General features: G+C 37.0%; 1 pseudogene; it reads left to right on the top strand.

The window, feature by feature from the left end:
* Positions 1-304: 304 nt before the first annotated feature.
* Positions 305-1,319, top strand: LOC128596427 (zinc finger SWIM domain-containing protein 8-like; annotated as a pseudogene).
* Positions 1,320-72,089: the final 70,770 nt, after the last annotated feature.

Genomic DNA, 72,089 nt, shown 5'->3' with positions numbered 1-72,089 from the left:
AACCAATAGCTAGTTGAAGTCATTGATGACAGGAAGGATCAAGTTCACAAACCCAGGGAACACCTGAGTCCTATTTCACAAATGGCCACTGCCATGGAAAGTATCATGACTCCCCACAGGAATGTTGAGAACAGGCCTGTGGAGATCTTAGAGAAAAATTAACAAAAAGTCCTTCCAAAGTAGCATCATCGGGAACTGATTGCTTCCATTGTCTCCTCTTTAAATTGTTAGCTCAAGTCTAGGGTTATGGGAATAGCCAAATACAGGAGACCTGACCCTGGACAGATGGGAAGGTCGGCAGTTTATGCGTCAGGTGCGCTCAGCACGCAGGCGAGGAGGTCACGGTCTACGCAGCAGCACTGATGAGGTCTGCACGCAGGAGCAGTCACTCATGCCCACATGCTCCGGCCTGCCGGCTGCCTTCTCTGTACCCAGCTCTGCATACCCACAGGGCGTGCATTCTGCATTCCTGGGGACTCAGTGTCCTTACTCGGTGACGATCACAGTATATCCCTACCACACAGAGCCAAGGCTCCCACCGGCGTGGCCTTGAGCAGGATCCATCCAGCATCCATATCTCCAGCCATCCAGGGTGCCTCGCAGCCTGCCCTGAACACACAGCCCAGCTCTCTGTTGAGCGGGGGTTTTCCACCCCCCCTCCCCAGGAGGAGACACACAATCAACCTGTCAGTCCACACAGCCTGCCCCACCTGCATGCTGCCTATGTGTCGGATGCCGGCACTGGAGATGCTGTGTCGTCGGGCACACAACCATCACCCCAACAACTTCTCCCGCTCCCCTCCGACACACTGATGATGTCAAATGGTTGCTGGGGCTGGCAGCAAAGCTGAGAGTGAACCTCGGTCACCAGTTCTGTGTGGGGGCAGCCAAGGGGGTGCTGAGCCCCTTCGTGCTGCAAGAGATCATCATGGAGACAACGCAGCGGCTGAACCCTGTTCATGCCCACAACCACCTACGTGCCCCAGCCTTCCACCAACTGGTGCAGCCCTGCCAGCAGGCATGCATGCAGTACATTCATCATCGCTTGACTCACCTGACTCCTGCCCAACTACCACGACTTGGAGAATGCCATCCGCAGAGCCCGCAGCGCCCTCTGCCTGACAACCACGGTCATGACGCATCTCAAGGACATCCTGCAGAACTTCAAGCGCAGCAAACAGACCAAGGAGCTGTGGCAGTGAGTCTCACTCGAGATGACCACCTTCTCCCCTAAGTCTTTCCCTTCTAGGGCCCTATGCAGGGACACAGGCCTGTGGCTATGGGGGCCTCGGCACACAGGGGGAGTGAATCTTGGCTGAACAGGTCATCCCCACTCAGTTCCCTGGTAGCCCACACTGGCAGCTCTTGGGCTATAGCTTGGGGCCAAGATGTCTCTGACTCTAGAAGCCTAGGGCTGGGAGAGACAGCCTTGTCTGGGAGGGGGCATTGGGTAGCCTCTGGTATTTATTTGGCCTTTAGAAATATATAAACTCCTTTTTTTTACTCAAAAAACAAATAAACAAAACCGAGCAAGGCTTGTGAGAAGAGGCTTTGTAGCAGCAAAAGGGTGAGGTTGTCCCTGATTTTCACAGGAGGATGTGATAACCTTGCTTGAGTAATTGTGTGGGTCACCAGAGAAGTGAAGCTTACTAGAATGAAACAGGTGTGATAGCTGGAGGGTTGCATGGCCCTGATATTTGATTAAAAGAATTGAATGGACAAATAACTCCATTTCTATGTGGGCGAGAGACTTGAACAGAAACTTCTCTGAAGAAGACAGGCACATGGCCTACAAACACATGAAAAAATGCTCATCATCCATAATTATCAGAGCAATGCAAATCAAAACCACTTTGAGATATCATCTAACTCCAGTAAAATTAGCCCACATCACAAAATCCAAAAACTACAGATGTTGGTATGGATGCGGATGGAAGGGAACACGTCTACACTGCTGGTGGGAATGCAAGCTAATACAACGTTTTTGGAAAGAAGTTTGGAGAATACTCAAGAAACTAAAAGTGGATCTACCATTCGATCCTGTGATTCCTCTACCCAAATGATCAAAAGTCATTTCACAACAGACATTTGCACCAGAATGTTTATTGCAGCCCAATTCACAATTGCCAAGTCATGGAAGCCGCCCAAATGCCCATCAACTCATGAATGGATTAACAAATTGTGGTATATGTATGCCATGGAATACTATACAGCCATAAAAGATGCAGACTTCACATCTTTTATGTTTACCTAGATGGAACTGGAACACATTCTTCTTAGTAAAGTATCTCAAGAATGGGACAAAAAGTATCCCATGTACTCAATACTACTGTGAAATCAGTATACAATCACCTACACATTAATAGAAATGGTAAAACACAACTATAGTCCAAAAGAAAGAGGGAAAAGGAGGAAGACAGAAGGGGAGGAGGGAGGCTAGGAGGAGGGAGGGTATTTGGGGGGACCTCACCTAATGTGCATAATACAATGACACATTTCAAAAACCATTAAGAATAGAGTATAATTGTCTTACCAAAACAAATAAGTGAGGAGATGGTTATGCTAATCAGTTTGATGTAAGTATTCCACATTGTATATCAAATCAGCACATTGTACCCCATAAATGTATTAATGTACACAGTTATGATTTAATAAAGAAAAATAAAATAAAAACTAGAAAAAAAAAAAGAGTTGAGTGGCAAAGTGAAGTTGCAACTAGTTGGAGACCATATTTGTTTCTGTTATCATTACAGATCATGGTATTGAATCTTAATTTTATATGTTGCACCACACCAATAAAGGAACAGGATTACAGATGAACCAAGGACTGACATGTCCAGAGTTATGCTCTTCTATGCTTCCACTATATAAGATGTATCAGCAGGTAAATAACATATATTTTAAGTTCAGTAATCTCCAGATTAAAAATGTCACATTACCCAGCTCCTGTCAAAACTGCAAAAAAATAAAAAATAAAAAATAAAAAAAAAGATGTTGAACTTTGATCTTAATGCCGTAACTATGTGAACTGTTGAGTTATTTCCCCTGCAAAGGACTTGAGTTCATTTTATAAGCAACTAGAGAGTTAATTTCTAATGAACTCTAGTATTTACGAATGATCTTCATATCACTCATTTTCTCTTCCTATTGCAGTTACCTCATGCAAATGAGTTGGCTATTTTAGGCAATAAAATTTGGAAAAAATATTTTTATTTGGTACATTATTTTCTCTTTACTATGGTAATAAGAAGGCTTACAGTACATGGTGACAGGTAGATTGGCTGGAAATCTTGAGTGCTTCTGTATTCAAGCTGCCAGCCCACTTCTGCTTTTAGCACAGCTATTGTAAACATTCTTAGGCATACTTGCATGTATAGCTGCATAACTTTGCTTTTTTCTGTGGACAAGTGATAAATATATAGTTTATTTATTAAACAATTTTTTTATCATAAGGAGGCAAAGTTTTAATATTTTATATATGTATATATATTCGATGTAGTAAACATGTACTGAAAGTGTTCAATTTTATAAGTTTTAATGTAGGTACATATTCATGAAATAATAGCCTCAATTAAGAAAGTAAACATTACCTATTCCTTGTGTATGACTATACGCTCTGCATTGTAAATTTTTGCCCTCCTATACCTAATTGCACACTATGATTACACACCAGATACTGTGCATTTGTACTTATTACGTTGAAGACACAATTTTCTTCCTAAAGATATGCTTAAGTTTTGTTCTAGGATATTATTTAAACTAAAATTTGTTTGCTCCTTTTCCACCTGGTTTTAATACTGTGCTAGGCAGTGAAGAAGGACTTTTACTGTCAGTTTAATTTTTCCTTATCACTACACATCACAAAGAATTTTTTCCATATTTTCTTCCAGTATTTTTCTAGTTTCTTTCCATCATGAATTGATTTTTGTGAGTGGTGGGAGGTGTGGGTCCTGTGTCAGCCTTTTAAATGTAGGTAACCAATTCTCCCAGAACCATTTATTGAGTAGGGATTCTTTCCACCAGTGCATGCTTTGGTTTGCTTTTTCAAAGATCAGAAAGCAACATGTGGCCGGTTTTATCTCTAAATTCTTTGTTCTGTTCTACACATCTGTGTCTCTACGTGTATGCCAATATCATGCTGTTTTGATCACTATAGACTTGTTAATACAGGCAAAAGTCTGGTATGGTAATGCCTTGAGATTTGTGAATTTATGAAGATTACCCCAAAGGTAATCATAGCAACAACAACAAAAAGAAAAAAAAAAAAGAAACTCAATCAAGTAAAAACGTTCCTACACAGCTAAGGACATAATCAACAAAGCAAAGAAAGCATCTATAGAATGGGCTAATTAGAATCTACAAAGAATTTAAACAAATCAACAAGATCAGACAACCTGATTAAAAGCTGAGCAAGAGACATGAACAAAAACTGTTCTTATGATAATAGACTAATGGCCAACTAACACATGAAAAAATGCTCATTATTCCTTATCATCAGGAAATGCAAAACAAAACCACATTGAGAGATCACTTAACCCTAGTAAGAATAGCCCATATCCTAAGATCCCAAAGAAACAAGTGCTGGTCAGGATGCAGACAGAAACACTCATACACTGTTAGTGTGGCTGTAAATAAGTACGAGCTCTATGAAAGTGATATGCAGAGTCCTCAAAGAACTAAACGTAGACTTAATGTGTGATGCTGCAATCTCATTAATTATTTACTGATACATAAAAAAGATGTTTTATGATAAAGACACTTGCACTCAAATATTTATAGCAGCACAATTCACAATCAAAAGACGTGGAAACAAGTCCTTCAGTATATGAAGGGCTAATCAATAAATTGCAGTATATGCATATCATGGAATATTATTCAGCCATAAAAAGATGGATATTTTATGTTTTTTGTACCAACTTGGGTAGGTAGGACAAGACCATTGTCCTATGAGAAATATGACAAGAATGGAAAAGCTAACATTATGTATCCAGTACTAAATTGTAACTAGGACACTAACACCTACATGTTCATATGAGAGAAAAAAAATCAATGAAATTCAAATAGAGTAAGCAAATGAATAAATTTCCACACAATGAGTATAATGCCTGGGTATACTGCATAGCCTCCTTCTTAATCTGAAATTAGAAAAAAGTGGTATATGCTGCCTTATTTTAAAAAATCCTATTACAGAAAGCAAGACTTTCCAAGTATTGTATCTGCTGCTTCATAATTACTAAGCTCTCCACCATGGTTGATAATACATGTAATTAGTAATATTTCTGGCTCTTGTGGGTTCCACAGATTATTTTCTCTAATCATCTCTGTAATTCATTCCGTACTCTTGTGTCATTCCCATCCACATCTGTACTAATCAATACTCAACTGATTAGAGTTGAAAGGCTCTCTGAAGATGCCTAAGGTTCTCCCCAGGATCAATCTAGGTCACCATAGCCTGCTCAGATTTCTGTCTGTTTCCTCAAATAAGGAAGACTTTTGACTCCACTGTGTTCCTGCTGCCTAACCCCTAGCCACAGCCTATAAACATCTTCAGACAGTAAATTAGTAGAAACAATAGTATTTGTATTTTTTTCTTATTTCTCAGCAGTATTTATCCTTCATTGCTAGGTGTCCAATGTCTGAAGGGCTATTGTTTCACGTATTTTGAAGAGAATTTTAATTGTTTTGGACAGGAGGGTACATTTTGTCCTGTTACCACATCTTGCATAGGGGTGGATGTCATTGTTCTTTCTTACTATATCATAAACTAGTCTTTCTTGCATCTACAGAATAAAATTGTTATAAGTATGTTAATAAAATGAAGGGCAATTTTTAAAATCTCACATATAATTTCTAAGGAAGTTTTGAACATATGTTTTATATGACAAGGAACCGTGATAATAATATAAAAAAATCAATTAGCATTCTGTGCAGGACAGAAAGACCATCTAAATGAATCCACAGTTCTTAGATGGACTAGTGAAGTTAATTTCACACAGCTACTGCTGAATTTTGTCTTTAATTACACACTACTCGAGCTAGAGTCAAAGAACCAGGACACTACTTCTGTTACCCAGAGTTTAGGACAGTTTCTGCCTCTTAGAACAGTGCTTCAAGAGCCATCACTTTCAGGGTGGCGCCTGTGGCTCGTGAATAGGGCACAGGCCCCATATAGCGAGAGTGGCGGGTTCAAACCCAGCTTCAGCCAAACTGCAACAAAAAAATAGCCGGGCATTGTGGTAGGCACCTATAGTCCCAGCTACTCAGGAGGCTGAGGCAAGAGAATCGCCTAAGCCCAAGAGCTGGAGGTTGCTGTGAGCTGTGACGCCACAGTACTCTACCCAGGGCAACAAAGTGAGACTCTGCAAAAAAAAAAATAAATAAGGAGTCATTGCTTTCTTAGAGCATGAGGCTGGTAATTAGCCATTAAGCAATGAAGTCCAGTTTCTGCTAACACTCACTCTGCTTCATTTTAAAATGTAATACCTAATTTACATTCAGAACGCTATGGATGTCTAAGAAATGCAGTATTTAACTTTCCAAACTTAAAAATACAAGGTAAAAAATGGTTGTTAGTGTCAATCCACTTATCTGTCACACTCTATCACATTGGCTGCTCACATTCTATTTATAGCTTTCTAGATATAGGAATGTCTGCCTCTTCAATGAGATGATGCCAAAAAGGATGCCCAGTGCACTATCCATCATGGCATCCATCTCAAAATTACATCCATTCTCTGCTTATTTGCGGAAAATTCTACCTTGATTTTCTGAAACAAAAACTATTAAAACTCAACTCTAAGAAAGGCACCATATATAAAGTATTAGGGGAAAGGAACAGTAAAGTCTATATCTGTAATACGGCATAGAAAAAATATTCATAGCTACCACATTAGGGGAAAGTCATAGGTAAATGTAATTATAGATGTAGATGCATTGCAAAGAAAGGAAGGATATATTTAGTTACTATAGTCATTTTAGTTCCCCATTCTGTAGTTCATATTCACAACATTCCTGTTCTACTTACATACCTACGTGCCTTGCTGCCATTTCCCTCAGACAAGAATTTCAGCATCTGAAATTTCATTATCCAGTTCTCTGACCCAGTAGTGTTTTCAATTTTTCCATTATTATAGGTTATATAGGAATGGAATAATTCACCTGAGGATCCCATGCATTCAAATAAAACAGCCCCTTTCTATCTACTTATGATGGTTAATTTTTGTGTCAACCAGCTTGAGGAATCTCCAGCTAACTGCTAAAGTATTATTTCTAATTATGTTTGTGAGAGTGATTCTGTAAGGGATTTACATTTAAATTGATGGACTGCATATAGAAGATAGGATCTCACCTTGCAGGCAGGCATCATTTTAATTCATCGAGAGTCAGAAAAGAACAAAAAGACAGAGAAAGGGTGAACTTTCTCTCTGTGCTTGAGCTGGGAAACGTATTGTCTTCTGCCCTTTGACAACAACATTCCTGGTTGTCAGGCTTTTGGATTCAAACTGAACTTCTAAGTTCTAAGGCTTTTGGACTCATATTAAATTATACCTCTAGCATTTCTAACTTCCCAGCTTGCAGACAGCTGATTGCAGGAAATGTTTGCTTTCATAAACTATAATAAGCCTACTCATACAACTATACAGTTGTCCCTGGATATGCATGGGGGATTGGTTCCAGGACCTCCTGGGGATGGATACCAAAATTCATGAGCACGCAAGTCTCTGAGATAAAATGGCACAGTGTTTGCATATAAGCTATATGCATACTCTCCTATACCTGTATTTTAAATCAGGGGTGTCCAACTTGTGGCCTCTGGGCTAAATGGCGGCCCAGGATGGGTATAAACATGCCCCAACACAAAATTGTAAACTTATTGAAAACATGAGAATTCTTTTGTGATTTTTTTTTTGGTGGAAATTGATTATCTGGTTCTTGAGAGTGAACTTTATAGACTACAACGTCATGTTGCAATGTACTATAAATAAAAATATGGATGCTCTTGCAATGTGTATGCACGAACGACTTTATTTTTATTGCAGTGTACGGCGCCAGTGTGCTATTTTCCAGGTGCACACAGTTGAATTGACACCATTAGACCTCACATGTGCTTGTGATAACTTGGTGAGGCAGGGATTATCAGTACTATCTCAAGATGCCCTTGCGATGTTAGGCTCTAATATTATTTATAATTCAGGTAAGCATTTTTGTTTGGTTGTTAATGGTATGTCTGCAACTTAGCTGAGCCTTACACATTGCCTGCTATGCACTACAATTGGCCCTTTGTCACACCCTGCATCAGTAGCTGACTTGGAAAAGGGTCAAACCTTGTTTTCTATTTTCCTGTCAATTAATTTCCATAAGGAAAGGGAGTTCCTTAAAAGTACTGATGCAGACTATGGTGACTTCATTTACTTTTCAGAAGTTAGATGGCTAAGTTTGAGCCAAATGTTGAAAAAATTTTCTGATTTGCATCATGTATCAAGTCATGTATGGTATCAAAAACCAAATTTGTGCCAGGATTCGATGATGAAAACTATCTGGCTTCCAGATGTAGCATTTGTATTGGATTTAAGTACTCATTTAAATATGTGAAACGTGTCTTCAAGGTGAAATACAACTCACCAATGCAATATTTCAAACCATACAGCGTTCCAAATGGAACTGAAATTATGGCAAGCTCAACTTAAGGTGAACAACTTCATGGATTTTGAGACATTGGCTAAACACAGTCCAGTGAACTGTGAAAAATAAAGAGCCTTGCTTTTTAATTTGATGCAAGAATTTCAAAACAGATTTGAAGATTTCTGGGAAAATAGTCAATATTTTGGTGCATTTGTTGACTCCATTTTCAGTAGGTGTAAATGCCACTTGCCAATTTTCAAATGGAATGTGTAGAACTACAATATAGTGTTCTACTTACAGAAAATTTAGACATATCTCTTTGCAGGACTTTTATAAGTCATGTCTTCCCAGAGACAAATATCTCTCCCTTCCCAATCACACCTTACTCACCGGCTTTTGGGCAGCACGAACATTTGCAAGCAACAATTTTCAAAAATGAAGCATGTTAAGAGTAAAATTATGATACAAAATCTCCATCTTTTTCTAATGGCCTAATTGTATGCACCTTCATATTATCAGAAATTTTTAAAAAAGATTAAAATTAGAACCAAAATATGTGATGAGATAAGAACCCACAGGGAATTACTATTTTCATCAAACCCGATAATGATGCATTTGTTTCTCAAACATGATGTCAAATATCCCCCTACATTTATGTTACCCACTTTTCTTATAATTTTATAATTAAACATATCAAAAAAGATGTTTTATTACTTGGATATGTAAATTTTCTACATTAGTGATTGCAAATATGAGAGCTGCTAGACCATTTGAAATGACTCTCCTAACAGGCTGCTGCATAATTAACTGTTGCATGAGGACCTTTTCATTTATCTGTGGTTGTGGGTGTCCTAAATTTAAGCACCAACCTCCGTTTTTGCTCATCTGCCTTTGTTAATATTTGTGTATTTAATATACTTCCCAATGTAGCCCAGCGCAACCAAAAGGTTGGATACCCCTGCTTAAATCATTTCTAGATTACTTATACTATGATTTAATGTAAAACTGATTATTCATACACACAGACACACACAGTTAATTCCATTTCCCTAAATAATGTGTGTACATGATTTGGTCATAATCAGAATTAAGCATCTCACAAAGTGCACTAAGATTTTTGGTTCAATGATGTAGGCATCCAAAATGGCAGAGTGATTTCATGGAACCAGTGTTCTAACCAGGACAGCATAAACGTCTAGTAATGGAAAATTTAAATTTATTAGAGGGTTATAAGAAAATTCCACTTAGAAATCTTGAACAACAGAACACTTTGTGTGGCCATGGGAAAAATTACACCAGAAATTGCATAAGGAGAGCAATTTCTAGCCCAGCATAATTTCGTATTCCAGGACAAACAAACAGATGCTTGCATGTGACCATAAGACAATGTTCTTCCAGCTTGAGCTGATGGCACTGCTAAATCTTCAGAAGGTCACTTCAAATTTATATGAAAACAGTTTATTCTGTTTTACCACAGTTTGCTCTGGCTGTGGACACAGCCATTCCGTAATCAATGTTAATGTTGTTACTGATATTTTTAAATGAATGCTTATTCCCAAATAATGTGTGTAACATCATAAAAGTGAATGAGACATTCAGCAAATCCCTAATTGATAGAGTTTATAGAAGCATGTGGCCAAAGGAGACACATTCGTATGCAGCACAATTTCTATTAAAGTGAAAAGAGTTGCCTGTTTACAAAAGAAGAGGGTCAAACATAATCTCAAGGGAAGTGTTACTATACCAGGTAAGAACAGTGATCTTTGCACCTGTGAGAAATAGGAAAGATCAGATTAGACTCAGCAAAGCAAATCCATGCTGTTTAATACAGAGATTACTACATCCCAGCTCCCATGTGAATTTACTAATCAGGTTTCATGGTAATTGTTGAAAAAAATACCAAACGGTTCCTCAGATTATCGAGTCTTCTCTGTGGTAAACATTTTTTGTGAGCATTGACATAGTAAACAAACATCCTCTCACTCAATGCTCATTCTAATACACGCATATATATATAAAATATTTCTGCAGACCCTATTATGAAGAACTCAGTAATCATTTTTAATTTCTCTTACTTTTTGCTATGTGGTTATCCATTTCCCATAAATCATTACATTATAGATTTGTACCTTTGTCACACATTTCCTTCAGCAAAACATACCTCCAGACATGCATCATTGTATAAAGTCCCGTTCATGTTAGGAAGTCTTTTTCTTCACTAGTTTTAAGTTCCATCCTTGAATGTGCAAATAAAATGAAATATCCTTCTACTTCTAGCTGAACCATCAATGAGGAAAACAAAACAAAACAAAACAAAGCATATTATTAGGCTTGAGTCTGAGTTCCTGAGATGATCACTTAATAAAATCTCTGAGTTCATTGATCTATGCAAACTCTTAGTAGTAGTACATAGAGAGTCCTTCCTTAGTTTTACCATTTCTATTTGCTAAATGTGACATGCTGCACACGCCTAGGAAGCTAAGACTATTTTATGCAAGAAGAGTTCTTAGTGCAGGCTATTCCATGAAGTAAGGACCTCTGATATTTTTCTCTGAAAATTTCCTCAAGCTCAAACGAGGGTCCTGATCCAACATGAAAATATCAACCCTCCTTTGAATATACTGGAAAGAGTGTCAACAATGTCCAGGATACCAACCAAACTTTATCTTTATTCTATGTTTTAGTTCATGGGTTGGAGCCAACTATTCAGCCAAATATTTTTTTTTTTTAGAGACAGACTCTCACTTTGTCACCCTCAGTAGAGCGCTGTGACCTCACAGCTCACAGCAACCTCCAACTCTTGGGCTTAGCCTCAGCCTCCCAAGTAGCTGGGACTACAGGCGCCCACCACAATGCCCAGCTATTTTTTTGTTGCAGTTTGGCCAGGGCTGGGTTTGCACCCACTGCCCTTAGTATATGGGGCCCACATCCTACTCACTGAGCCACAGGCACCCATCCCAGCCAAATATTCTTTTACTTTGCCAATCATTTATAAATAGATACAGTAAGCATGATGTCTTTTCTTACAAAGAAAAACAAATGATACAATAGATAAACCCCAAATCTCACTGAAAAAATAATAAATTCAGTATTATAAAAGAAGAAACAAAAGCTAATAATAATAACAAGTTATAGGATTGTGTACATAAAAGCAATCAGAACAACTAAATGTAAATTTTCAGAATTAACAAAAGATTAGATACTATGTATGTATAGGACTATTAGGTATGCATTACACACATAAACATTTTATTTCAAAATAAAAACACATTGTTTTTCTTTACTTAGAGATTCTAAATTTTGAATGAAAATGCAAAGGCCCAACCATATTAAAATGCTACACAAGAAAACTATGGGAGAGAACATTGTATTTTTATGTATTAAGACTTACAAAAAATAAGCATGATATTATTTCAGGAATTCATAACATGACCAGTAGACTAGCATAGTAAGCCCAGGAAAAGACCCACATGTGTGTATAGACAGACATGTAGCTTGATATACAGACTGGTTGGCTAACATTAAAGTTTGTCAATATCAGTGCTGGTTAGGATGTGAATCTATGGGAACTCTTACCGCTGGGTGGTATGCAAATTGGACAAAAATTTTGGAGAACAGGTGGGCACATTTTACTAAGGTTAAATGTGTGTGTATATGCATATATTATAATCAGTAATTCTATTCCCAGGTGTATACCCTAGAATGAATATATAGAGCATCATCATTTACTATTTCCAGAAATTGGATACAACCCAATAGTTAAATAAGTAAAACAATTGTGGCCCAATCACAAACAATATAAGCATATAGAAATAAAGATTAATCAAACATAGAGATGAGCCACCATGAATTCTGCACAGATAAATAAAGAAAAAAATTAAAAACTATAAAGCAGATAAACGAAACAACCACAACAATAAACTGTGCAAGACAGTAAATAAGGCTAAGAGATGTTAACAGACAAACATAGGCTCCTGTTCACTTCTAAGGAAGTTTTCTTTTGTCATTTATTGGTTACGTGGACATTTTAATTGAAAATTGGAAGTCATGAAGACTATATTATAATTTGAAAATGATAGATTGTTATCAATTCTGAAGTCTAATCAGTAGGTTTATTCTGCTATATTTTATCTTCACATCGATGATGTGAAGGTACAACACACTCTGTCAAACCAAATGTCTGATACATTTCTATTAAGCCTACAGAGAAAAGTAGGAGACAATGAACCTAGACTATATGGTTACAGAGAGAGGATGCCTGCTTTTAATATTTCTGCTAAAGAGGATCTGATTGGAAGCAAATGTTTTTCTCTTTTATTCTCATATTATTTTTTTCCCTCAAATCTTAGACCAGGCTCATGCCCATAGACATTTCCAAGATAAATAATCTGCTAAATTAATAATGCTTTATGGCATTGTTACAAATGTTCACATAAAGCCTTCTCTCTGCCTATTTTCTGTGGGTGTAAATCCACATGAACTCCTGCTGAAGCCACAGAAGTAGATGGGGTTTTTAACTTACTAACCCCCTTTATATGGCCATAATGAAGAAAATCAGGGCAAGTGGCTTCGAGAAGGATACTTAACCCACAGAGTGACCCAAAATTTATGGTGAAGGCCACTGAGAAAAAAACAGCTGTTCTCAGAACACTGTCAGGAGCAGCTCGGACATAATGTACTATGAGAAAACAATGGGATGCGCGGCAGTTGTTACTGTCTTTCACATGAATTTTAATCTTTCTGAATTTTAGGTTTTTGGGCAATATTTTTTCTTTCTTTCTTTCTTTTTTTTTTTGGTTTTGTTTTTTGCAATTTTGGCCAGGGCCAGGCTTGAATTCATCACCCCTGGTATATGGGGCCTGGGACTTACTCCTTGAGCCACAGGCACCATTTTTTTTTAGATGTAATTCACATCATTTTTTACCCCATCTGGTAAGAAATAGGACTTCATGCTTTTGGCTTTGTGTCTCCCCTTCATAGAGACCATATCGTACAGTATTACCAAGAGAATTAAAATACTTCACTGATATTTCTATAGTTTCAGTCTTATCTTTGTCAGTTTTCCCCCTTTCCCTTATTCTGTAATATACTATTTATCATCACATTTTATTTAACTATTTATGTTTCTGGTCTGTTTAAGAACATAACAATCATAAATTGATCCAATATTTTTCCACTTTTGAAGATGGGAACTTGATGCGCACAGATAAGTATTTAGCCAATTGATAGAAGGAACAAATGTTTGAAAGAACATAGGGGCATATTTTGAACCATCAGAATTCTTGAAGGCAACGTGGAACACTGATCTATGAGTAAATCCAAAGAGAAAGTATGTAAGGATTTCAGTGACAGTGATGGTAAGATGGGCAAAGATCTGCATAGGAAAGAATTAGGTTTGTAGAGGTATAGGCATAACGGGGGAGGAGAAATCAATAAGCCAGATTAAAAATATATACAATATTTGAATTATGCAATTAATCAGGTCAAACTGTCTAATTGTATATGATAGAGAATCAGCAATGGATTCTTTTGTGTTACACATAAAATTTTCACAAAATCACTATGTAATAGTCTACCATAGGAAAAAGAAAAAAGACAAGAAATAATGATGATAATAGATGATATTCTTTGCAGCAGTGCCATAAATGCATTAAATGTAAAAATCAAGGCTATCAGTGTAGTTAAAACATTCATTATGTCTGAAAACAAAAGAATATATGGTTAAGTAGCTTTCTGGTTAAAGATAAAAGCTCAATTCTTGCTCTAATCTTTTAAAGGTAGGCTTCGGAGGCTGGCCAAGGTGTCTGGGAGGGATTTTCTCAGCCCTCCTATTCTGTTCCTGAAAGACTGCTATCTTGCTTGATTAGCAAAACGCAGCAGCTACAGGGACTCTTAATGTTTTCTCTGTCCTCGCCTTCAGTCAGCCTTTGCTGATGGAAACCTTGCAATCAGTAAAACCTGCTATTGCCTCCTGCTTCTGGTGAAGACCCATAGGAAATAGGGAGCTGGTGAGTGCCAAATGTTGCTATGAATGAGACTGCTTGCAATTTTAGCCATTGAGCCGAACCAGTGACAATTGAAAGTTGGTTAACGTAGTAGCTGGTTTCTCCATACCTCCTATTAGGCTGCCAGTGTTCAAAGCAACTGAGGGTATCTTCTCCCCCACAAAATGTCTAGTCCCTTTCTGGCATTTAATTTATTTAGATTTCTATACATCCTCAGCTCTCTGGCAAGTTAAAAAAACCTTTGCCTTCATGACTTAATTGGCTTTTCTCATTTTTTAAGGAAGACCAATAGTCTACTAAGGCTTTTGATACTCTAAACACCAGCATTCTGTTTTGATTTGAAATTATGATTCCAGACTAAAAACTATACAGCAACAGAGAATGTCACATAAATTCTCGCACCATTAATTTTAATGTGAATTATGAAAGTATTGTTTTCACCTGAGTTACACTTAAAGTTTGCATCCACCATACTGTTCCATTCACTAATCCCCTACATTCATTCAAAGACAAATTAAATGTACCCTATGTTTAGATTTATGATTCAGCAAAATTGCTTCTATCTATCTGTCTGTCCTTTCCCCATGTTTTCCTCTAGGAAAAACTATTTTATATAAACTCATTCCACCTCACCTTTTACTTCATTCTAGAATATATTTTTCTTTTATTTTCATTTAGAATCATTTTTTTTTCTTTTCTTTCCCCAGGTCACTTTCTGGAAGAATTATAATAAGCAGACAGATTATAAAACTTCAAGGATCAGCAATAAAAGGAAATGGAATAGAGTTGGATAATTCATAAATTGCAGCAAGAGCTTTGGAACAATTGAATTAATTATAGCTCATATAAATATAGTATGATTTAGAATATTGTTTTTTTGCCTCTTAAATTACCTTGGAAGTACCTCTCCCCACCAAGTGACTATCCACTTTATATTTTTTAAAATAAAAATTACTTATTGTGGGAAATGTTTTCTACAAGAAATGTTTCAGATGTTTTCATCAGTTTTCTTGCTCAAAATTACTCTTTTTCAATCATAACGTATCCATTTGTAGAAAAATATTACATTTGGTATTCATAACATCCAGGTATACACCTCTCCATGTTCTGCTGGTATCAGTTCATGTTCCTAACTTTGTTCAGTTGTAACCCATGTGATATGCATGGATGTGGATTTCTCACGGAAGAGATGTCACACTGCCCCCTGAATCCCCTAACTTAATGATTGTCACCTCCACTTTTAATCTTGTTCAACCTTAACCTACACTTTGTCATAATCCTGAGCAGCTCTACCCCTTAATTGATTGCAAATTGAAATTTTTGACAATAGCCCCCTAGCTCTCACTAATTCCCACACCATAAATTTATTACTTTTCTGTTCTCTATTTATTTTGTTAATTATTCTCCACCTCTATTTCCCACATTTATAACCTGGAGAAAGTCCTTATAATGACTCTGTAATCACTCTCTCAAGATCTCTGTATTTAGCACTTCCATACATTTTTCTTTATATTGCTTTACATTCCTTCTTGTGAAAAGATAAATTCTATTACTTCAAGCACCTTTCAGACACTGATAAATTTTACATTCTAGAAAGTTCTTCACATCATTTACAAAATTTTCACTTGACCCTCATGTAGTTTGAATTCACCATATAAATGATAACTTAGCAGTTCTAAATATATTCAGTTTACTGATAGATTACAATAATCAACAGTGACATTAAATATACATCCACAACTACAAAGTCTTATTTATAAGTTTTCTCTTTTAATCTATCAATTTTCTGTATAGTTATTATATTCAATATGATAGATATATTAAGAAATATTACATTTTTACTTTAACATGGGGTGTTATGTATCAATTAAATGAAAAGTGTTGCACCCATTATTATTTCTATTTTGAAATAGGCTCTCACTCTGTTGCACAGGATACAGCTCTGTGGCATCATCATCGCTCCCTGAAACCTCAAACTCCTTACCTCAAGTGATCTTCTTTCTTTAGCCTCTCAAGTGTCTGGGACTATAGGTACAAGTCACCACACCCAGCTTATTTGTCTATTTTTGTAGAGATGGTGTCTTGCTAGTTTTCCCAGGCTGGTCTCAAACTCCTGGCCTCAAAGAATCCTGCCTCAGACTCCCAGAGTGCTAGGTTACCGACATGAGCCACACACCCAGCTCCCTCATTATTTTTATCTTAATCTTATGCTTTTCACTTTCAGGTACTAAAAGCAAATGCATCTACACAAAAGAGATTATACCTTTGAAAACAAAGGGTAAACTCGTTCAGAAGCCAGACAAACTGAGATTTAAACATAAATAGGAGAAACTGTGACCTGTAAGTTTGAGTATTTTCTTGTTTTCAACTCTAAGGTAGGTAAATTCAAAGGATTTCTTTTAGTCTTCAACATAATTTTGTCATACATTCCAGAATTGGTAATAATGGCAGTGCAGTAGATTTAGGCATGTTTTCTTTTGTGTCTGCTGGAGGAGGCAAGCAGTCATTACTGGTTAGTTTAGGTATATCGTCATCATCTTATCCTTTAGTATGGGGATGTTCCTTTACATTGTGTGTGACTAACATTGCACTAGTTATTTATTGCAGTGTAACAAATCATCCTAAAATATAGTCACTTAAAGCAACAAACATTTATTATCTTACAAGTTCTGTTGATCAGGAAGCCCTGGAAGCTGAGTTGTGACCTCTGGTTCATCATGTCTCACAGGATGGCAGTCAAGGTTACTAGCTGGGACTGAAGTCATTTTAGGACTCAATTAAAGGTGGAACTACTTCCACACTTTCTCATATCGTTGCTGACAGCATTCAGTTTCTCCAGGTTGTTGGACTGAGGGCCTCTGTTGGGCAGAGGCTGGACTCTAGTCTTTGCCACATGGACCTCATGTAAGGGAGCACAAGGACATGAACAGCAGGACGTAGGGATCACGGGAAGCCATGTCTGAAGGTGAATGCTGCCAACACTGTACTCAAGACCATGAGAGGAAAACGTGAAATCATTAGATTTGTTAAATTGCCCAAAACTTGAATCCAACAAATAAATGATAACTTAGCCGTTCTAAATATATTCAGGTTAATGAATAGCCAAGTCAAAGTTAGTATCAAAAAAAAAAAAATCAGTAAATAACCAATATGTATAACAATCAAAAATTATAATCTGGGGCGGCACCTGTGCCTCAGTTGGTAAGGTGCTGGCCCCATATACCAAGGGTGGCGGGTTCAAACCCAGCCCCGGCTGAACTGCAACAAAAAAATAGCCAGGTGTTGTGGCAGGCGCCTGTAGTCCCAGCTACTCGGGAGGCTGAGGCAAGAGAATCGGTTAAGCCCAGGAGTTGGAGGTTGCTGTGAGCTGTGTGATGCCATGGCACTCTACCGAGGGCCATAAAGTGAAACTCTGTCTCTACAAAAAAAAAAAAAAAAAATTATAATCTGAGCTTCAAAGAGAGATATTCTGAAATTATTCTCTGAGTACTCTTATTGAAACATTCACTATAAATGCAGCCTTTGTCCCTGCTGTCTGAATTGTTGAGGTCAGAGTTTTAAAAGTTGATAATTATAGCTGCAGTTTGTTCTAGAAATTTAAGACAATATTCAAAAAACTTCAATAGATTCTCTTTAATTCAGAAATAGTTGTCAATATATAGAAAGGTAAGTGTCTTTAATAACATGAGGTTTGACTTGCTCTTGGAATTGAGTTGATGAAAACTCAAGGTAAATAATAGTGTAAGGTGGGTGGCTAATGTTATAAATTCAGTTATAATTCTAAAATAAATAAAGATAATTTTTCACAGGATTACTTCAACAATAAGGTAAAATAATGCAATATATTGCTTTATTTAGCAAGACAAAGCCAAAAATGGTAGGAAAGAAATGTCAGCACAAAAAGTATGAAAATATATGCATGCATACACATAAACACAGCATATAATAAATGCACAAATTAATGTGTGGTTGATAAAGTTAGAGAATTTGTAAAATAACAAAATATTCTCAAATATTCACCTTACTATTCAGAAGAACAAAGAAAAAAATGAGAAAATATGCAAAGGATTTCTGGTTTGGGACACATTTAAAAATATTATATGGAATTTTTTTTCTCATTTCTATTTGTCCCAATTTTAGCAATGCATATATGCCTAAGTTGCATATAACAAAAGCAATGCTATTTAAAAATGTAACAAAATAAATAATTAATCAGATAAAGAAAATGAAAGGCATTAAGGGCCTTGGAGGAGTTTCACAAGCAATAGCTGTCACATAATAGAAATTGGGAAGTGCCTCATCTAACGTCTTCTGTCACTCAGGATTTTTCTATCACACGCATGTGTCTTTTACACATAGTCACGTGGTTCGCATTCTACTTCATACGTTCAATTTAGCTTAATTTTATACCACGGTTGTTGCCCACAAGGTTCTTATCAAGATAACTTTTTATCCTGTGCAAAAGGGTAAAATATTCTTTACATTTCTTATTTATTTTTACATTTTCAACCTGTTGTCTTTTCACAATGTTCCTGTGTTAGTCAGAAAGGGCAAAACTTCAGCTAGGATTTACTCTCGTCTGATTTGTGACAGGCCTTGTTTATCTACAAAAGGGCTGGTTTTTACATATTCAGTGTGCGCACACAGACTGTCTCCCTGTGTCTCCTGAAATGCTAACCTCATCAAGAAGGGGTTGGCTCATCTCTCTGTCAGCATAGAGACTTCTCATTGCACCCTTTGGTCTTTCCCTTGCACGTGTTTTCCCAAATGTCATTATGTCTTTTCTTTTACCACAAAAATTTCATTTACAATGATACAATCTTAGTGTTTAAAGTCCAATATTGAGACAGATTTATAAGCTAAGCATAGACTATATTTTATAATATCTAGTGCCTGAATCCCGACTTCATCATTCACTAGTGACATAACCTTAGGTCAGTATTTAAAAACTTGTGTTTTTTAGTGTGACTACATTAAGATGGCCCTAGAATTTGATTGTACCTGTATTGAGGAGGAGAGGTGGAACACATTAACGTTCATAATTGCAAAATTATCAGCAACGTTTTATAAACAAATGATCAGCCAATGTAGGAACATAGAGCAATCCTACAAATAGGTTAATAAAATGAAAATATTAATAAAAAAAGCAAAACCCCAATCAGCTCTAGACAAAATAATAATGCATTGATAAAAATTGCTATTCACCCACAATATGAGGATTTAATGCATTTGTTTATGCACATTATTGTTTTGAGTACGGTATCTGCACTTTTAGCCATGAGTTAATATTAGTGCATGCTAAGTTCAGTAACTTTAATAAACAATGAGCCTTCACTTACATACACAAATTAAATTGTGAGAGTTTATATAATTTCCCCATGAAAAGAAAACAAAACAGCTTTGCGTTTTTAAAGTAGCTTTTAACTAAGCACTGTTTTCTTTAGTTTCCTTATGTGCTACAGAGCATATGTTGGGATTTTTTTTCTTTTTTTCAGATTGTAAGATTTATGTTTACCAGCTAAATCTCTACTGCAGGGAGCTTATCAAACATGAAATTCAAGTCAATTTCCTTTACTATTGCGCAGTGACATAAATTATTTTTTTAAAGTCCTCTAGAATAATTTCCACAAAGTGGGTTTCATGAAACACTAATATTTGCCTGACTTCAAGTAGTAATTACAAATAAATATCTAATTCCATCAATCTGAGAAATACTCAGTTAAAAAATAATTACTTTAAAAAAACATTAACAAGTCCCCAATAAAATAGTACAATGAACAGTATTTCCCAAATACATGTGATTATATGCCCTTATTTCTAAAGAAACTATTAGGAATTTAGAGAAATATTGTCCACTGGACATTTCTGCAGTGATTTAAATGTTTAACATCTGTTCTGTTCAAAACACAAAAGGATAGTGCTTAGTCACGAGTGGCTATTGAGTACCTGAAGCATCGCTAGTGTTTTAATGTTATTTAATTTTAAATAGCCACTGATGACTAGTGGTTATTTTACTGAACAATTTAGGTGAGTATTCTCAAAACACATTTAAGATATGCTGTTCTCCCATTCATTTTATGAGTAATTTGGCTGGACAGCATGTACCTCCAGGGCACATCAACCAGGAAAGTGATGATTGCAGATCTTCCCATGGCATATGACTGGAGAACAGCAGTGAGGAGTGTACTAATCGAGAAGCCAGGGGAAATGTCTTTAGTAATAGAAAAGATCTAAGGGTCAGCAATGGCAGTAGGATGAGGCAAAGGCAACTACAATTTCTGAATGTGTTATTTGTTTAAGCTGGCTACTAAGCACCGTCATTTGCTCATCTTCTGTAGTGCTATAAGGAAGAGAGAACAGCAGTGAATAAGCTATGTTGAATTGTTACATTCATGCTGTATAGAATGTCTTTTCATAGCAAGCCTAGAATTATGCAGTAACAGACATAGAATAAAAACGTATTTCATCCCAAAACTACTAAATTATCATTGTATTTATGATGAAATACACAAATATATATATACGATCCTGAGGGTTGCCTGACTATGCGATTCTTTTTTTTTTTTTCTTTTTGCTGATCAAATCAGCATAAAATTGGCATAAGAATAGACAGTGGATAAACAAAATAGATTAGAAAATCCAGAATAAATTCACAGGTATATATGATAACAAACTATAAATGAAACTATATAAAATATTTTTAAAATAGGAGATTGTCTATAAAAACCTCAAAATGGGCAAGTTCTTTTTTTTTTTTTCTTTTTTTTTTTTTATTGTTGGGGATTCATTGAGGGTACAATAAGCCAGTTACACTGATTGCAATTGTTAGGTAAAGTCCCTCTTGCAATCATGTCTTGCCCCCATAAAGTGTGACACACACTAAGGCCCCAACCCCCTCCCTCCATCCCTCTTTCTGCTTCCCCCCCCATAACCTTAATTGTCATTAATTGTCCTCATATCAAGATTGAGTACATAGGATTCATACTTCTCCATTCTTGTGATGCTTTACTAAGAATAATGTCTTCCACTTCCATCCAGGTTAATACGAAGGATGTAAAGTCTCCATTTTTTTTAATAGCTGAATAGTATTCCATGGTATACATATACCACAGCTTGTTAATCCATTCCTGGGTTAGTGGGCATTTAGGCTGTTTCCACATTTTGGCGATTGTAAATTGAGCTGCAATAAACAGTCTAGTACGAGTGTCCTTATGATAAAAGGATTTTTTTCCTTCTGGGTAGATGCCCAGTAATGGGATTGCAGGATCAAATGGGAGGTCTAGCTTGAGTGCTTGGAGGTTTCTCCATACTTCCTTCCAGAAAGGTTGTACTAGTTTGCAGTCCCACCAGCAGTGTAATAGTGTTCCCTTCTCTCCACATCCACGCCAGCATCTGCAGTTTTGAGATTTTGTGATGTGGGCCATTCTCACTGGGGTTAGATGAAATCTCAGGGTTGTTTTGATTTGCATTTCTCTAAAATATAGAGGTGATGAACATTTTTTCATGTGTTTGTTAGCCATTCGTCTGTCATCTTTAGAAAAAGTTCTATTCATGTCTCTTGCCCATTGATATATGGGATTGTTGGCTTTTTTCATGTGGATTAATTTGAGTTCTCTATAGATGCTAGTTATCAAGCTTTTGTCTGATTGAAAATATGCAAATATCCGTTCCCATTGTGTAGGTTGTCTCTTTGCTTTGGTTATTGTCTCCTTAGCTGTACAGAAGCTTTTCAGTTTAATGAAGTCCCATTTGTTTATTTTTGTGGTTGTTGCAATTGCCATGGCAGTCTTCTTCATGAAGGCTTTCCCCAGGCCAATATCTTCCAGTGTTTTTCCTATGCTTTCTTGGAGGATTTTTATTGTTTCATGCCTTAAGTTTAAGTCCTTTATCCATCTTGAATCAATTTTTGTGAGGGGGGAAAGGTGTGGGTCCAGTTTCAGTCTTTTACATGTAGACATCCAGTTCTCCCAATACCATTTATTGAATAGGGAGTCTTTCCCCCAAGGTAGGTTCTTGTTTGGTTTATCGAAGATTAGGTGGTTGTAAGATGTTAGTTTCATTTCTTGGTGTTCAATTCGATTCCAAGTGTCTATGTCTCTGTTTTTGTGCCAGTACCATGCTGTCTTGAGCACTATGGCTTTGTAGTACAGACTAAAATCTGGTATGCTGATACCCCCACCTTTATTTTTATTACTAAGAACTGCCTTAGCTATACGGGGTTTTTTCCGGTTCCATACAAAACGCAGAATCATTTTTTCCAAATCTTGAAAGTACGATGTAGGTACTTTGATAGGAATGGCATTGAATAGGTAGATAGCTTTGGGAAGTATAGACATTTTAACAATGTTGATTCTTCCCATCCATGAGCATGATATGTTCTTCCATTTGTTAATATCCTCTGCTATTTCCTTTCTGAGGATTTCATAGTTTTCTTTATAGAGGTCCTTCACCTCCTTCGTTAGGTATATTCCTAGGTATTTCTTTTTCTTTGAAACTATGGTGAAGGGAGTTGTGTCCTTAATTAGCTTCTCATCTTGACTGTTATTGGTGTATACAAAGGCTACTGACTTGTGGACATTGATTTTATATCCTGAAATATTACTGTATTTTTTGATGACTTCTAGGAGCCTTGTGGTTGAGTCTTTGGGGTTCTCTAAGTATAAGATCATGTCATCAGCAAAGAGGGAGAGTTTGACCTCCTCTGCTCCCATTTGGATTTCCTTTATTTCCTTGTCTTGCCAAATTGTATTGGCTAGAACTTCCAGCACTATGTTGAATAGTAAAGGTGACAGAGGACAACTTTGTCTGGTTCCAGTTGTAAGGGGAAAAGCTTTCAGTTTTACTCCATTCAGTAAAATATTGGCTGTGGATTTGTCATAGATAGCTTCAATCAGTTTTAGAAATGTGCCACTTATGCCTATACTCTTCAGTGTTCTAATTAGAAAAGGATGCTGGATTTTATCAAATGCTTTTTCTGCATCTATTGAGAGGATCATGTGATCTTTATTTTTGCCTCTGTTAATATGGTGGATAACGTTTATGGACTTGCGTATGTTAAACCAGCCTTGCATCCCTGGGATGAAGCCTACTTGATCATGATGAATGACTTTTTGATGATAAGCTGTAATCTATTGGCTAGGATTTTGTTGATAATTTTTCCATCTATATTCATGAGTGAGATTGGTCTGAAATTCTCCTTTTTGTTTGGGTCTTTTCCTGGTTTTGGTATCAGGGTGATGTTTGCTTCATAGAATGTGTTGGGGAAGATTCCTTCTTCCTCAGTTTTTTGGAATAATTTCTGCAGTACAGGAATAAGCTCTTCCTTGAAGGTTTGATAGAATTCTGGAGTGAAGCCATCTGGACCAGGGCATTTTTTAGTTGGAAGCTTTTTTATTGTTTCTTGGATCTCAGTGCTTGAAATTGGTCTGTTCAGGAGCTCTATTTCTTCCTGGCTAAGTCTAGGGAGAGGGTGTGATTCCAAATATTGATCCATTTCCTTCACATTGTCAAATTTCTGGGCATAGAGTTTTTGGTAGTATTCAGAGATGATCTCTTGTATCTCTGTGGGATCAGTTGTTATTTCCCCTTTATCGTGTCTGATTGAGGTTACTAGAGATTTTACTTTTCTATTTCTAGTTAGTCTGGCCAATGGTTTATCTATTTTATTTATTTTTTCAAAAAACCAACTCCTTGTTTCATTAATTTTCTGAATGATTCTTTTGTTTTCAATTTCATTGATCTCTGATTTGATTTTGGATATTTCTTTTCTTCTACTGAGTTTAGGCTTAGATTGTTCTTCTTTTTCCAATTCCATAAGATCTCTTGTGAGATTGTTGATGTGCTCTCTTTCTGTTTTTCGAATGTAGGCATCTAAAGCGATGAATTTTCCTCTCAAAACTGCTTTTGCAGTATCCCACAAGTTTTTGTAGCTTGTGTCTTCATTGTTGTTATGCTCAAGGAAGTTAATGATTTCCTGTTTTATTTCTTCCTGCACTTATCTGTTATTCAACAGAAGATTGTTTAATTTCCATGCCTTTGGGTGGGGTCGAGCATTTTTGTTAGAGTTGAGTTCCACCTTTAGTGCCTTATGGTCTGAAAAGATACAAGGTAAAATTTCAATTCTTTTGATTCTGTTGATATTTGTTTTGTGTCCCAGGATATGATCAATTTTGGAGAATGTTCCATGGGGTGATGGGAAGAATGTATATTCTTTATCCTGGGGTGGAGTGTTCTATATGCATCTATCAAGCATAGTTGTTCTAAGGTCTCATTTAAATCTCTTATATCTTTGTTTAATTTCTGTTTAGAGGATCTGTCCAGCTCTGTAAGAGGTGTGTTAAAGTCCCCTGTTATGATGGTATTATCAGATATCATATTGCTCAGACTGAGTAAGGTCTGTTTCAAGAATCTGGGAGCATTTAAATTGGGTGCATAAATATTTAGAATTGAAATGTCTTCTTGTTGTAGTTTTCCCTTGACCAATATAAAGTGATCATCTTTCTCTTTCTTGACTTTAGTTGCTTTCAATCCACATGAATCTGAAAATAAGATTGCAACTCCTCTTTTCTTCTAATTCCATTTGCCTGAAAAATTGTCTTCCAACCCTTGACTTGGAGCTTTAATTTGTCTTTTGAAGCCAGGTGTGTTTCTTGCAGACAGCAAATGGATGGCTTGTGTTTTTTAATCCAGTCAGCCAATCTATGTCTCTTCAGTGGGGAATTCAAGCCATTAACATTTATGGAGATAATTGATCAGTGCGGTAGTATTCTATTCGTCTTATTTGGTGAGAGTCCATTGCTTAGTTTTATATTTTGCATCAGTGTGGAGGTTAGGTTCTGTCCTTTGATTTCTGAATTCTTACTTTGCTGCTGATCCATTGTGGTGGTCAGTGTGCAGAACAGGTTGAAGTATTTCCTGTAGAGCTGGTCTTGTTGTGGCGAATTTCGTCAATGTTTGTATATCCGTAATTGATTTGATTTCTCCGTCAATTTTGAAGCTTAGCTTAGCAGGGTACAGAATTCTGGGCTGAAATTTGTTCTGTTTAAGTAGATTAAAGGTAGATGACATTGTCTTCTTGCTTGGAAAGTTTCATTAGAGAAGTCTGCGGTCACTCTGATGGATTTGCCCCTGTAGGTCAACTGGCGCTTACTCCTGGCAGCTTGCAGAATCTTTTTTTTGTCTTGACTTTGGACAGGTTCATCACAATGTGTCTTGGAGAAGCTTGGTTAGACTTGAGGCGACCTGGGGTCCGATATCCCTCTGAAAGCAGTGTGTCAGAATCTTTGGTGATGTTTTGGAAATTACTTTTATAATATTCTCTGGTATGGCTTCCATTCCTCTGGGGCATTCTTCTTCCCCTTCTGGAATTCCTATAACTCGTATGTTGGAACGCTTCATAAAGTCCCATAATTCTGACGGTGAACGTTCTGCTTTCTCTCTCATCTTTTCTGCCTCTTTTACTGTCTGAGTTATCTCAAGAACTTTGTCTTCTACCTCTGAAATTCTTTCTTCTGCATGGTCTAACCTGTTGCTGATACTTTCCATTGCATGTTTAAGTTCCCTAATTGACTGTTTCATTTCCTTCAGCTCTGCTATATCCTTTTTATATTCTTCATATCGTTCATCTCTTATTTGATTCTGTTTTTGGATTTCCTTTTGGTTATTTTCCACTTTATTAGTAATTTCCTTCATTGTTTCCATCATTTCTTTCATTGTTTTCAACATGTGTATTCTAAATTCCCTTTCTGTCATTCCTAACATTTCTTTACAGGTGGAATCATCTGCAGTAGCTACTTCATGGGGTTGTTCTAGACTGGTTCTTCATGTTGCCTGGAGTTTTCTGCTGATTCTTCCTCATGAGTGATTTTTTTATCGGTTTCCTTGCCCTAATTTTCCTTTCACTTCCTCTTGCTCTTTAAGTTCTTGTGCCTGTGGACTAAGGGTTACAGCAGCAGAAGGGTGAGAAGGTTGAAGAGCAAAAAAAGGGGATGAAAGAAAGGAGGACCGAGTGATAAGAAAAAAAGAAAGATAGAGAAAGGAGAGGGGGTGGGTATCAGGAATATTGACAAAAAGAAGAGAGGCACAGAAAGAGGGAGACAGTGCAATATAGGTGTACAGTAGGGTACTTTGACACAACCTTAAAAAACCCCACCTTCTGGGGGTGCCCAGTTGCGTGGTTCCCTTGAGGTCAGCAGCTCTTTGCTAACCTGATCAGACACAGTACCCCACCTCCACCAAGTAGAGAGGAAGGACAAAAATGCTATAAATCAAACCAAAAGAAGCAAACAGAAAACTTTACGGGGATAAAATTGGGTGAAAAACCAAATTATATTGGTAGAAACACTAGCAAAAATGAAGTTGAAGTTATTAAAAAAAGCAGCAATGGGAAATTATAATTAAACTAGGAAAATTGAGAAAGAAAAAGGGATCTGTGTGGAAAAGATTGAAATTAAAAAAACAAAAGAACATCAGCAACGTCAAAATAAACAAACAAAAAAAACAACCAAAGAAAAAAATACACAACCAAAAACAAAGCAGTTTGTATATGTTATTGAATATTGTCTGGGCAACATGTGGTCTTCTGGGGTATGAGATGTTAATCACAGTTCTGATACGACTGGAGGCTGCTGATTTCTCAAACCCCAGCAGGTAGACACCCTAAATCTCTCTTCAGCACACTTAAAAGGCTCTTTGAACTTGTAAACTTGCTGAGCAGAAGCTTTCCCAGCTTTCTCGCTGGAATCACTGCTGAAGTGGCTATCCACTTACCCAGTGTGCCAAAACCGGTCTCACTCTGCCCCTGAGGGTTAGGGCTGTAAGGCAGCTCACACCCCACCCTTAGTCTACTTGGTTGCTCGGTTACCAGCTCCCACCCCCCTGAGGGCGGAGCTTGCCGGGGCAGATCACTGACAATGGTTCCGTGTGACCCACCGCCAAACACTATTAGCTCCGTCTGGCTCAGCAGCTCAGACTTGGGCCCTAGACAACGGCCAAAGTTCTCCGCACTCCCACTCAGGCCCTCCCCTAGGCAGTTCAACTCAGTGCCAAGACCAAGGACACCAAAACAGTTCACAGGTAAGGCCTTTCTGGTTTGCAGTCTCGCTGCTACTGAACTTACAGTTGTGGGCAGGTTTAGACGGATTGAACACACACGACCACTTGCCGGTTTTCCACTGTTTTAGTCCTCGTCTTGGGATCCAGAAGTCTCTCGCTGACTCCCTGTATCCTCATAGGAGTGATGATAGGCAGATCCCACCAGCCAGAGATGCCTGGAGTCCTATCTCCCCAGACTCATGGTGCCCAGATGCAAGGAAGCTGTTACTCGGCTGCCATCTTGCTCCGCTGACTATGCGATTCTTGATTTCTTATTCAAGGCTACATGATAATACAAAGGTTTCAACAATGGAAATATTAATACTTGCTCAGTTAACACTACAGTGATGCTGAGATTATTACAGACCTGTTGGACAAGATACAAGTTGGCTTACATTCATATATCTCAGCTTTGCATTGAGTGGACAAGATAAACAATGAGTGGAATAAGGGAAGAAAATCTGAGAAAAAGGAAACTTTGAGAGATAAAAACACAATAGTGTATGCATTTAAATTCCGTTCTAATTTAAAAAAATTGCATTACAGAAATTACCTCCTTTTATCTTGTATAAACTTCATAATGCTTAATTTGACTCACAATAATGATGTAAGATCTATTACATTGAATATTATTTGGTGGTAATTTGACTTTTTGGTATGTGCATCTGACTGAAGTTTATCCCTCCTTTTTTGTTTTTCCTTTCCAAATCAATTAATCCTAAAGCTCTCTGTTTCTTTCTGATAACAATGTATAACTTTTAATGACAATTTTTCTAATGTTTATTTTTATACTCCCTTAGAAAAAGAACACAGTCTCTATTCTCTTTAAATATGGACTCTTAATTTCCTATCAGAATAATGCTGTAATTCCTTTCTCTGACTTATAAGCAAAATACAATCTCTTCTCTAGTATTACCTTAGTTTGAAATTTTCTTATTTCAAGTATTTCTTATGTAATATGTGCCTTCTTATCCAATATTTTTATTAATTGTATTATTTCTCTACTGTCAAGGCAAAAATCTGTATATTAGATCTACTATTTTTCAATTTAATTTATATTTGTAATATTATTTCTGCATATTAAATACTCATTATTTTTATTGTTTAAAATTGTGGACATTATGGGACGTGTTTTTGGTTAACGTTATGATGAACTAAATCTTGCTCCCTAGTAGATATTCTTGGAGGATACAAAGGGAAAAATATTTCCCTATTCTAATCATGATAACTATTTTCTATATCCTTTAAACTTGAAATTCGTATAGCTGGATTAAATCTCACTCCTGTCTTCTTTCTTGATTATTTTAAAATTCTGAGTACACTATACATGTAACTACTGAGAAGACTCTTATCATTCTGATTTTTCTCCCTTTTAAGTGACATGAAATTATTAGCTATCTGTCTGAAGCCTTTATCCAAATCTTGAAAATCTAATCTAACTCAATAACATGTCTGGTACACAATATTTCAATATATGCTTCTTTTTCAACTCTTTTTGAGAGAACAGCAGATGTAGAGCTGATGGTTGGTGTTCTACTTGATTACATGTCTGTGCCTTGTCAGGGAGGGGGAGCCCAGTGGTTGTGTCTCACATATTTGATGCCTAATTTGACTCTGTAGGACAAGGGTCAGCGAACTTCTGCCTAAGGGCCAAATCCAGCCCTGAATCTGCCTAAAGAGTTCAGAATAGTTTATTTTTTACATTTTTAAAGTTTGTGCAGCCAAAGATTGTGAAACAATTTTTTTATATGTGACTCACACAACATAAAAAAAAAAAAATTAACTGTAGCTTTTACACAAAATAAGTGTTTTTCTTTTTTCTGAAATAAAAATGTTTTCCTTTTTTGGATATAAGAAGTATTTTTGATATAAAAATTTTATGTACTAAAGTACATACATATTTTCTTAGTTATTTTCCCTTTTCTTTCTTTTTTTTTTTTTTAGAGACAGAGTTTCACTTTATGGCTCTTGGTAGAGTGCCATGGTGTCACACAGCTCACAGCAACCTCCAACTCCTGGGCTTAAGCGATTCTCTTGCCTCAGCCTCCCGAGTAGCTGGGACTACAGGCGCCCGCCACAACGCTCGGCTAGTTTTTGGTTGCAGTTTGGCTGAGGCCGGGTTTGAACCCGTCACCCTCAGTATATGGGGCTGGCGCCTTACTGACTGAGCCACAGGCACTGCCCTATTTTCCCTTTTCTATTTTCTATTTTTTTTTCCCTTTTGACGTCTATTTACTCTGTGGTGCTGGTGATGACAATAATTAATTCTATCTGTTTTAATTCACAATACTCAAAATATGGAAACAACCAAAATAGCCATCAATAAATGAATTGATTTAAAAGAATGCATTATAAGCCACCAGGATCTTGGTATAAAAACAGACACATAGACCGAAAGAACAGAGAAGAAAACCCAGAAATGAATCCATGTACTTACAAACAACTGATTTTTGACAAAGGCACCACAAACTTACCCTTGGCAAATAATAGCCTGTCCAATAAATTGTGCTGTGGAAACTGAATATCCATATGTAGAACAGTTAACCGAGACCCCAATATCTCACCATATACAAAAATCCATTCTAAATGGATTAAAGACTTAACTACGAGACCTGCATTGAAAAGCCAACAGAAGAAAGCATGAAGGAAACACTTGAGGATGTTGGTCTGGTGAGGAATTTTTGTGTAGGACCTCAAAAGCACAAGAACAGAAGCAAAAGAGGACAAATAAACTATATCAAACTAAAAGTTCCTAGACAGAAAAGAAAGAAAATCAACAGAATGAAAAGACAAGGGTGGAATGGGAGAAAATGCTTGCATATTGTTAATCTGACATGAGGCTAATGTTTAGAATATACAGGGAATTCAAGCAACTCAATAGCATAACAACAAATATTCTGAATAAAAAAAAATGGCCAAAGGATCTGAACAAACATTTCTTAAAAGAAGACATAGACAGGACCAACCAGTATAGGAAAAACACAGTCAACAAAAATAATAATCAGGAAACTGCACATAAAAACCATACTAAGCGAAGGTCAGTATCTCAGGCTTGTAGCCCCAGTTACTTAAGAGGACAAAGTAAGAGAATCACTTGAGTCTTGGAATTTGAGTTTGCAGTGAGCTATGTGCAGGCCATGGCACTCGGGCCTCGGTGAAGAATAACATCTCGTCTCTATAAAAAGTAAATAAACAAAATAAACCCCATAATCATTCTAGTTAGAATGTCTGTTATCAAAAATACAAATGTTGGCTGGGTGTGGTGGCTCCACATCTGTAATCCTAGCCCTCTGGGAGTCTAAGGCAAGTGGATTGCTTTAGGTGAGGAATTCAAGACTAGCCTGAGCAAAAGTGAGACCCTGTCTCTACTAAAAGATAGGAAAATTAGCCTGGCACCATGGAAGGTGCCTTAGTCCAAGCTGCTGGGGCTGGCTGAAGCAAGAGGATCACTTGAGCTCAAGAATTTGAGGTTGCTGTGAGCTATGACGCCATGGCACACTACCCAGGGTAAGAGAGTAAGACTGTTTCAAAGCAAATAAGTACAAATGCTTTTGAGGATGGGGAGAAAGGGGTTTTTCTTCACTGCTGGTGGAAATGTAAATCCATATAGCAAAGAAATATCTGCCCCTCCATGTTCACTGTATTGCTATTCACAATGGCCAAGAAATGGAATCAGTCTAAGTGTCCATCAACAAATGAACAGGTAAAGAACAGGTGGCATACATTCTCAAGGGAATACTATTCAGCCATAGAATTATTAATTTTTTTCATCCACTGCATCTGTGTTGTGTAGCAGCCCGTATAGCCTATGGCTAGGAGGAGAGAGTTATAAGAAATATCTGTATAGTTCAATAATGAAACACCTTGGTGGAAAGGGCAGGGAGAGGGATTTAGCGTTCCTAACAAGCATGAGAGCTCCGGAGATGAGAGCAGTGGTGAATTGGCAGTCTCTACACCTGTGGTGTGGAGAGGCACGAGATCAGCCTTATATTAGGCTGGAGGAGAAGGCAGTCGGGAGCATGCGCGTTCTATCACAGATCCCGGTTACTCTGACTCTGCCTCCTCTCCTGCCTGCAGAACGGCAGCACAGCGTCTCTCTGCTGAAGATTACCAAGCTCCGCTAAAGACTAAGGTCTATCTATTTTAAGACTGCTTTTCTCTCCTTTTCTCTCTCTCTCTCACATCAGCTAAAGTACATAGGCCTCAGGCACGCAAGAGAAACTGTTCCTGAGCAAGGTAGCTTAGCATTCCACATCTAGAACTTAGTTAAGCCCGCCTGAGACCTGACCAGTCCCAGGCCCTGACATGTGGTGGCCGCGGTGGGCTGTGACAGTGTTGGGAACATTAAAAACTCTCTTTTTAGCTGTTTGTAAATATATGATAAATTATAGTTAACTATAGTCACCCTACAGAGCTGTTGAACACTGAAGGTTGTTCCTATTATCTAGCTACATTTTTGTAACCAACCTCTCCTGGTCCCTTTTTCCTCCCTGCACTGCACAGCCTCTACTAACCAAAATTCTACTCTATGTCCTTTGTAGGCTCAACTTTTTTATCTCCTACATATGTGGGAGTGAAAGCGTATTTATAGGCTGAATAGCGCTGCTCTCACCCTCCATGGCCTGATTATTGACATCAGTGAATATGTTTCCTTGTATGACAAAAAGTACTTTTCATGTGAGATTAAATTAAGGATTTTAAGGTACTAATATAGTTATACAACAGTGGTTTTCAACCTGTGGGTCGCGGCCCCTTTGGAACAATGAAAATACACCCCGCATATGAGATATTCACATTAAAATTCATAACAGTAGCAGAATTACAGTTATGAAGTAGCACCAAAAATAATTTTATAGTTGGGGGTCACCACAACATGAGGAACTGTGTTAAAGGGTTGCAGAATTAGGAAGCTTTAGGAAGGTTGAGAACCACTGTTATACAAGATCTGCGGAGGCCTGATATAATTGCAAGAGTCTTTATAAGAAGATGATGTCACCACAAAAGCAATACTTGTAATGACACAACCACTAGAAACGCAGCCACCCAAAGCTGGAAGAAGCAAGGAAGGGATTTTTTCCCTAGAATTCTTCAGAAGGAAACAACCTTGCCGAGACATAGGCATTAGCCTGTTAAAACTGTTTTTATACCCCTGCACCCCAGAACGGAAAGAGAATGCATCGCCACCAAATCTGTGGTTATTTGTTAAAATAGCATTAGCAATCTGATACACTATTTGTGTTGGTCTATGTAATTTGAAGGAGAGACTAATTTTGGAGTTTCACAAGTAGGAATTAACAAGAAAGATATACTCTGTCCGTGTATGTTAGAAATTAAAAAAAAAAATACCTCTCACTATTTCTTAAATTTATTTCTTCTTTATTTTTGCATTTATAGGCCCCTCTTTGGCAACTCTTATTATCTGTATCTTGGCATTTTCAATTCTATTCTTGATATATCATAGGATTTTTATTATATATATCCCAAATCTTTAATTTTTTGCTGGATTTTACTTCAAATATGATGAAATAGCTCTATCCAAGATAACATTCCTGCCAAGAAAATTGGGGGGAATTAAAAAAAATAGGTAAATTACAAAAAGAAAAAAATTCCTCCAGGGTATATGTGAAACTTACTAAATGTAGAATATAAATGTCTTAGCACAATAACTAAGAAAATGCCAGGAAGGCTATGTTAACCAGTGTGATGAAAATATGTCAAATGTTCTATAAGACCAGTGTATGGTGCCCCATGATCGCATTAATGTACACAGCTATGATTTAATAATAAAAAATAAAAATAATCCATCTGCAAGCATCAAATAACTGTAAAAGCAAACAGTACTTGACAAATCAAAATCTCACAGAGAAAAGGATTCCTCTGGATGGGATTCCATCTCAATATCTTAGGCACAAACAGGTGTAGGAGGAAGCAGTTTCTCTAAGTGATAATTCTGAACTTGGAATTTGGAGGAACTCAAGGGAAAGACAGACTGTGTCTCAGCAGTTTGAAATTTGTTAACATCTCTACTTAAGGGAGAGACCAACAAAAGTGGAGTGGCAATGGCTCGGCACCCATAGCACAGTGGTTACAGTGCCAGCCACATATACCAAGTGTGGCTGGTTCAAACCCGGCCCAGGCCAGGTAAACAACAATGACAACTGCAATGACAACAAAAATTAGCCAGATGTTGCGCTGGGCACCTGTAGTCCCAGTTATTTGGGAGGCTGAGGCAAGAGAGTCGCTTACGCCCCAAAATTGGAGGTTGCTGTGAGCTGTGACACTACAGCACTCTGCACAGGGCAACATAGTGAGACTGTCTCAGGAAAAAAAAAAAAAAAAGTGGAGTGGCAAGCTAAAGGCTGGACAAAGATTTCCTTCAACTGATCTCTAACCATCTTTCATCATCATCGCACCAGGACCCTTCACCCACCTGCTATGAGGGTTCAAGACAGGCTTCAGATTGCTGAGAAGTGTTTTTCTTTTTTTTTTTTTAATTTTCTAATTTTTTTTTATTGTCATTATTCTCGAACTCCTTTTAATATAAGGCTCTTAATTACTACATGGAGTTCAATCTCATAGGTTTTGATAGAGCAGATTACAGGAATTACAAGACATTTGTCAAATATGTTGAAGAATGAAAATGAGAAATCCCTTTAACCTTTGGTCAAATTTAGTGAGAGGAGAGAGACGATGACTGAGATCTTGGCATCGTCTCATTTTCTTTTTTTTGTACCCTCACATTAAACCTGAAATTAAAAAAAAGAATCTCCAGAGATAGTCATCAATCTAAAACACTGATTAACTTTAGTAAGTGCTATTAATATGATTGAGTTTGCTTTTTCTTTCTTTCTTTTTCTTTTTTTCGTTAAATCATAGCTGTGTACATTAGTGCAATCAAGGGGTACAATGTGCTGGTTTCATATACAATCTGAAATATTCTCATCAAACTGTTCAATGTAGCCTTCATGGCATTTTCTTAGTTATTGTATGTAGACATTTGTATTCTGCCTTTAGTAAGTTTCACCTGTACCTAAGATGCACCATAGGTGTGGCCCCACCCTTTACCCTCCCTCCCCCCTAACCTCCCCCATCCCTTCCCCTTCCTTGGCCCTTTCCTCATAGTCTTGTGCTATAGTTGGGTTATAACCTTCATGTGAAAGCTATAATTTAGCTTCATAGTAGGGCTGAGTACATCGGATACTTTTTCTTCCATTCCTGAGATACTTTGCTAAGAAGAATATGTTCCAGCTCCATCCATGTAAACATGAAAGAGGTAAAGTCTCCATCTTTCTTTAAGGTTACATAATATTCCATGGTATACATGTACCACTATTTGTTAGTCCATTCGTGGGTCGATGGGCACTTGGGCTTCTTCCATGACTTAGCAATTATGAATTGGGCTGCAATAAACATTCTGGTACAGATGTCTTTGTTATATTGTTATTTTTAGTCTTCTGGGTATAAATCTAGTAAAGGAATTATAGGATCGAATGGCGAGTCTATTTTTAGGTCTCTAAGTATTCTCCAAACATTCTTCCAGAAGGAACAGTTTAGTGTGCATTCCCACCAGCAGTGTAGAAGTGTGCCCTTTTCTCCACATCCGCACCAACATCTCTGGTTTTGGGGTTTTGTTATGTGGGCTACTCTTACTGGGGTTAGGTGATATCTCAAAGTAGTTTTGATTTGCATTTCTCTGATGATTAAGGATGATGAGCTTTTCTTCATGTGTTTGTAGATCGTGTGTCTGTCTTCTTTACAGAAGTTTATCTTCAAGTCCCTTGCCCACCCTGAGATGGGATCACGTGTTCTTTACTTGCTAATACTTTTGAGTTCTCTGTGGACTCTGGTTATTAGACCTTTATTGGAGGTATAACCTGCAAATATTTTCTCCCCTTCTGCGAGCTGTCTGCTTGCTTTACTTACTATGTTCTTGGCTGTGCAGAAGCTTTTTAGTTTGATCAGGTCCCAGTAGTGTATTTTTGATACTGCTTCAATTGCCTGGGGAGTCCTCCTCATAAAATATTCACCCAGGCCAATTCCTTCAAGAGTTTTCCCAGCACTTTCTTCAAGTATTTTTATAGTTTCATGTCTTAAGTTTAAATCTTTTATCCAGAGAGAGTCTATCTTAGTTAATGGAGAAAGGTGTGGGTCCAGTTTCAATCTTCTACAGGTTGCCAACCAGTTCACCCAGCACCATTTGTTAAATAGGGAATCTTTTTTCCACTGAATGTTTTTAATTGGCTTGTCAAAGATCAAATAATGGTAAGTAGCTGCATTCATCTCTTGATTCTCTATTCTGTTCCAGACATCTACTTCTCTGTTTTTGTGCCAGTGCCATGCTGTTTTGATCACTATCGATTTATAGTACAGTCTCAGATCTGTTAGCGTGATTCCTCCTGCTGTGTTTTTATTGCTGAGTAATGTTTTGGCTACTCGAGGTTTTTTTCTGATTCCATATAAAATGAAGTATTATTTTTTCAAGATCTTTAAAATATGACAATGGACATTTAATAGGAATTGCATTAAAATTATATATTGCTTTGGGTAGTATAGACATTTTAACAATGTTGATTCTTCCCAGACATGAGCGTGGTAGGTTTTTCCATTTGTTAACATCTTCAGCTATTTCTTTTCTTAAAGATTCATAGTTCTCTTTGTAGAGCTCTTTCACGTCCTTTGTTAGGTATACTCCCAAATATTTCATCTTCTTTGGCACTACTGTGAAAGGGATAGAGTCCTCGACTGTTTTTTTGGCTTGGTTATTGTCGGTATATATAAAGGCTACAGACTTATGGGTGTTGGTTTTGTAGCCTGAGACATTGCTGTATACCTTGATCACTTATAAAAGTTTTGTAGTAGAATCCCTAGTGTTTTCCAGATATACAATCATTTCATCTGCGAAGAGTGAAAGTTTGATCTCTTCTGACCCTATGTGGATACCCTTGATCGCCTTTTCTTCCCTAATTGCAATGGCTAAAACTTCCATTACAATGTTAAAGAGCAATGGAGACAATGGGCAACCTTGCCTGGTTCCTGATCTAAGTGGAAATGATTTCAATTTAATTCCATTCAATATGATATTTGCTGTGGGTTTGCTGTAGATGGCGTCTATTAGTTTAAGAAATGTCCCTTCTATACCAATTTTCTTAAGTGCTCTGATCAGGAAGGGATGCTGGATATTATCAAAAGCTTTTTCTGCATCAATTGAAAGAATCATATGGTCCTTATTTTTTAGTTTGTTTATGTGCTGAATTACATTTATAGATTTACGTATATTGAACCAGCCTTGAGACCCTTGGGTAAATCCCACTTTGTTGTGGTGTATAATTTTTTGATGTGTTGTTGGATTCTGTTTGTTATGATTGTATTGAGTATTTTAACATCAATATTCATTAGTGATATTGGTCTATAATTTTCTTTTCTTGTTGGGTCTTTCCCTGGTTTGGGGATCAAGGTGATGTTTGCTTCGTAGAATGTGTTGGGTAATATTCTTCTTTTTCTATATTTTGGAAGAGGTTTGGTAATATAGGTACTAGTTCTTTAAAGGTTTGGTAGAATTCTGATGTAAAGCCATCTGGTCCTGGGCTTTTCTTTTTAGGGAGATTTTGTATAGTTGATGCTATTTCTGAATTTGATATAGGTCTGTTCAACGTTTCCACTTCGTTCTGGCTAAGTCTTGGTAGGTGGTGTACTTCTAGGTATTGGTCGATTTCTTTCAGATTTTCATATTTCTGAGAGTAGAGTTTCTTGTAGTATTCGTTAAGGATTTTTTGAATTTCTGAGCGGTCTGTTGTTATTTCATCTTTACCATTTCTGGTTGATGAAATTAGATATTTAACTCTTTTTTTCCTGGTTAGGTTGGCCAAAGGTTTATCTATTTTATTGATCTTTTCAAAAAAACAACTTCTGGATTTATTGATCTGTTGTATAATTCTTTTTTTTCAATTTCATTTAATTCTGCTCTGATTTTGATTATTTCTTTTCTTCTGCTGGGTTTGGGGTTGGAGTGTTCTTCCTTCTCCAGTTGCTTGAGATGTCCCATTAAGTTATTAACTTCCTCTCTTTCTGTTTTCTTGAAGAAGGCTTGCAGTGCTATAAATTTCCCTCTTAGGACTGCCTTTGTAGTATCCCAGTGGTTCTGGTAATTCGTGTCTTGATTGTTGTTTTGTTCCAAAAATTTGGTGATTTCCTTCTTAATCTCATTTATAACCCATCTATCCTTCAGCATAAGGTTGTTTAGCTTCCTTGTTTTTGTACGGGTATGCAGGTTCCTGTTGTTATTGAGTTCAACTTTTATTCCATGATGTTCTGAAGAAGATGGAAGGAATAATTTCTATTTTTTTAAATTTGCTGAGGTTAGATTTGTGGCCTACAATGTGGTTGATTTTGGAGTATGTTCCTTGGGCTGATGAGAAGAATGTGTATTCATTTTTGTTGGGATGAAATGTTCTGTAGGTGTGTGTTAAGCCCAGATGTTGAATGGTTAAGTTTAAATCTAAGATTTCTTTGCTTAGCTTCTTTTCAGAGGATCTATCCAGCATTACTAAAGGGGTGTTAAAATCTCCAACTATTATGGAACTGGAGGAAATCAAGTTGCTCATGTCTGTTAGAGTTTCTCTTATAAATTGAGGTACGTTCTGGTTGGGTGCATAAATATTAGTAATTGAAATCTCATCATATTGAGTATTACCTTTAACAAATGTGAAGTGTCCATCCTTCCTTATTTCAGTTGGTTTAAAGCCTATTGCATCTGTGAATAGGATTACAATGCCTGCTTTTTTCTGCTTTCCATTTGTCTGGAGTATAGATGACCATCCCTTCACTTTGAGTCTATATTTGTGTTTTCTTGCGATTCTTGTATGCAGCAGATATCTGGCTTGAGTTTTTGTATCCAGTCAGCCAACCTGTGCCTCTTTAGAGGATAATTGTAACTATTCACATTAATTGAGAATATTGATAAGCCTTTCGAGAGTCTGGTGGACATTTTTAATCCTTTTGCTACTGTGAAAGTTGGAATTTGATCAAAATTTTCTGGGTGGGTTTGCTTTTGTGGTGGAGGATTATGCTGGTCTTTATGGAGGATAGGTCTGAGAATATCCTGGAGAGCTGGTTTAGTTATGGCATATTTCTTCAACATGTGAATGTCATTGAAGTATTTAATTTCTCCATCATAGATGAAACTCAGTTTAGCTGGGTACAGGATCCTGGGTTGAAAGTTATTTTGTTTTAGGAGATTAAAATTTGATGGCCATCCTCTTCTAGCTTGAAAGGTTTCAGCAGAGAGATCTGCAGTTATTCTAATATTCTTGCCCTTGTAGGTGATGGTTTTCTTTCGTCTGGCTGCTTTCAGAATTTTTTCCTTCATATTAACTTTCGTGAAATTGATTATGATGTGTCTGGGGGATGTCTTATTTGGGTTGAGTCATGCTGGGGTTCTGAAACTGTCTGCTATCTGAATTTCAGAATCTCTTGGCATGTCTGGAAAGTTCTCCTTCATGATCTCATGGAGAAGAGACTCTGTCTTGTGAAACCACTTAGTCGCTTTCGGGGATCCCTATAAGACGAATATTAGTTTTCTTCGAATTATCCCAGAGCTCTCTGAGAGAGTGATCTGTTTTTGCCCTCCATTTCTCTTCCTCTTTGAGAGTTTGGGAGCATTTGAAAACTTTGTCTTCAATGTCAGAAATCCTTTCTTCTGCTTGCTCCATTCTGTTACTGAGGGATTCTACTGTATTTCTCAGATCTTTGAGGGATGCAACTTCTTGTCTCAATGTGTCAAAATCTTTGGTTATTTGGTCTTTGAATTCATTGAATTCTTGAGATATCCTTTACTGCTTAGAATTCTAATGAGATCTTATTTGCTATCCAGATTCTGAATTCGATTTCTGACATCTCAGCTATTTGTTTGTGCATGGGATCTTGTGCTGTGTCTGCCCCATTGATCCTTGGGGGAGTTGATCTTCTCTGATTATTCATATTACCAGAGTTTTTCTGTTGATTTTGCCTCATGATTGTTTTTCTCCATTGCCTCTGGCCATCCTCAGAGTTCGAGAGGTGTCTCTCCAAGATTAGACCCCAGCGGAATCACTCTATTGTTGCTGGATCTTTGTAGGGAGTGACCCTGTGTAGTTTCTCTGGGGCTGCACCATCCAGGGAGTTTTGGTTGTGGAAGCAGCTCTGGAGCATGACACACCTGGATCCAGCAACAGGGCAGGAGGTGTTGCTCATGGTTCTGGCAGTGCCTGGCATCCAGTGACTTTGGCACAGAGAGCCCAAAACTCCAGCATTCTCTAGTCAGGAGAAAGGCTCTGTGCAGAGGCAGGGAGGCTCCGGAGGGCACACAGCTACCAGAGTCCCTGGCCAGATGAGCGGGCCCGTGTGGAGGCAGGGCCCATGTACAGGAGGGAGGATGCAGGGTTGTGCAGCTCCTGCAGGGCCTGGTCAGGGCATGTGGAGGCCTGGTGGGCATGGGTCACAGGTCTGAGGTTGTGGCAGCTCTTATGGGGGCCCAGGTGGCACCAAGCCCAGGATTTTGAGGTTGCTATGATCTGTGATGCCATGGTACTCTACCCAGGGCAATAGCCACGAGGCTCCAATGTGCCAAAACCATTCTCACTCTGCTCCTGAGTGTTAAGGCTGTAAGGCAACTCAGTCCCTGCCTTTAGGCTGCTCAGTCAATAGGTTACTGGCTCCTGCCCAATCCTTGCTCTGTGACCCTGAGGGCAGAGCTTGCCAGGGCAGTTCTCTCACAATGACTCCCTGCGGCCCACATCTGAACTCTATTAGCTCCATCTGGCTCAACGGCTCAGTCTGGAGCCCCAGACAATGTCCAATGTTCTCCACACTCCTGCTCAAGCTCTCCCCAAGGCAGCTCAACTGAGTGCCAAGTCCAAAAACACCGAAACAGTTTATAGGTAAGGCCTTTCCGGTTTGCAGTCTCACTGCTGCTTGTACTTATGCCTGCCAGTGGGATTAGTTCCATCGAACAGACGTAACCACTTGCCAGTGTCCACTGTTTTTGTCCTCCTCTTGGGGTCCAGAAGTCCCTTGCTGTCTCCCTGTATCTTTAAAGGGATGATTATAGGCACATCCCACCAGCCAGAGATACCTGGAGTCTTATCTCCCCAGACACACCATGCCCAGTTGCAGGGAAGCTGTTACTCAGCCGCCATCTTGCTCCACCCCATTTTCTATTATTCCAGGTAAAAAGCAAAATTATCTATTATCTTCTAAATTCTTTTTTTTAATCTTTGCAGGAGAATGCTAACATAAATATTGATAAACATGAATAAGGAGAAAACTCGGAAAAATGAATTGAGACTGGAAATGATGGGAAGATATGATGGATTTGTGTTGGAATTTTTTCTGGATCTATTCCCTTCCTGTCAATTCGTAGAGCAATGTTGTTAAAAATAAATGTGTAATACCTTTAATGAGGAAAATAAATAAGAAAATAAATGATTTTCCTCCTTTAGTCACACATCTATTTTACTCAAATGTAGCATATGGTGTGTTAAATATTGGATTTTATTTTAGCACCACATTCCGGCAACATTTTAACATGTGGTGATGCATTTTAATTTTCACGTGCCAGTCGACAACTATGTCAGCATCTGCTGTGTGTAAACACTACGATTAGTGTCAGGTAAGTATGTAGTCATTTATTGTTTTCTGAGGAAAACTGGAGGGTGATATGCAGTCAGATAAAAAAGAGTCAGTGTCTTTTAATACTGAAAAAATATAACTGATCATTTCATGTGGTAGTATGAACGAATCTAAAACATGCAATCCAGCAAAATAAAACACCAAGAGAATATTTTGTTAGCACATCATCTACTATTTTTTCATATAAAGCAACATGAAAACAATATTTATAAAAATGAACATATTTACAATGTTAATTGTGTGTGTGTATGTGTATGTGTTTTATAAATTTGACTGCTTGCAATATATTTGTTTTCCTAGGACTGAAGACTGTAAGGCATTGATGGAGGTCATCATATCCATTTTTCCAACTGAGAGAAGGTCTGCAACAAGCAAACAAACCAATTAATCACATAGCCTGAGTGTCATCTCACATTGGGGTAGGACTAGACTTCAAATTAACTACTATAAAGTCTTCAGAACAATCCTATCTACAATATAACAACAACTATATTAGTAGTTATTCACAAAAGTTCTTAGTTGTTGAGCTCTTTAGATATTATAAGATTCCATATTTGTTTGTAAATATTTCATTTCGATAATTTCATATAATGCCAATTTGAGGACAAGTGTTGTGAATTAATACATTATTAGTCCTAGATTGTGATTAGTGAACATAATACCTCCCTACCACTGTCAAAAAGGTGAAATGGGAGAGGGTACAGCTAGCAGAGATATGTATGGTACAAAGGAAGCCCAGTACTTGACCCTGGTGAACACAGCCCTCTCTGCTTCAACCTCACCCCTGCCGCCCTTCCTTAGCTTTTCTCTCATATCCCCTGAACCTGGAAGAGTCTTTTTAATTATAAAAGAATGAGAAAAAAGCAGTATTGCACCCTGCTGCAATTAAATAAAATTACATGTGATTTCACACCAAAAGTTAAAGGTCAAAGAATGATAGATTTTTAATAAGACATAATATTTGGATTTTATTCCCTTGAAAACTTGCAGCATGAACTTGCTGACCCTGCATTTATCCCCTGATAAGAACAGACTTCATAAGCATTCTAAGTTTCTGAGATTCATTCACTCTAGGGTTCAAATATCTCCATGAATTGAGGCTTAAGAAATATAAAGTAGAAAGAGAAAGGAGAATTGGAAACTTTCTCTCACTGATCGCCATAACTTTTCCCTACCTTGTCAGATTGTGCCTGGGGCAAGCCTAGAGTTAAAATAGCCCATATTTTATCTTCCTTCTAGAGATTTTGTCTTCATGTCTTGTCCTGCAAAGAGATGTCTTTTTCTCATCTTTCTTTATTAGATGAATTATTTTTTTCTTTTAGTTTAAAAGTAGTCACCTTGATATTTCTAAACCAATTATGTAAGTTTTTGGTGAAATAACTGAGACCACTTCAGAAACACATTAGAAAATAATGTTTTTTTACCAATAATGAAATTTTAAAGCATATAATTTGACCTTTATAAAACACAGTGTAAGCAAAACTCAAATACAAGAGCTGGCAAAATGATTCTCAAAGGAAGAAAGTGGAAGATAATTTTGCACAGGTTTCTGTGACTAAAAGGATTAATTATTAAAGTAGGTGACTGAAGTTGATCACTGTCTGGAACAGTCCTATTCTGATGTCACCTGCCTATAATAAGGACTTACTGGATGATTTCTTTTAAATTTTTAAGCAGAAGAGGTAGAGGAAATCAACTCATAAATAAAAGACAATTAAAAATAAGTCATGTTTGTCTTCTGCTTAGAATGATGGAAAACAATTAGTTTCACAAATACCAAAGTTTAATTCTTTGTATTTGAATATGATATATTTGTGTATCATCTACATTACTGAGAAACAAAAAGACATTAAAAATACACAAATACTGGGAATAGAGAAATAATTAGCCATCTTTTAATGAAATATGAATCTTTTTCCTTAACCTTTTTATCACATATTACAGTTTATATATAGGTTTTATATATCTGTATATATAAAACCTTTTAATATATGTATGTGCATATATATATATATATATATATATATATATATATATATATAAAATGCGTGTACAAAGGTGTGCATGCATACATAGCCAGCAATACTCGTGGGACAAATAATATGGAGACACGAAACTATTATATTTTTCATTCCTGTTGATAGTTTAGATTTCAATGGGCAAGGAATAATTCCACACAAGAATAACCCATACAATAATATTAAAATATACATAAATATATTGAACTTGATCTTTATTTATAATTTGACAACATTTTCTAGAGCTAAAAACATATGAACTTAAAGATGAACATACACTATTGGAAAAAATACTATGGTGTCATAGACTGCATTGTTTCACCCTACACAAATTTATATGTGTAGGGTGAAATCCTAATGCTCTGTTTCTTATAATCTGAGTGTACTTGGAGTTCGGGTCTTTAAAGAGATATTTAGGTCAAATGAGGTTATCACTACAGGCCCAAATAGGATATGATGGGTATTCTTGTAAGGAGAGGAGATTAGAGCTTACAGTCTCAGAGGGATGACCCAGTGAAAATACCAGGAAACAATTGCCCTAAGCCAAAAGGAGAGGAATTAAGAAGAAATCAATCCTGCACACCATTATCCTTGGACTTCTAGCCTCCATAACAGAAGGAAATAAATTTCTGTTGTTTAATTTAGAAACAACAGAAATATATTGATATCCATAAATAAAATGTTCTAAAACGGGGCCTCATCCTAATTTGGTCTTGGTACTTTGTGAAGACAATGATAGGATACTACAGTAATATAGATGAAGTATCAGATAAATAGGTTTTTTGTAAATAAAAAATGTTTTAATTACCCTGTTGAGCATATCATTAAGAATGCAAACATTATACTTCACTTGGACTTTCTTTTTGGAACTTATTTTTTATTGCTTATGATAAAGAAAGCAATGAAAACAGTTTTGCATGTGTATGTATGTGTTTTATTTTCCATTTTGAGATGGAAAAACAATTGTTCCCATGCTATTTTCATTGACATTAAGGCTCAGGTATTAGGACAAATCTGGAGTCTTCTATAGAACTGGCAAAATAATATATCATTTCTTAGCAGTTCAATATAAATAATTTGTATACTTCCTTAATGATTCTACTTTATTTTAACTTTTTTTCCCCTTCATCAATCTTCCCCCATTGTGGTCCCTCCTCTGAGCAAACTTGTGTTAAAACTACCCAGTCACAATTGACCCCTTTGTCCTCCTTTATTTTCTATATATGAATAATAATTTCTGTAAAAAGAATCACCTTCTGCCATAAAGACATATACGTCTATTTGTTATTACAGGAGAGATAGTCCTATTTTTTCATATCATATATTAACATTAGAGGGTCACTGAATGATGTTATTTTTATTTGAACTATTAGGTTGAAAGAACAAAGAGTCTTTGATTGTATATAGGTATCCATCTTTCTTGGATATGGTAAAGTCAAGAGATTCTTGGTCTTTGCTGAAATGAATAAATATATCCCAGTCCCCATCCTTAGAAATTCCAGGGCTTGGGAATTTGGTGATTAGAATTTATATAGGCTTCTCTCAGATCATAGGGCAAATTCTTCTTGTTCCTGACTGAAAAATACTGGCATTAGAATGTCTTTTGACTTAAAACAAAGATGTATTTCTTCTAAATAATTGAAAGAAACAAAAATAAAAATCAAGTGAAATCCAGACGCAGCAATATAACATAAACATCATTATTATTAATTTCAAAACCTATATCTTTACCAAATCAGTGTTAAAATGTTTATATGATCGTGTTTATAAAATGTTTAATGTAATATAATGTTGACATAATCTGGTTCCGATAAAGCAGAGAAGAATCTTCCTAAAAATGCCTATGTATTTGTGCTCTCCTGCTTAAAATTCCTCAGTAATCCCACCGGTCTTTGTAATGCCCACATTTGTAATATCCTTTGCAGGATTTCTAGAAAGGTTTCTAGCAAGTGCTTGCTTAAAAATTCATATGACATCCTAACTAAAAATTTCACCTTGGGCCTCAGAAGTTGCTTTCTCCCTGTTTGGGAACTTCAAATGCTTAGAATTGTGTTGTAGAATTCCACCCTTTCCCTGACTAAATCATGCTCTAAAGCAGAGGCTGTAACAGTGAGACAAAGAGAATAAATCTGAGTTTCTCCAAGCTGCATACTGTTTTTCAGTAGAATAATTATATATCTGCACATCATTGCCCGGAGCCATACTCTGCATGGCGTTTTCAGTGAGAGGGTCCAAATGTTTCAAAGACACCTAATACTTTCAACACAGAAGTGACAAATGCATGCAATTGTTCTCCAGACACTGTGCATAGCAGTGTAAAATTTGAGGTAATCAAATCAGGCAACATAGCCTTAAAGCAATTTCCTCAGACTTATGGTCACATTGAAAGCAATATGTTCCTGAATTCAACAGTGTGTACGTGGGTGATCTGAGGTCTCCTGCCTAGGTGGTTGCATTGCGGTGATGGTGTTGGTGATGGACCGCAGATTCCCAGACCCACGGGGAGGGCGGCGCTGCATGAGGCAGGGCTTCGGAACAGCTGAAACAGTGAAAACTAGTATAAATAAGATAAAATAGCACACGTTTTACTAAAATCGCTAGTATTTTATGCAAAACGGTGACACTTGCTTCCAATTAAGATGTTTTCAAGTGTTTGTGAGTATGAATAGACGCTAAACTATGCATTTTATTGCTAATGTTATTTCTGTGTTCAACTTTACAGGACAGTAACTGGAGAAGAGTTTATGAGGACCTAAGTTGGCATGTGTTTAAGGTGTCTACTGATGTTAGGTAAAAAATTAGGATGAAGCCCCATTTTGGAACATTTTATTTATGGATACCGATATTTTTGCATACTAGATGCAGCACCTTCCAAGAGTAAGCTCCCCAGGAAGCTTTACTTTGTTTGCTCGCCAAGCTAAAGGTGGCTACACTCTGAATAATTAACAAAGGAGCCAAGATTTTAAAGTGCAGGAATCCAGCCCTGCGCCAAAAGAACCTGGTACAGCATGATTCAGTACAGTTCTATTTTCACAGGGTTCAGATCTTGCTTTGAATTAAACAACAAATTATTGAAAAATCCGTTCCCATGTGTACTTTTCTAAGTGTATATTTCTAAGTTGTTCGCTGTATTTAAAAGGAAAAAAAATAAGGCATATTAGCAGCACAAAGGGTAGGTTATTCTTACAATGCATGAGAAGCTCTCAGATTTTAAGAATCTGAGTACCCTGGGACCTCATGCAACCTGGAAAACGATTGTCTTGGCCTCTCTTCCTCCCCCTGGAGTCACCTTATGTAGATGCTCTGTTTCTCCTCCACGGCGTCATTTCCTTCTCCCTGAAGATCTCACACTCTCCTCACTCATCTGTTTCCTCTGCACTACTTAGAGCACTCTCCATAGCTGGCAGCCTCACCTCCATTGATCCAAGACCCTTTCAGCTTTTCACAGCCAAACAACTACGTCTCTGTATCTCACTTCCAAAATTCCAAAATCTGGCTGTGGCTCAGATTTCCAACCCCAGTTTAATCATCTTTGGAAAGATGGTCGTTTGAAAAACAGCATAGTCTATCCCAGCCTAGAGACATGTATGAAAAGCACATACCAGGCCTGTTGCGATGGTTCACGCCTGTAATCCTAGTGTTAGGTGTGAGGACCAGATGTCAGGTCCCCATGTGCCCAGGTTCTTAGTACCAAAGAGTGGTTAATGGTACTAAACCTATGCAGTGAATGAGCAGAGCAGGCAGGTGTAGGCAGCAGAGCCAAAGTTTTATTAAAGCACAGTGCACTCCAGAAGGAGTCAGCCCCTATGAGTGGAAGAGACACTAAGATTAACAATTTCTCCTTTTATGCTGATTCCCTGATTTTATGTTACGTGAAGGGTGGAATATTCAGTTTTTCCTGGAAAAGGGAGGAGAATTTCTGGAATTCTTTTTTATCCCTTTAAGGCAATTCCAGGGATTGCCATGGCGTTTGTAAAATGATGAGGCATCGGTGGGTGTGATTATTACTATGTTTTATTTTTTGTTTGTTTGTTTGTTTTTAGAGACAGACTCTCATTTAGTTGCCTTCGGTAGAGTACTGTGACATCACAGCTCACAGCAACCTCCAGCTTTTGGGCTTAGGTGATTCTCTTGCCTCAGCCTCCGGAGTAGCTGGGACTACAGGCGCCCGCCACAACACCTGGCTATTTTTTGTTGCAGTTTGGCCCGGCTATTTTTTGTTGCAGTTTGAACCCACCACCCTTGGTATATGGGGCCGGCGCCCTACTCACTGAGCCACAGGCACACCCACTGCTGTGTTAATGAGAGGTCTTTTGGGGACACTGTCACCTCAACTATGCACGCTCCAAAGCCCCTTTGTGGAGGCTTTGATCTTTCCTCCTTTTTATGATTTCTCTCTTTTTCGTTGTCCTTGGAGACCCTCTATTTTAGACCAAACAGCTAGTTAGTCCTTGGGTAGCCCTTGAAAATAGATCCTTTGTTATTTCCTTCCTCCTTATCCCTACCCAACACCAGCACTCTGGGAGGCTGAAGTTGGAGAATTGCTTGAAGTTAGGAGTTCAAGAGTAGCCTTGGAAGAGTAAGAAACTGTCTTTACCAAAAAATAGAAAAATAATCCAGGCGTGGATATAGTCTCAGCTACTTGAGGTTGCTGTGAGGTAGGCTGAGGACATGAAGCTCTAGCCCAAGTGACATAGCAAGACTCTGTTTCAAAAAGAACATAAAAAGAAGAAAAAAGAAAAGAAAAAAGAATAAAGCCCAATCCAATATCTCCAGTATTTTTTTTTGATAAAATTTGAATCTAACTTGGACTTTACCTTACAAATGAAAACAATTTAACTTAAACATTTGTATCCCCATATTAATCCAAAATAAAAACATTCTAAAATAATTTTCCAATTTACCTTAATTGAATATAGATAAATTATATAAATGAAGCTTTCCTTGAAGGATTGATAATATTATTTCATAACTATTTGTTGCTTATTGATTGTAGTTGTAAGGTAAATTAATAGGAATTTGGTTATTGGAAATAAGGATCTGGATGCAATTTGTTTATTTAGGGAACATAGGTTTATTGATGAATTACAATATCTTACATAATAAGTTAGGCAGTAAGAATTACCCCTGGGTAGGAAAATGAGCAAGGATCTTCAGAAATAGAGATTATTTTTTTTTTTGAAAAGTTAAATCAAGAGGAATGAGTTCAGATATCAACTGGATTTGCTATTTTTCCTGTTTGTCAGATCTAATATTAGTTTAATAACTGTCCTTGTATGCTACTCTATGTAAATGTTCACATCTGTTTTAAATTTATTGTTCCTGTTAAAATCCATTTATGTATTTTTAAAGAAAGATTTAAATAAGTATGTTGTATCATGTTGTACCTTGGTTGCATAATATAATTATTTAAAAACAAAATACCGGTGAGCTGTGTCAGAGGAGTCACCAGGCCCCTGTGATCCAGTTCCCAGAGACCTCTTGAACCCTTCCACCCGAGACAAGTGCTGATTGAGACAGTTGATTCGGACCTTTGAACTGGGCTAATAGACTTAGGACTCTTCAGGCGGTGCCCTGGGTGTGCGATTGTAGGAAGGTTTGATTCTCCTTTTCCATCTGGGGCCAGAGGTGGGCAGGCAGGGTGACTTAATTGCTGATTTTTCCACACAGCTGAGACTTCAAGCCAGAGTAGAAGGTGCAATAGGATCGAACAGAAACCACCTGAAAAAAAGACAGAACCACTTTGCTCCACCACACCAGACAGGGCCCCAGTTTCTCAGGCCACAACACTGTACGGGCCCTCGATAAAACCCCAGGGGAAAAACCAAAGGGAGTAAACCATGGGGCGGAATCAGCGGAAAAACTCTGGTAACATGAATAACCAGAATAGATCAACGCCCCCAAGAAAAGATACGGCAGATGTGATTGAAGATCCCATTCATAAACAACTGGCTGAGATGTCAGAAGTCGAATTCAGAATTTGGTTTGCAGACAAGATTAATAAAATGGAATTAGGAATTCGAGGAGAAATTCAAAAATTGTCTCAAGAATTTAACGAATTTAAAGACAAAACCACCAAAGACTTAGACACACTGAAGCAAGAACTTACAGCCCTCAAAGATATGAAAAATACAGTAGAATCCCTCAGTAACAGAATGGAGCAAGCAGAAGAAAGGATTTCTGACATTGAAGATAAAGTCTTCGAACGCTCCCAATCTCTCAAAGAGGAAGAGAAATGGAGAACAAAAATGGATCACTCACTCAGAGAGCTCTCAGATAATTCGAAAAAAAACAACATAAGGGTTATAGGAATTTTGGAGAATGATGAAGTGGCTGCCAAGGACACAGAGGCCCTTCTACATGAAATTATGAAAGAAAATTTTCCAGACATGCCTAGAGAATCTGAAATTCAGATAGCAGACAGCTTCAGAACCCCAGCACGATTCAACCCCAATAAGCCATCTCCCACACATATCATAATTAGCTTCACTAAAGTTAACATGAAAGAGAAGATTCTCAAAGCAGCCCGGCGAAAGAAAACTATAACGTACAAAGGTAAGAATATTAGAATAACTGCAGATCTCTCTGCTGAAACTTTTCAAGCAAGAAGAGGCTGGTCATCAACTTTTAATCTCCTAAAGCAAAAAAACTTTCAACCCAGGATCTTGTATCCAGCTAAACTGAGTTTCATCCATGATGGAGAAATTAAATACTTCAATGACATTCATATGTTGAAAAAATTTCCCATAAGTAAACCAGCTCTTCAGGATGTTCTCAGACCTATCCTCCACAATGACCAACCCAATCCTATACCACAAAAGTAAACTCACTCAGAAACTTCGGATCAAACTCCAACTTCCACACTGGCGAAAGGATTAAAAATGTCCACTGGACCTTTGAAAAACTCGATACCCAAAATTCCACCAGACTTATCAATACTCTCCATCAATGTGAATGGCTTAAACTGTCCTCTAAAGAGGCATAGGTTAGCTGACTGGATACAAAAACTCAAGCCAGATATTTGTTGCATACAAGAGTCACATCTCAACTTAAAAGACAAATACAGACTCAGGGTGAAAGGATGGTCATCCATATTTCAGGCAAATGGTAATCAGAAAAAAGCAGGTGTTGCAATTTTATTTGCAGATACAGTAGGCTTTAAACCATCAAAAGTAAGGAAGGACAAGAATGGTCACTTCATATTTGTTAAGGGTAATACTCAATATGACGAGATCTCAATTATTAATATCTATGCACCCAACCAGAATGCACCTCAATTTATAAGAGAAACTCTAACAGACATGAGTAACTTGATTTCCTCCAGCTCCATAATCGTTGGAGATTTCAACACTCCCTTGGCAGTGTTGGATCGATCCTCCAGAAAGAAGCTGAGCAAAGAAATCTTAGATTTAAACCTAACCATCCAATATTTAGATTTAGCAGACATCTACAGAACATTTCATCCCAACAAAACTGAATACACATACTTCTCATCAGCCCACGGAACTTACTCCAAAATTGACCACATTTTAGGTCACAAGTCTAACCTCAGTAAATTTAAAGGAATAGAAATTATTCCATGCATCTTCTCGGACCATCATGGAATAAAACTTGAATTGAGTAACAACAGGAATCTGCATACCCATACAAAAACATGGAAGTTAAATAACCTCATGCTGAATGATAGCTGGGTCAGAGATGAGATTAAGAAAGAAATCACCAATTTTTTGGAACAAAATGACAATGAAGACACAAACTATCAGAACCTCTGGGACACTGCAAAGGCAGTTCTAAGAGGGAAATTTATAGCACTGCAAGCCTTCCTCAAGAGAACGGAAAGAGAGGAAGTTAACAACTTAATGGGACATCTCACGCAACTGGAAAAGGAAGAACATTCCAACCCCAAACCCAGTAGAAGAAAAGAAATAACCAAAATTAGAGCAGAATTAAATGAAATTGAAAACAAAAGAATAATACAACAGATCAATAAATCAAAAAGCTGGTTTTTTGAAAAGGTCAATAAAATAGATAAACCTCTGGCCAACCTAATCAGGAAAAAAAGAGTAAAATCTCTAATATCATCAATCAGAAACAACAAAGACGAAATAACCACAGACTCATGAGAAATCCAAAAAATCCTTCATGAATATTACAAGAAACTTTATTCTCAGAAATATGAAAATCTGAAGGAAATAGACCGATACTTGGAAGCACGCCACCTTCCAAGACTTAACCAGAATCAAGTGGAAATGTTGAACAGACCCATATCAAGTTCAGAAATAGCATCAACTATACAAAACCTCCCTAAAAAGAAAAGCCCGGGACCAGATGGTTTCACGTCAGAATTCTACCAAACCTTTAAAGAGGAATTGGTACCTATATTACTCAACCTGTTCCAAAATGTAGAAAAAGAAGGAAGACTACCCAACACGTTCTATGAAGCAAATATCACCCTGATCCCCAAACCAGGAAAAGACCCAACAAGAAAAGAAAATTATAGACCAATATCACTAATGAATATAGATGCAAAAATATTCAACAAGATCCTAACAAACAGAATCCAACAACACATTAAACAAATTATACATCATGACCAAGTTGGTTTTATCCCAGGGTCTCAAGGCTGGTTCAATATACGTAAATCTATAAATGTAATTCAGCACATAAACAAATTAAAAAACAAAGACCATATGATTCTCTCAATTGATGCAGAAAAAGCTTTTGATAATATCCAGCATCCCTTCATGATCAGAACACTCAAGAAAATTGGTCTAGAAGGGACTTTTCTTAAACTGATAGAGGCTATCTACAGCAAACCCACAGCCAATATCATATTGAATGGAGTTAAATTGGAATCATTTCCACTCAGATCAGGAACCAGACAAGGCTGCCCATTGTCTCCATTGCTTTTCAACATTGTAATGGAAGTTTTAGCCACCGCAATTAGGGAAGAAAAGGCGATCAAGGGTATCCATATAGGGTCAGAAGAGATCAAACTCTCGCTCTTCGCAGATGATATGATTGTGTATCTGGAAAACACTAGGGACTCTACTACAAAACTCCTAGAAGTAATCAAGGAATACAGCAGCGTCTCAGGTTACAAAATCAACATTCATAAATCGGTAGCCTTTATATACACCAACAACAGTCAAATTGAAAAAGCAGTTAAGGACTCTATCCCATTCACAGTAGTGCCAAAGAAGATGAAATATTTGGGAATTTACCTAACAAAAGACGTGAAAGATCTCTATAAAGAGAACTATGAAACTCTAAGAAAAGAAATAGCTGAAAATGTTAACAAATGGAAAAACATACCATGCTCATGGCTAGGAAGAATCAACATTATCAAAATGTCCATACTACCCAAAGCAATATATAATTTCAACGCACTCCCTATTAAAGCTCCACTGTCATATTTTAAAGATCTTGAAAAAACATTACTTCGTTTTATATGGAATCAGAAAAAACCTCGAATAGCCAAGACATTACTCAGAAATAAAAACAAAACAGGAGGAATCACACTACCAGACCTCAGACTTTACTACAAATCGATAGTGATCAAAACAGCATGGTATTGGCACAAAAACAGAGAAGTAGATATCTGGAATAGAATAGAGAACCAAGAGATGAATCCAGCTACTTACCGCTATTTGATTTTTGACAAGCCAATTAAAAACATTCAGTGGGGAAAAGATTCCCTATTTAACAAATGGTGCTGGGTGAACTGGCTGGCAACCTGCAGAAGACTGAAATTGGACCCACACCTTTCACCATTAACTAAGATAGACTCTCATTGGATTAAAGATTTAAACTTAAGACATGAAACTATAAAAATACTAGAGGAGAATGCAGGGAAAACCCTTGAAGAAATTGGTCTGGGTGAGCATTTCATGAGGAGAACCCCCCGGGCAATTGAAGCAGCTTCAAAAATACACTACTGGGACTTGATCAAACTAAAAAGCTTCTGCACAGCTAAGAACACAGTAAGCAGAGCAAGCAGACAGCCCTCAGAATGGGAGAAGATATTTGCAGGGTATATCTCTGACAAAGGTTTAATATCCAGAATCCACAGAGAACTCAAACGCATCAGCAAGAAGAAAACAAGGGATCCCATCGCAGGCTGGGCAAGGGATTTGAAGAGAAACTTCTCTGAAGAAGACAGGCGCACGGCCTTCAGACATATGAAAAAATGCTCATCATCTTTAATCATCAGAGAAATGCAAATCAAAACTACTTTGAGATATCATCTAACTCCAATGAGACTAGCCTATATCACAAAATCTCAAGACCAGAGATGTTGGCGCGGATGCGGAGAAAAGGGAACACTTCTGCACTGCTGGTGGGAATGCAAATTAATACATTCCTTTTGGAAAGATATATGGAGAACACTCAGAGATCTAAAAATAGATCTGCCATTCAATCCTGTAATTCCCCTGCTGGGCATATACCCAGAAGACCAAAAATCACAACATAACAAAGATATTTGTACCAGAATGTTTATTGCAGCCCAATTCATAATAGCTAAGTCATGGAAAAAGCCCAAGTGCCCATCGATCCACGAATGGATTAATAAATTGTGGTATATGTATACCATGGAATACTATGCAGCCTTAAAGAAAGATGGAGACTTTACCTCTTTCATGTTTACATGGATGGAGCTGGAACATATTCTGCTTTTTCAATTTGACTGTTGTTGGTGTATATAAAGGCTACCGATTTATGAATGTTGATTTTGTAACCTGAGACGCTGCTGTATTCCTTGATCACTTCTAGGAGTTTTGTAGTAGAGTCCCTAGTGTTTTCCAGATACACAATCATATCATCTGCGAAGAGCGAGAGTTTGATCTCTTCTGACCCTATATGGATACCCTTGATCGCCTTTTCTTCCCTAATTGCGGTGGCTAAAACTTCCATTACAATGTTGAAAAGCAATGGAGACAATGGGCAGCCTTGTCTGGTTCCTGATCTGAGTGGAAATGATTCCAATTTAACTCCATTCAATATGATATTGGCTGTGGGTTTGCTGTAGATAGCCTCTATCAGTTTAAGAAAAGTCCCTTCTAGACCAATTTTCTTGAGTGTTCTGATCATGAAGGGATGCTGGATATTATCAAAAGCTTTTTCTGCATCAATTGAGAGAATCATATGGTCTTTGTTTTTTAATTTGTTTATGTGCTGAATTACATTTATAGATTTACGTATATTGAACCAGCCTTGACACCCTGGGATAAAACCAACTTGGTCATGATGTATAATTTGTTTGATGTGTTGCTGGATTCTGTTTGTTAGGATCTTGTTGAATATTTTTGCATCTATATTCATTAGTGATATTGGTCTATAATTTTCTTTTCTTGTTGGGTCTTTTCCTGGTTTGGGGATCAGGGTGATGTTTGCTTCATAGAACGTGTTGGGTAGTCTTCCTTCTTTTTCTACATTTTGGAACAGGTTGAGTAATATAGGTACCAATTCCTCTTTAAAGGTTTGGTAGAATTCTGACGTGAAACCATCTGGTCCCGGGCTTTTCTTTTTAGGGAGGTTTTGTATAGTTGATGCTATTTCTGAACTTGATATGGGTCTATTCAACATTTCCACTTGATTCTGGTTAAGTCTTAGAAGGTGGCGTGCTTCCAAGTATCGGTCTATTTCCTTCAGATTTTCATATTTCTGAGAATAAAGTTTCTGGTAATATTCATTAAGGATTTTTTTGATTTCTGATGAGTCTGTGGTTATTTCGTCTTTGTTGTTTCTGATTGATGATATTAGAGATTTTACTCTTTTTTTCCTGATTAGGTTGGCCAGAGGTTTATCTATTTTATTGACCTTTTCAAAAAACCAGCTTTTTGATTTATTGATCTGTTGTATTATTCTTTTGTTTTCAATTTCATTTAATTCTGCTCTAATTTTGGTTATTTCTTTTCTTCTACTGGGTTTAGGGTTGGAATGTTCTTCCTTTTCCAGTTGCGTGAGATGTCCCATTAAGTTGTTAACTTCCTCTCTTTCCGTTCTCTTGAGGAAGGCTTGCAGTGCTATAAATTTCCCCCTTAGAACTGCCTTTGCAGTGTCCCAGAGGTTCTGATAGTTTGTGTCTTCATTGTCGTTTTGTTCCAAAAAATTGGCGATTTCTTTCTTAATCTCATCTCTGACCCAGCTATCATTCAGCATAAGGTTATTTAACTTCCATGTTTTTGTATGGGTATGCAGATTCCTGTTGTTACTCAATTCAAGTTTTATTCCATGATGGTCCGAGAAGATGCATGGAATAATTTCTATTCCTTTAAATTTACTGAGGTTAGACTTGTGACCTAAAATGTGGTCAATTTTGGAGTAAGTTCCGTGGGCTGATGAGAAGTATGTGTATTCAGTTTTGTTGGGATGAAATGTTCTGTAGATGTCTGCTAAATCTAAATATTGGATGGTTAGGTTTAAATCTAAGATTTCTTTGCTCAGCTTCTTTCTGGAGGATCAATCCAACACGGCCAAGGGAGTGTTGAAATCTCCGACGATTATGGAGCTGGAGGAAATGAAGTTGCTCATGTCTGTTAGAGTTTCTCTTATAAATTGAGGTGCATTCTGGTTGGGTGCATAGATATTAATAATTGAGATCTCATCATATTTAGTATTACCCTTAACAAATATGAAGTGACCATTCTTGTCCTTCCTTACTTTTTGTGGTTTAAAGCCTACTGTATCTGCAAATAAAATTGCAACACCTGCTTTTTTCTGATTAACATTTGCCTGAAATATGGATGACCATCCTTTCACCCTGAGTCTGTATTTGTCTTTTAAGTTGAGATGTGACTCTTGTATGCAACAAATATCTGGCTTGAGTTTTTGTATCCAGTCAGCTAACCTATGTCTCTTTAGAGGACAGTTTAAGCCATTCACATTGATGGAGAGTATTGATAAGTCTGGTGGAATTTTGGGTATCGAGTTTTTCAAAGGTCCAGTGGACATTTTTAATCCTTTCGCCAGTGTGGAAGTTGGAGTTTGATCCAAAGTTTCTGAGTGAGTTTACTTTTGTGGTATAGGATTGGGTTGGTCATTGTGGAGGATAGGTCTGAGAACATCCTGAAGAGCTGGTTTACTTATGGGAAATTTTTTCAACATATGAATGTCATTGAAGTATTTAATTTCTCCATCATGGATGAAACTCAGTTTAGCTGGATACAAGATCCTGGGTTGAAAGTTTTTTTGCTTTAGGAGATTAAAAGTTGATGACCAGCCTCTTCTTGCTTGAAAAGTTTCAGCAGAGAGATCTGCAGTTATTCTAATATTCTTACCTTTGTACGTTATAGTTTTCTTTCGCCGGGCTGCTTTGAGAATCTTCTCTTTCATGTTAACTTTAGTGAAGCTAATTATTATATGTCTGGGGGATGACTTATTGGGGTTGAATCGTGCTGGGGTTCTGAAGCTGTCTGCTATCTGAATTTCAGATTCTCTAGGCATGTCTGGAAAATTTTCTTTCATAATTTCATGCAGAAGGGCCTCTGTGCCCTCGGAGGCGACTTCATCGTTCTCAGAAATTCCTATAATCCTTATGTTGCTTTTTTTCGAATTATCTGAGAGTTCTCTGAGTGAATGATCCGTTTTTGCTCTCCATTTCTCTTCCTCTTTGAGAGATTGGGAGCGTTCGAAGACTTTATCTTCAATGTCGGAAATCCTTTCTTCTGCTTGCTCCATTCTGTTACTGAGGGATTCTACTGTATTTTTCATATCTTTGAGGGCTGTAAGTTCTTGTTTCAGTGTGTCTAAGTCTTTGGTGGTTTTGTCTTTAAATTCGTTAAATTCTTGAGACAATTTTTGAATTTCTCCTCGAATTCCTAATTCCATTTTATTAATCTTGTCTGCAATCCAAAGTCTGAATTCGATTTCTGACATCTCAGCCAGTTGTTTATGAATGGGATCTTCAATCACATCTGCCATATCTTTTCTTGGGGGGGTTGATCTATTCTGGTTATTCATGTTACCAGAGTTTTTCCACTGATTCCGCCCCATGGTTATTTTACTCCCTTTGGTTTTTCCCCTGGGGTTTTATCGAGGGCCCGTACAGTGTTGTGGCCTGAGAAACTGGGGCCCTGTCTGGTGTGGTGGAGCAAAGTGGTTCTGTCTTGCTTTCAGCTGGTTTCTGTTCGATCCTATTGCAACTTCTACTCTGGCTTGAAGTCTCAGCTGTGTGGAAAAATCAGCAATTAAGTCACCCCGCCTGCCCACCTCTGGCCCCAGTTGGAAAAGGAGAATCAAACCTTCCTACAATCGCACACCCAGGGCACCGCCTGAAAAGTCCTCAGTCTATTAGCCCAGTTCAAAAGGTCCAAATCAGCTGTCTCAATCGGCACTTGTCTCGGGTGGGAGAGTTCAAGAGGTCTCTGGGAACTGGATCACAGGGGCCTGGTGACTCCTCTGACACGGCTCACCCCAGTGCAGCGTGGAGTCAGGAGGAGCCACCCAGCAAACAGAGCAGTCTAGGAAGGTTGACGTCTCCTTCCCCACTTTGCCCCTCTGTCGGACCCAGTCACTGGTATCTCTGCAGATGGCTAACCCAGTTGCCTGCAGTGAACAGACACTCCAGGGGTTTGCACCTACCTGAATCACAAGGAAGTCTGCCAGGCCCCCGCAGACTGCCGCTATCTAGCAGGAGGAGATGGGGCCTGACATCTTTGAGTGTTTGATGCAGGTGATGGGAAGGAGGTGTTCACTCAGGCTTAGCCCCGTCCCTGATTGATGCTGCTAACAGAACAGAACAGAACAGACAACTTTGCGGGGTTCTGTCTCTGTTCCTGTTGAAATCGCCTACAGAAGATGGGCTGTTTTGCTGCTGGAGATTTGCGTTCAACACCTCTCTGGGTTGGCCCCGCCCTCGAAGCTTCCCGGATTTGTGAGCCGTGTCAGGAAATCCCCCGCTCACCGGTGGCCTCCTCTGGTTGCCCAGGGAGACAGGGGGTGTGGCCTCAGAATATCCAGAAGTGAGCGTTCTTTTGTTTGCGTCCTTGTGATCACAGCTTGCCTCAGCGGTGTTGATGTGCGTTCTTCAACCTTCTCTCTTGGTGAGGCTCAAGTCCACCAGCATACAAATTCCTGTCCCTTAACTCTCCTTCTGGATGGGAGCCTCTGTTGAAAGCTGGCTTCAGTCTGCCATCTTGTCTCTCTCACCTCATGCAGCCTCCTTTTAACAAGAATAACCTATGAAGACTAAGGATATTAAGATTTGATAACAGCAGGACTATTCTCATGTAGCAATTAGGGTTAATTGGAAAATATTCCCTGTATTCCCTGATACTGTAAAATTTAAGGTTGACTTGTTTACATCTCCTAAAGACATTGACATCCCCAGCAATGGACATGTCAACTGATTGATATGTTTGTCTTCAATCCAAACTTTAATTCTTCATTGAAAATATCTTAGGGGGAATAAGAGATAATTATTATAATTCAGCAAAGAAAACAGGATCTGTCTACAATATGATAATGAGTGCTCATGATTAAGAGGATTAGTTTTAAAATCTATCAGATATAAATTTTTCAATATTCATCATGGCTCTGTAAGATGCTTAACACATCACAGGTTAATGACTTTAAATTATCAATTTAAATATTTGAAAAGATAGCAATATAAAATCTTAAAATAGAAACTCATACTAGAGTTTGAGATGATGTAACCATGAAAAATGTTAATCTAAGAAAATAATGCATCCCTGTGAAAATGACATTTAAAATACACACACACACTACACACATTGACATATTGAAATAAAGCTGAAAGTGTGATCTGAAATAAGAATAGCTTCAAAATCATCTGACATTTTGAGAAAGGTTATATTCTACATATAATGTAGAATACAAAGCATGCATGGAAAAGAATTATTGCTGTCAAGCTTACCTCATTTTCAGCTTAGAAAAGAGATTTCAGGCAATCACTCTCAACGTAAACACCATGTGGATATTCTGTTAATTTTGTAATGTAAGCTGAGATTTTAAAACTTTGCTTCTGTCTACATATGCTATTAATGAATGATCCTCCATTACAAAGCCATAATCTGGGTGGATTTCTATTAGTGGGTGTCAGCTGCTTCCTCTGCCCACTCTTTCACGCTCAGTCAATCATGCATCGGTGACACTATTGGCCAAGGCATAAAATCTATTGGTTGTTCAGAGAAAAGAGTAGAATTTCAAAGAAAAATAGCCTATCACCTTAAAATGAAAAACTGGAGAGACATTTAGTGGAGGGTTAATAGTTGCAGAGTTCAAAGGTTTTCTTTTTCTATAACTAAACTTAGTCTAATTATTTTTTAAATAGACCTAAGGGTATGTGAGTACTTGCTAAAAATGTTACTTTGAAATATTTGTAAGAAAAAGTTCTACATAGAAAATAAAAGTGTTGTAATAGAGGTTATGGAGTTTATAATCCATTGTGGCACTTTATATAATAATTTCACAGAGAAAAATACTATGCGTTACCCAATATAACCTGCATTACATATAAAGAGACAAACTTTTAATAAAGCAATCATTTTAATGGATGTGAGAATAACATAGCTCTTTTATTTTATTTAGGTTTCATGCTCTGAATTGTAAATTCAGAATGAGAATATCATTGTTTGAAGCTAAAATATATTTTTGGTCCTCCATAGTTTAAAAATATATCCAGAGACTCAGAAACCCAAATTCTAAACGTATTGTTATCAGGACTCATCCTAGTTATACCGTATTTGACTTTTTTTTTTTTTGCCTAGAATAGTACCTGGAAGATAGTAAGTGCTTGATAAATATTTGTGTGAAAGTTCATATAAGACTCTATTTATTTAATTAAAATTGTATTCATTTTGTGCTTTTTTTCATGGCATAATACAAAACTAGAGCAAGAGGGGATGGGTTCGTTTGATATGATCGTGAATCTGAACATTTGTGACCACGATGAATAATGTTCACAGACATGTATGAAAGTATATGTACTTTTTTGATTTCTATTTACTGTCAATGGTCCATCTTCTATGTAGCACCTGGGAAGAGGTTTACAGATAAAGAGATAGTTGATACTTCTTATTATAGTATCATAACTTTACATGTGCTTTCTCATTTAAATTGCACAATTCTGAAAGGCAATTATGATTACTGATACGAAGACAACCATTCCATATTGTTTTCCTTCTTTAGTCCTGTCAGAACAGTGTAAAGATAAGGATACTAAAATTTAGATTAAGCAAATGTTATCCATCAGTTGAGTCTGTACGGCCAATGAAACCTATTTATAAACAAACAATAGTAAGCACCAACACACAATGTGAACAGGAAGGCCAAGATCTCTCAAATATTATGTATGAGAGAGCTTTTCACCCGGAGAAAACAGCTGATGAGAGTAAGGGAAGAGCTTGGTGAGTTTCGGTCTGCTGGTTGATAGAGAAGTTTGGGGTTAGGCAGTGGCTGAATCATAACCAAATTTTGAGGTCATGATTTTTATATGGATTGACATTGGATAGTTTTAATTATAGCATGGATGGGAAGGAGGAGTAGATGGTGGACAAACAGAAACAGAGCCATGGAATCTGTTGAAATAGTTCAGAAAGATGACAGTGGCTAGAATACTGTCCAGCATATTAAAAAGTAGTGTGATTTGAAGATGCTTTTGATACATGAAAAGGAGTTTCTAATTGGCTGGGTATGGGTTGTACGAGAAAAAGAATCAGTGATGATTTCTTGTATTTCAGCCTGATCAACTCAAACTCTGCAAAGGGTCTCTTATAACTCATATTTCCATCAGGTTCCAAGGGCTCAAGAATTCTATAAATGTATTTTTATAGCTACATCCTTTAGAATTTCCCGTCTTAAAAGTTTTCACTGTGTATACATAATGTGAATGGTTAGCCACTTACTGTTATTATTATTATTATTAGCTCTGTAAACAGGAGATTCTCCAAGTGAATGATGAGTGGAAAACCCGACAGGGTTTTTATTAATTCTAAAGGCATTAGAATTTAGAAATTCTAAGTTATTCTCAGACTTCCAAGATGTAAGGATTCTGTTTACAGTGAAATCATAAACTGAGAATACCATGGAAAGTAGATAATGAAACTAGTCTATGGTGCCCCATGAACACATTAATGTACACAGCTATGATTTAATAAAAAAAAAAGAAAAGTAGATAATGAATATTAATATGGAAAATATTGATTGCTTTACTTTTCAATCACTGATTGGTTTACAGTGTGTAACTTAAGTTATAAGTTACAGTGCTGCTTTCATTGTTTTTATTCTTTTTTTTTCAGAGTAACAAGAGCTTTTATTTAGGAAAAACAAGAGAAAGTTTAGAGCACTTCTCTTTAGAGTTGGAGGTAGGTTTCTCCCCTCAAGGAGAAAAGGTTTGAGTGACCTCTTTTTTTTCTTTATTTTTATTGTACACATAACTAGAAAACTCTAATTTGTCTTTTGTTTCACCAAAAAGTTTTAAATTTCTTTCATTTTTAATTACTATGAGTATACAATAGTTGTTGTTGTTGTTTTTTACAAAACCCTAATTTGCACTATGAGATAATTGGGAAAGGTATCATCTGTTTGGTGGCCATGTCATATAACCTTGAATATTTGAATTAAATCTAGGCCCATAATTTGAAGAATGATTTTTTTTTTTTTTTTTTTTTTTGCAGTTTTGGCCAGGGCGAGATTTGAACCTGCCTGGCCCTGGCCGGCATATGGGGTATATGGGGCCAACACCCTACTCCTTTGAGCCACAGGTGCCACCCTGAAGAATGATTTCTGATTGAAGATGTCATCAGTCTGAGATTTCTTTGTGTCACAAGTAAAAGCTAAAGATGGGATTTATTAGTATTCTATGTAGTAAAATAAAGTTATCATTCTGTAATCAATTGAACTTTCTGTATTTATTCTTTTTCTATTTCCCACTTAAAAGGTTATTTTTAAGTAAGTGTGTTATCAAGTTGTTTCTTTTTCTGAATTTGGAAAAAAATGATTAGATAATAGTCAACTTCAGTAAGCAAGCTCTTTGTACTAGTTACAATATTCACACAAGACTAAAAACTGGGTACAGAAGTGATCACTGTATACAAGATAGAAATCTATACTACTCAGAAGAGTCAATATAATTAACTGAGTCATCTTATCTTCAAATAATTTTTAAAAGGCTTATTGATAATATTTTACTATTACAGAAAATTTTAAAGTTATAATCTTCACCTATGTTCTATGCTGGATCTGGCTCCCACCAACTTTAAAAAATCTATTGTCAAATTTTTCAAAAATGTAGGCAATTAGAAAACACTGCAGTTAAAACTTTTATAAACTGACAATTAAATGATTTATAATGAAGACAAATTTTTCACTTCCTACGCATTTCTATACTTTTTTATTTATGATCTGTAAGTTTCCTGCTTAATGTTTTATTATGCAAAATATTTCTATGCAATATTTCATTACTTCAAACCTCTCCCAACACCATGTTCAGTGTTATCATGTTGCTGTATTAAATGAGGTCATTGTGAGTAGAATTATACCATGAAAATTGTCAAACACTGCATACTGGGTTTGATTTATTGTTTTATTTCTTATTTTCACTTAGGATAGTAAAAGAAAAATGTTAATAATGCTGATTGAAATGAACTGCTCATTTTAGGTAGCCTTTATTGACTGGCACAAAATTTTAGTTATTGATTGACTAAAGGAGCTGTACAACCGACTAATGAATGAGAAAAACTCCTACCATTTATCTTATTTTTTTCACTTTTTCTTGCTTGTTAGTATGTACAAACATATTAACAAAAATCCATGTTGGAATCACACTTGAGAGCTTGTTGTCAAACATTTATCATCACATCAAGGCTTACAAATGTCTTCTTGTACATACGTGAGAGATTTTGCCAAGTATATTTCCAAGGCATTAATGGAAGATTTATTTTATATTTGCAATTTGCTTCCTGAAGTGGTGTTAACAGAGTATATTTTATGAGTGCATGAAATACTCATTATTCAATATGTTCAATAATATTCACTTTCGTTCAGTTTTTTCTTCAGTGTTCATACTTTTGTTAATAAAATGACATTACAAAAAATGGTGTTTTGTTTTTATTGCCCAGGAACCTTGGAAGGACTAATGTGTTTTACACACATATTTATGGGGTTGTCTTTTGGTTTTAGTTTTACTCACAAACACACATTTATGTTCTGATAATATTTATATTATTGTACATTGAAACATCTTTTTAAGGTTTTGAATAGTGTTTAGACTTTGTTTATAATATTAGTTTTCAGAATTTTTTATTTCTGATCAATATTCTAATATATCTTTATACTTTCCTTTACAAGTTACATTTTCTTGCATCTTGTATTAAGAAAAAAGAACAAGAAAAACTCTCCTGCCTTGAAATTCTGTTTGTCACGTTAAATTTAATCAGGTGGAAATTTACAGGCATATAAGAATCAACTTTTACTTTTGTGATTTGAATACCCAACTTTTCCACAAGATTAACTACACCGGCCTTAATTTCCATGCTGATTTATAATTAACACTGTTTATTTCGTATGCCAACTCTGGTACATACACGTGATATGTGTAAAGAGAGATGACAGATAAATAGAGGGATATATAGATGTGTGTACATGTATTTATATTCACAATTTTATATATGCAGAAAGACAGCATGCTTATTTATATTTGTATATGTGTACATATATACATGTACATATGTTCTAAATTTTGACAAAAATACCTGTCACTGTTTATTTATTCATTTGTTCATTGACAATTGTGTTGCTATTTTAATAATCCTGTCTTAGTAATAAAGCCTTGATATCTTGTAAATAAAGGTAAATAAAGGGCTGACTGCTCCAGTTGTGTTTCTATGTCTTGACTCTTCTTAAATATCCATACAGATATATGTGGGGAGGAAGTAAAGGAAGAGAGAGAAAGAAAAGAGAGAGAGAGAATATCAAGAGCAACACTACCTTCTAGCAAAAATATGATTGGAGTTGAATTCAATTTAAAAAATATTAGGGAATAAGAAATAATATTTTATGTGATCATTTTCGTTATCCTTCGATATAATATTCCAGCTTTATTTGTACATGTATACTTTAATACAACTTTCAAATGTTGAGCTAAAGAATGTCAATATTCAGATTTTTTTCTTTGTTTATGTATTTATTTTTGTCAGTCCATTATTTCATATAAAAACTCCCTTGCATTCAAGCAAACTATATTTTTAGGCCATGAAAAATGTTTTTTTAATTTTGGAAAATTAAAGTGTCTAATATTATATTTTGAATATTTGCATTAAAAAATCTACCAGTTTACATTTTTCCTTTCTTCACTACATGAAAGAAAGTCAATATGTTTAGAATACATACATATGTTTAGAATACATATATATATATATACCTTTTTTTTTTTTTTTTTTTGCAGTTTTTGGCCAGGGCTGGGTTTGAACCTGCCACCTCTGGCATATGGGGCCGGCGCCCTACCCCTTTGAGCCACAGGCGCCATCCTGTTTAGAACATTTTTATAAAGTTTAGAAAAATTTGCTAACATTCCCGAAAGATAAACATCTGTGGTTGTTGATCTTCAAGGAAATATACCTTATTAATACTTTATTTAAAATAATTTATTAATTAGGTAGAATAATTTATATGTATATAAAATATAGTTTTTTTTAATTTTATAATTATGCAGGCAAAAAATGCTTAATAATTATTCAAGTATCTGTTTTCACAATCCTTTTCCATCCTAATGTTATTTCTCATCAACATTTTATCCTTGATCATTAATATAAGTTTATCGATGTGGAATGCCGCACCCACGGCATATAGCCATAGTGAGGCAGTGCTGTCCGCGTTATAGAACGACGGGAAGGTGGTTTGTGCTCCCCGGAGCTTTGCCCCCAGCGCCCCCAGTATGCACAGCATTAGAAATGTTGCCTAGCATGCTCAGTTACCCGCTTAAGTTTAAAGATTGTGGCGTCTACTCATGTGTTTGTCATCCTGTACCAGAAGTCTGTTTGTTCTGATAAATTGTCAATACGTACTTTTCTAAGAATAAGCACAATGCACTACTAATCCAGATAGAACACAGCCTTGTGAGCTGCTAAACTCAGTGGCACCAACAATGAGCACATAAAGATGTTTTCCCACCAGTGAGCTAAGACGATAAGCCCAAGGACATGAAATACAAATTATCTACATAAGTTACAAAGTCACTGAAACACATCCACCCACCATAAAGTCCTGTTCAGAACATCTTGTTTCACCAATTGTCACACATAATAAAAATCAATAGGAAAAATAATACTTGTCAAAGAATTTACTCTAAATCAAAATTATAATTATTAATAACAATAAGATCAAATAGTAAATGTAAAAATTAGTCAAGCATTAAACATAAAGAAGATGTCAAGCTGTTCTAAAAAGATAATAAGAAACTGAGATAGGAGAAAGTAGACAGAGTTGACTAATAACCGCCACCCTCCGGAAGCGGAACGTTAAAACATAACAATGCATGATAAATCACACTTGTAAACGCAAAGATAACCCGCACACGTAAGCAAAAAGATTGCATTATGTAAGCTCTGTAAAAATGTATAAATACCAACATGTGTACCCAATAAATTCACAGCTGCATACTTCACCCGTGGTGTGCCAGACTGTCTTTCCTGCGCCGACCTCTCAACTTTCCTCGTTCCTTCTCCCTGCACTCCCTCGGACTGAAGGCCACCGACAGGGCGGTCCGTTGCAGGTGGCGCCCGAACAGGGACCTGAAGGACAGGTAATCTTCTCTCTCTTTCTTTCTTTTTCAAGGTTGAGGGCGGCTCTCACCAGGGAGCTGCAGTCCCGCCGGTAAAGGCTGACCGGTTAAGTGTGAGCAATCAGCAGGTACCATGGGGCACGCATTAACCAAGGATATTAAAGCATGCATGGATGCCTCACCAGCGATAGTCCAAAGTATGGCCTATGCTGCAGCAATGCAAGGACAGAAATTCAGCGCCTATATTAAAAATACCTTCAATAATGGAGGTAAGGGGCCGAGAGCTCCTGCTGATACTTGCTACAATTGTGGCAAGCCAGGACATATGCAGAAGGACTGTAAACAGTCCCATGCCAATAAGCCGAGGGGGGACCCACCCGGCTTATGCCCTCGCTGTAAGAAGGGCAGACACTGGAAAAATAAATGTAAATCAAAATTTCATAAGGATGGAACCCCCTTGAATGACAAGGGAGACACTGATCCTGAGGATCAGGACGTACAGAGATCAAAAAACTAGATAAGGGGCATTCTCCCAGCCCAGGCCCCAAGGGAGAGCAGGCTGTAGCTTGTAACACACAGCCTTTATCTACATTGAATCCTCAAGCCCCTGAATTTACTATTCATGACCTTTCACGAGGCACTCCTGGAAGTGCAGGTTTAAATTTAGCAAATGAAAAGAATGTCTTATTATCCAAATGGGACGGTGTTACTTTAATCCCCACTGCAATGAAAAGGCAACTTTTGCCTGGAACGGTTGGAATTATAATTAGTAGAAGTTCAAATTATACTAAAAACTTTGAAGTTATTCCAGAAGTAGTTAACTCAGATTCGGAAAAGACAACGCAGAAGGAGGCGCCAGCAGCTACTACAAGATCTCACCCGCCGCTTGAAGAAAATGAAAGTACACTCACCGATAGCGAACAAAACCACCGGACACATTTCCACTAGCTCCAAGACGGCTGAAAAAACCCAGCGGGGAAGAAAGCTGGGGGCCCCCCTGCCCTTCGTGGGGCGGGCCTGCCTCCCAAGTGTTACAGCCCCCAGACAGCAGCACTGGCAGAATCCCAAGGGTGAGATTTAGAACCTTTATTATTGGCCCTTTGCCACTAGTAATTTGTATAAATAAGAAAAATATTTTTACAAACTGAATCTTTGTCAACGGATAAAATTCTTGCCTTTTAAACCTTCTAATTATCAGTTTAGCTGAGTGAATAAGTGACTTCATAGTAAACTAGGATCCTGTTTGGTGGAAAGTGAGTTTTTGAGAGTAAGAGAAATTAAACAGAAAGGAGAATGACATTGTGTAAAGAAAGAATCTTGTGTGATAAATTTTGTCCTGAAACAGAATAGTTATGTAAGAAAGTAAAAGGCAGGGCAAAAGTTCAAGAAAGTTTAGAATGTTTGTAGATAGTCTGTGCAGGTTAAATGAAACTCATAAAAGAATTTATGAAAGAATTTACATGTGATCCAGTTAACTATGTATTTCCTTTAAAAACTTTTAACTTGTAAAAATAACTAATTGTATTGCGTCCTTTAATATTCAACATGATAAACAAGTAAATGTTATGTTAATTATAAAAAAACCTTCTTATGTAATGTTACCTGTAAATCTACAAAGCAATCCATAGTATGATAATACAGCATTACAAGTGTTAAAAACACTTAATGAATTAATTAGACCTAAAAAATTTGTGACAACTTTAATTTTAGGCATTACAGCTTTAATTTCTATAATCACTACTTTTGCTATAACTACTACAGCTTTAGTGCAACAAATGCATACAACATACGATGTCAATACTCTTAACAATAATATAACTTTAACATTAATAACACAAGCTAATATGAATAATAAGCTTAAAACTAAATTAAATGTGTTAAAAAGGGTAGTCTTAACTTTAGGTCAGAACATTAAGTACATACAACAGAAACTACAAACAAAATGTCACTCAGCATTTCAAGCCATTTGCATTACACCTTTACCATATAATGTATCTAACTCATGGAACAAAGTACAAACACATCTTCAAGGTGTCTAGAGAGACAATAATATAACACATAATTTACACAGCTTACAACAAGATATTACAGCCATGAATCAAGCTCATTTACCAATAACTTCTCTTAACACATTAGCTCAATCTTTAACTAATGGGTTTAGAACACTCAATCCTCTTAACTGGATCCAGTATATTGTGCTCATAACCATTATTATTTATTTGTCATTTTGTGTTGTGTTGTTGTTACCATGTCTCATACAGTATCTGTTTTCCTCTATTAACTCTATACGCCAAGAAGTCTTTGAACTGCGGTTTAAAAACAAAAAAGGGGGAAATGCCGCACCCACGGCATATAGCCGTAGTGAGGCAGTGCTGTCCGCGTTATAGAACGACGGGAAGGTGGTTTGTGCTCCCCGGAGCTTTGCCCCCAGCGCCCCCAGTATGCACAGCATCAGAAATGTTGCCTAGCATGCTCAGTTACCCGCTTAAGTTTAAAGATTGTGGCGTCTACTCATGTGTTTGTCATCCTGTACCAGAAGTCTGTTTGTTCTGATAAATTGTCAATATGTACTTTCCTAAGAATAAGCACAATGCACTACTAATCCAGATAGAACACAGCCTTGTGAGCTGCTAAACTCAGTGGCACCAACAATGAGCACATAAAGATGTTTTCCCACCAGTGAGCTAAGACGATAAGCCCAAGGACATGAAATACAAATTATCTACATAAGTTACAAAGTCACTGAAACACATCCACCCACCATAAAGTCCTGTTCAGAACATCTTGTTTCACCAATTGTCACACATAATAAAAATCAATAGGAAAAATAATACTTGTCAAAGAATTTACTCTAAATCAAAATTATAATTATCAATAACAATAAGATCAAATAGTAAATGTAAAAATTAGTCAAGCATTAAACATAAAGAAGATGTCAAGCTGTTCTAAAAAGATAATAAGAAACTGAGATAGGAGAAAGCAGACAGAGTTGACTAATAACCGCCACCCTCCGGAAGCGGAACGTTAAAACATAACAATGCATGATAAATCACACTTGTAAACGCAAAGATAACCCGCACACGTAAGCAAAAAGATTGCATTATGTAAGCTCTGTAAAAATGTATAAATACCAACATGTGTACCCAATAAATTCACAGCTGCATACTTCACCCGTGGTGTGCCAGACTGTCTTTCCTGCGCCGACCTCTCAACTTTCCTCGTTCCTTCTCCCTGCACTCCCTCGGACTGAAGGCCACCGACAGGGCGGTCCGTTACAGTGGAAGTTACTACAAATTATATTATAATAAAGATACAGACAGTATATATATATATATATATATATATATATATCATGATGTACTATTCTGCCAAAAAAGTGGATGAATTAATGCCTTTTGGAGCAATTTGGAAGGAACCAGGGGACCATTACCTTAAATGAAGTATCTTAAGAATAAAACAAACAATCACATGTACTCTCTGATAAACCAGAACTAACTGATAGACACACAAGTACGTGGAGGAAAAGTGAAAGTCATTGAAAATCAAGCAGGTGGTGGGGTGGGGAGGAGAAGAGCAAAAGCCCAACTACTGAGTACCATGGACACTATTCAGGCGACAGGCCGGTTACAGCCCTGACACGCACCAGGTATAAAAAACATCTGTACCTCATAATATATTGAAATTTTTAAAAATTGAAGTCAGCTAATGTTAACAAAGCTTTCACAAATATTTGCTATAAAATAAATATATGAATTCTAGCAGAAGAATGTAATAAGAGATGTTTGTTCCTTTGTGATTTTTAAGGCTGTTTTTCTGGCTTTGATTAGGATGAGTGATTAAGAGCTTTCTTTATGTTCCTGACGTGTACTTCACCTCACATTTGTGTATGTAAAGATAGAAAAAATAATACAAGCAAAAATGAAAACAGATTTGTGGATTTGGTGATAAAAGAGATAGCAAAACAGTTTACTGAAAATTAAGGAAAGGATAGCAGCCTCAGCCAAAGGAAAAGGTGGGAGGGTGGTCAGTTTGATAGAGAGAAATCTCAAATGTTAGTTTTCTGGAGACAGAGTAGGTTTTTTGCAAAATGAAACTAATTAATTTCAGTAAAAATATTTTATTCTGTACAAACTCACAAATGGGGAGGGGTATATTTCATTACATGCATTCTTTTTTTTTTTTATTAAATCATAGCTGTGTACATTAATGCGATCATGGGCATCATACCCTGGTTTCATAGACCGTTTGACACATTTTCATCACACTGGTTAGCATAACCTTCCTGGCATTTTCTTAGTTATTGTGTTAAGAAATTTATATTCTACATTTACTAAGTTTCACAAGTACCCTTGTAAGATGCACCACAAGTGTAATCCCACCAATCCCTCCCTCTGCCCATCCTCCCCCTCCCTCCCTCCCTTTCCCCTTCCCCATATTCTTAGGTTATAACTGGGTTATAGCTTTCATATGAAAGCCATAAATTAGTTTCATAGTAGGGCTGAGTACATTGGATACTTCTTCTTCCATTCTTGAGATACTTTACTAAGAATATGTTCCAGCTCTATCCAATTACATGCATTCTTGACACATATCAGGATTAAGTGATAGATTAACAATTGGGTGGTAATGCAGTAGACATTTGAACTGATCTCCAGCTAATAGACATACAATTTTAATTCTAAAAGAGAGAGAAAAGAGAGAGTAGGGCAGAAATATATTAAAGGAATTATGACAAATTGTTGCAAAATTGATTACATAATGAATACAAGAAACTCAACAAACCATAATTCGGATAAAGAAACAGAAACTAAACACAGGTTCATCATAGTACACTTATCAAAAATCAGCAGTGAAGGGTCAGTATCAAAAAGAGCCAGAATGAAAAGGAGACATATGTAAGTGATCAGCTCATTTAGAATTAATTGCTGACCTCTCCAAAAAAAGTCAACAAAGATTTATGTATTCAATGTAGAATTTCACCCCCAAAGCGCAAAGTAAGTATATTTCTTGAATAAGAAATTGAATGAGAATAAGAAAGTTGGACAAGGAGACTTGATCTTTTTATTTTTATTTATTTTTTTTTTAGAGACAGAGTCTCACTTTGTGGCTCTTGGTAGAGTGCCATGGCGTCACAGCTCACAGCAACCTCCAGCTCTTGGGCTTAGGCGATTCTCTTGCCTCAGCCTCCCAAGTAGCTGGGAGGCTTGTTGCAGCTTGGTCAGGGCTGGGTTTGAAACTGCCACCCTTGGTATATGGAGCCGGTGCCATATGCCAGAGGCCGGTGCCACTGAGCCACAGGCAGTGGCTTGGTCTTTGCCAACAGACCTAACCCAAAATGTTAAAGAAAGTGATGGTAAATTCCTCTAAAACACACTAAAAGAATAAAAAGCAAATTAAATAGTAAATATGTGGTTAAATTATTCTGTTTTTTCCTTTTATTTAAAAGTGAAAATGAGAGATGAATGTATTTGAAAAGTATGAAATTTATGATTGAGTCTAGGTACTAAACATAAATAGCGAGGACGTCTTTAGAAAGTTTACATAAGTACAACGTAAATGTAAATTAGAGGCGTCAATGTCTATAAGTATTTAGGCTGGTGATTAACTTTAGTTAACCACAGCTGTTTATGGGAATCATCCACTTGAGTGCCAAAGTTGACACTAATATAGGGAATGGTGTGATCCAGGAGACCAATATCTAAAATTAATGTTTTCAATGAACACAGAACTAATTATTTCAGCCAAGCACTTCTTTACTAATTGCCAATAAAATTGGCAGAAGCTCATATATCCATATACATTGATCCTTAAAAATACAGAAAATTTTGCAAGAATTTAAAAATGGTAAGTAATGGGCCTAACGCACCTGTTGTGAGCTATAACCTCAGGTGAATTATAGTGTTCCTGCAGAAATGGTGACATGGACATATACATATTGACTTTGGA

The sequence above is a fragment of the Nycticebus coucang genome, chromosome 10, assembly GCF_027406575.1.
Source record: "Nycticebus coucang isolate mNycCou1 chromosome 10, mNycCou1.pri, whole genome shotgun sequence".
NCBI lineage: Eukaryota > Metazoa > Chordata > Mammalia > Primates > Lorisidae > Nycticebus > Nycticebus coucang.
The sequence above is the reverse complement of the archived record's forward strand: the minus strand, read 5'-3'. Positions and strand labels throughout refer to the sequence as shown.